Raw genomic sequence first — 70,574 nt, 5'->3', positions numbered from 1 at the left:
GTGTGTTTAAGTGCAGCCCCCTGCTCCAAAAGCCCCTCAGTGTCTCCGATCAGTCTGTGGAGTAACAAAGCAAAGAGGAAGTCATGGCAGAACCAGAAACAGCTCCCGCCGCCCCGGCCAAAGCAGCGAAGAAGAAGAAGGTTTCCAAAGCGAGGCCGGCGGGCCCCAGCGTCAGAGACCTCATCGTTGCGGCTGTGGCCGCATGCAAGGAGCGGGGCGGCATGTCTCTGGCCGCCATCAAGAAGGCTCTGGCTGCCGGCGGATACGATGTGGACAAGAATAAGGTCCGCGTCAAGACCGCCATCAAAGCCCTGGTCCTTAAGGGGACTCTGGTGCAGACCAAGGGGATCGGGGCTTCCGGCTCCTTCAAGATGAGTAAGAAGGCCGCCGAGCCTAAAGCCAAGAAGCCCGCAGCCAAGAAAGCCCCCGCTAAAGCCAAGAAGCCCGCAGCCAAGAAACCTGCAGTGGCCAAGAAGCCCAAGAAAGCGGCAACCAAGAAGCCCGCAGCCGCCAAGAAATCTCCCAAGAAGGCCAAGAAACCCGCAGCGGCCAAGAAAGCGGCAAAGAGCCCCAAGAAGTCCACTAAGAGCCCCAAGAAGCCCACCAAGAGCCCCAAGAAGGTGGCAGCCAAAAAGCCTGCAGCCAAGAAAGCCCCGCAAAGAAGGCTGCTGCCAAGCCCAAAGCCAAGAAGGCAGCACCCAAGAAGAAGTGAGCTCTCCTCACTCTCATCACCCAAAGGCTCTTCTAAGAGCCACCACCTCTTCATTAAAGAGCCCTTTTCTTATTTATTATTGACAAAAACACCACACATAACAGCAACAATTATGAATTATAACTTTTCTAATTTTAGAAGGCAAGTACAATGACTGTATTCATATTTCGTTTGATATAATTATAATTAAGATATGAGACTCATTTAGAGTTACTATTTTGACCGTATTGAAAAAGAACAAATCATTAAAATCACATCAGTGAAGCGAGAGATGTTGTGACATGAATATACGTTGAAGTCCACACTTTTCTTATTTCCACATTATTTTTAACAGGATGATTATGATTATTAGTGGTGTGAAATAATTCTCTCATGCTTGCTTTCAGCAACATTTTATCAAACAGTCCCTTGTTCATTTCACATAGCCTACATTAAAGCCAATGTCCAGGAGGATAGCCTATGTGTTTGTTATTTACCAGGGTCTCCAGACATTAACATTTGGTGGAAAGTCATTGCAATTAAAATGATTAACCATGTGGCATATTTCTGTTACAGTTATATAATAGATTTTTTTTTTTACCACGTTATGAATGGCTTAAGTGGCTTTATTATGCCTTTTACTTTTTTTTATAATCCATAAATAACTGACAACAGATCCATCTTTAATATATAATACTGACTATATAATATATATATATATATATATATATATATATATATATATATATATATATATATATATATATATATATATATATATATATATATATATATATATATTAGGGTGCATCAAAAAACACAATTCTTGAATTTTGATATGGCTGGGTGCTAAAAGTGTTCCAATATATGTAGAAACAACACATGCAAAATATTTTCCCAGTACATGATGATTTAGGGGTGCCACCGCACATCTGTTATTGTTGGATAAAGTGGTTAACAGTGCTCAATGGTCGCCGTGGAGATCTGAGTTAAACAATACTAGAGCTCAAGAAAACTGAGGTAATCTTTCTGTTTCAGGTGATCTTTCTGTGTTGGGTATGTATTATTACATATTACCATCATATCTGTAGTTGTGTCTTTGTATACTTATTTATCATAAGTCATTTAAGTCATATTTTTAGGTATTTGGTGCGTTACATCTAGCTAACATTAGCTAGCAACAGTTTGCTAACCACAGTTAGCTATCTATGTTAGCTAAGCTGTTAAGCTTAACATTAACAGTATTCTAGAGTGGACAATGTCATATTCAGGGTATAGATGCCTCATGTTTATTGAGAGTAGCATTGTAGTTGTTACAGTAAATTAACATTTTAAATACAAGTAACGATAAGTTATGATGAAGTTAGACTATGTACAGTTAAAATTTGAGTATCTACTATCACATGACCATAGGCCACTACTACTATTGCCATCACTATAGACCAGTACTCTTATCACATCACCACAGACCAGTAGGGGAGAGTGGGGTAATTTGTGCCAAGGGGAAAGTAGTGCCACCCCTGTTTTCTAGAAAACCATAGAAGAACATGTGACCACATATTTTTGAAGGGGCATCCATTTCACTCATCATGCAAAGAAGGGAGACACATAGCTTGAGAGGTAACCACATTTAAGCTCAAAAAACCTTTTTTTGCCCTCAAAAGTAAAATTTCTATGATGAAGGTTTTTTGATTGCTGTGTTTGAACAATTATAGACAACTTTGAAAACAGTTCACACATGTTTTAGTGCTTTAGTAAGCTACAGCATGAGTCCATACAGTTAGCATGATGCTTGCTCTAAACAGCTGGGGGATGCATTTTTTTCAAAATGGTGGGTCTGGGGTAATTTGTGCCAAAGGGCCTGGGGTAAGTTGTGCCAATGGCACCCTATGATTTTTTTTTTACTATATATTACTTTATTGTATTTTATTATTATTGTACATTGTATTCTTACATTTGATCACTAAAACTATGTGATATTCTTAGTTTTAGACCATCATGCCACGCATGAAGAGATTGATGAAGGAGTCATCCCTAGAGGTGATGTGCTCAAGAAATTACCCAGACCACAAAACTTGGTGGTACAGCCAGAAAGGAGCAGAAGTTCATATTTCCCTGCTGCATTGACATGTAGGATGTTAAGTTGTAAGCCTAGTAGGCTGGATCTGTGAAGTGTAAGACTCAATTAGGTGTTCATGTGACGGTCTTGGCCTTGTTATAGAAAAGTGGCCTTTGATGTTGTTAAAACTTTAAATAAAAGTTAATTTGTATTGAATTTGTCTTGCTTTTATATAGCATTATCATTTGTGAGATTAAAATGATCTGTTTTACTTCAATTATCAATGGCACAATTTACCCCAGTGTATTCTCTGTAATGGCACAACAGGGGCAAGTTTTGCCACAAAACCACTTTTTTTTGTAAAGCTGTATTTCTCAAACAGTTTGTTTAAGATCCAAAGTATTGTTCCCAGGGATGCACAACATCCTAAACTATATGTAGATATCTTAGTTGGAGGCATTACTGTTATCCCCTTGCTTTAAGGGCACTTTCAGTAAAAATTGGCACTACTTACCCCACTCTCCCCTACTCCTATCACATCACCACAGACCAGTACTACTATCACATCACCACAGACCAGTACTCCTATCACATCATAGACTAAAGGCGGCTGTGGCTCAGTTGGTAGTGCAATCGCCCACTGATTGGAAGGTTGGTGGTTCGATCCCTGACCATGGCAGCCACATGTCAAAGTATCCTTGGGCAATACTGAACCCCAAAAGGCCCACGATGCTGCGTTCATCAGTGAATCAACTCAGGTGTCAGGTGGCACTAGTGTGAATGGGTGAAAGGATAAAATCTCTATGTAAGTGCAGTCCATCCATTTACCAATTAGACCACTACTACTATCACCATCCTTGTACACTACTACTATCACATGACTATATAGTTCTGCAGGCAGTTGAGCATGACCTACCAACAGCCAAACATTGCTGCTGCAAATGCAAGCTAATCCCTGGATAGGACGGTTACTCTTGGGTGGCGGGTGGGGAGACATATCTGGGGGGATACGCACTGGCTAGGTTCAGAGTTCAGGTTCCATTTCCTCGCTCTTTCTCCCTGGTGATGTTGTTCAGTGGAGCAGACTCTGGCACAAGTTTAGTTAGTGTCAGCTCTTACATTTAGGCCCTGTTAGTTGCCAATGAGTTAGCCACTAGAGAGGGTGTCTCAGTAACGCCCCTTGTGTTAAGCAATAAAGTCAATTAAACTTTATATGCGTGTCCAACATCCATCACTGCTGCACAAAATTCAGGGTAGGGCCATGTGAACATGTCCCATTGACCTCCATTCATTTTGTCTATTGGACAAATGAATGGAGAATCTTGAAAGTTGAATTCTGGGAAATGTCCTAGTTGCCCAAAGGGCAAACAAACAACTTTTACTTTGATAACCCTATAGAACATGTTAGTGTATAAAAGTTCACTGTACTCAACATTTCCAGGTCAACCTTTTGGCAATTAGACCAAAAATTGCACATTTTTCGAAATTTCACCAAAGTTCATGTGTTAGGTGGCACCCCTAAATCTCAATGGAATTCCTCAAAACTTTGCAAAAGTCATTTTTATGTTAAGTGGAACAAAATGCAATGCCAGCCAAATTGATATTTTGAAATTAAAAATTCCCATTCAAATTTGATGCACCCTAATATATATATATATATATATATATATATATATATATATATATATATATATATATATATATATATATATATATATATATATATATACTAACTATCAGTATTATTTCCTATCAGTATTATTTCCTTTATCAGGATAAATAACGATGAATATTATTTAATCAGACTACTGGTGACAGGTTGCTGTTGATCATCAAACGATCTTACTGGCTGCTGACCTGCCCTGTAAATAAAGAAGCTTTAGTATTAACTCATGTTATTCATGTACTCTGAGCTTTGTCATTTTGTCCTGCTGTCCCCGCATCAGTCAACGAAAGACACATTGAGAAACGCTGTTCTTTATCAGAAGTGTGTGGCTCTTAAAAGAGCCGTTTTGGGGCTGTGGTTCCCAGCAGCTAGTGCGGGTCCAGGTTTATTTCTTGGCCGCCTTCTCGGTCTTCTTGGGCAGCAGAACAGCCTGGATGTTGGGCAGCACGCCGCCCTGAGCGATGGTCACTCCGCCCAGCAGCTTGTTCAGCTCCTCGTCGTTGCGGACAGCCAGCTGCAGGTGACGGGGGATGATCCGGGTCTTCTTGTTGTCGCGGGCAGCGTTTCCAGCCAGCTCCAGGATCTCAGCGGTCAGGTACTCCAGCACAGCCGCCAGGTAGACGGGGGCGCCGGCACCGACGCGCTGAGCGTAGTTTCCTTTGCGCAGCAGCCTGTGGACACGACCCACTGGGAACTGGAGCCCGGCACGGGAGGAGCGGGTCTTTGCCTTTGCTCTGGCTTTGCCACCGGTTTTGCCTCTTCCGCTCATGGTTAGATTTGCTTTCTGAAGTAAAACTCTGATAAAGTGTGTCTCCAGCAGCCGGAGCCTCCTTTATATGTCCGCGGAGCGGCCGGCTGCTGCCGGACCAACCAGAGAAGAGGCTTCCAGCGGAGCAGCACAGGGGGGCAGCTCTCAGTTTTGGCGGGCATTTTCAAATTATTTCCCCCCAATAAGCGGCGCAGATTCGGGCGGGGGTCGCTCCTCTAGGCGGAGCTGAGCTGCAGGAGGAGCCCCTCACCAATCAGGAGCCGGAGGTCTGAAGCAGCGTCACATCTGACAGCCGGTCCCACAGTTTAAGAGCAGCGTGTCTCCTCGTTGAGACTCATCTTATCTCCCGATCAGAGAAAGAAGAAGCCATGGCAAGAACCAAGCAGACCGCCCGTAAATCTACCGGAGGCAAAGCCCCCAGGAAGCAGCTGGCCACCAAGGCTGCCCGTAAGAGCGCCCCGGCCACCGGCGGCGTGAAGAAGCCTCACCGTTACAGGCCCGGTACCGTGGCTCTGAGAGAGATCCGTCGCTACCAGAAATCCACCGAGCTGCTGATCCGCAAGCTGCCCTTCCAGCGCCTGGTCAGAGAAATCGCTCAGGATTTCAAGACCGACCTGCGCTTCCAGAGCTCCGCTGTCATGGCTCTGCAGGAGTCCAGCGAGGCTTACCTGGTCGGCCTGTTTGAGGACACCAACCTGTGCGCCATCCACGCCAAGAGGGTCACCATCATGCCCAAAGACATCCAGCTGGCCCGCCGCATCCGTGGAGAGAGGGCTTAAACTGCCGCTGCTCCACAAAACACAACGGCTCTTTTAAGAGCCACCAACCTCAACTCTAGAGCTCACTGCTCCACAATGACACAGGTTAAATCAATACATTTGTAATTTGATAAAACCTAATTGTATATAAATAAAAGTAAAACGGGCTACATATAAGAAATAGACTGTACAATGCATTTTAGTAGGCTACTATCACGGATACATATACATATACATAACCTAGTTAAAATGATTTTTTTTCTAAAAAGATCACACACTTGTTGTCAATGTTGTTCATTAACCCACATGGAAATAGGACAAAGGCATTATTTTACACAGTAAATCCCATCCAGTTCTTTTTATTTAAATATACTGAAATTAGTTTTCTTTTCATAGTGTGAATACAAAATATTATGGAATTAATTTAATGTTGCTATTGTAAACAGTTAACACATTTAGAAATAGATACTATTGTTATAGTGACTGATCATACAAAATATGCTAAATGTTTTTTTCCTGTAACTAAAGCTACAAAATATATAAATAAGACTGTACTGTATCTCAAATGATTTATTTATTTTCAAAGGAAAGTACAGCTAGAGGGTTTATACATGATGTTGTTGTCTTAAAATAAATCTGGAATACTTTTCACAAAGCTACTCTACATAGAGTTTACATGGTTATTGTGTGTCTTTTAAAAACAACTAATAAACAGACAGTGACTTTTCATGGAAAGTTGGACCATTAACAAAGTGATTTCTTTTAATGGAATACCACCACCATGTTAGCTACCACCATGTGTTAATTTATGGAGCACTGTTATATTTCACTGGAGATTCTGTGAACATGATCTAGAATAAAACTGTTTCCTAGATTACTCGGTTTACATTTAATCAGCCTCGACCGTTTCTGACATTTTAAGGGTTAGTACTGTTTGACATCTTTCAAATTATAATGAAATCTTATTAAGTTATTGTGATACACACAAAATAAGTATTTTGTTGAGATATTGTTGTTATTATTATTATTATTATTATTATTATTATTATTATTATTATTATTATTATTATTATTATTTGGGTTTATTGCAATTGTATTTTATTTTATTTCATTCTGTCTAAGAACAACAAATTACAGAGAAGCACCATAGACAGAAGCACACAATGACATGCTGTTGCGTAAATCGGACGCTGGGTGGCAGCACTGACCAGCAGCGTCACTGGGGCTCGCTTCAATGCCTCGCGGGAACTGGGCTCATAATCCAGATGAATGGAGGATGAGCAACAGTTGTCCTTCTCCGCTGATTTCTGTTATATTTACTTTACAAGTTCGTTACTCACATTTTTATGTGTATTGTAAGCTAAATGCGTGTTAAGTGTGTAAATATTCAAGTCTCATGGTACATTGTAGTTAAGAAAATCGCGTCCAATCTAAAAACCCAACCAAATCCCCAAAAAACCTTTTGTTGCAAGTCTTTCTTGTACGTCCAGTGTACAATTGGTGGGGCGACCTCATAGTCTCAAGCACTGAAACTATAGTTGTTTCCTTTTTCAGAAAAAGTATTGCTATTTGTGGGTTATGGTTGTTTGTGTGAAAATCAGTTGTTGGAGTGATACAATGTCCAAAATGTTTAAGCTTATCGGTTAAAATCAGTTACAGCCTTGGTTAAGGGCGTGCGCACATGGATTATAACGGCAAGTTCCGATGCTTATTTCAGTTTGTGTTCTTGTTGTGTAAATGTGAAATAGTTTAACAACAAGGGAGATTTATTCTGTTATATTAAGTGAACACTTATAATATGTACAGTTATTACAACGGAAATACTCTGATTGTATAAAAATGAGGTGTGTTTGAGGGAGAAGTGTGTGTTATGACTGTGGTCATTATAGTTTAGAAAACTGCGTTTGTATGTGTGCTCGGTATCTTTGTTTTCTTTTTTTATATGCAGATTGGAGTGTGCCATAGCCGTGGTGCGATTGGTGGAGAGGTTCCACGCCTGGGTCGGGATTGGCTGCAGCCGGAATCACATGGTTTAAAGGGAGCCAAGATGGCGGCCGTCGGTGGCAGCAGGTATTTCCCCATCCTCCTCGTCTCCTAACCGGTTCAAACTTTCGTTTGAGTTAAACTTGTGGTTTTGGATATAATTCCCTTATTTGAGCAGTGAGGGTGGGCTGCCAGGTTTTATTTTCTGGTTCTCTTGTTTAAGTAGGTAGGGAGGTAAGATTTTGTAACTTTTGTTTTCTCAGGTAAATTTCTTATTTTTAAGACGGGATTGTTTGGTTTGTTATTTTTGCTTTAGCCCACCCCTAAATTGAGGAATGTTTGTATTTACTTAAGTTATTGTTGTAAATAAATACTAACTACTCTTCAAACTAATCTTTGTTTGTGGCTACTTGGGAGATGGGGCCTTTTCATGTTGTGCTCTAGGCCCCCTAGACTGGGGCATAATATCTGATTGATGATAGATAGGCTGGATTACATGATTAAAAGGTAAAATGTTAATTTTTGGTCCGATACAAATGTTGAGTTTATTTTCTTGGAAATATGTAAAAATAGACATTAGTGTGAATGTTGTCCAAATGTGGTTATAACCAGTGCTTCAATGCAGACAAAATAACTGAAATAATTCAGGACTGCAGTGAAAAAATTAAAATGAATATGTAAATAAATATAATCCAGATGAATGGATAATGAGCAACAGTTGTCCTGCTTCGCTGATTTCTGTGTTATGTTTCCAGAGCACTCCTATCAGAGGATTATCAACCTAATTATCTAAGTATCACCTAACATTAGGCACATATTAGTGCCATTAAATGTGGGGTATTAGCTACAGGATAAGTTTTATATAAGAACAAAACACTCAAACTGTAGCATGTTATGGATCTGATGTGGCATGTAGGCCTATTTGATTTAAAATAAGACTAATAACGTATAAAGCAGTGTTTCATGTTAGTGTATATTTTGGTATAAAAGTTTATTATCATATTGGATCTTTTATGGCATTATATGCAATTTTTGATGGAGCAAAATTTGATGTCTAATTAAGGCATAAATGTGCTATAACTGTCTGAGCAAGGACAAAATTTCAAGTTAGCCATAACTTTTTTTAAAAGTGGTTTTCTCTTATTTGTAAGAACAGTGATGCACGATTACACATTTAACATATTCACCCCATTGACAAATTTGTAACAATTCAAGCCTGGTTAGGTGGGCATGGAAATAATATCAGTAAATGTGCTTTTATAAGCTGCACTCTAAAACAGCAAGTTTAGGCTATTTATAGAACAATTGATAGACATTGCTACCTCCAAGTGCTTTACAGTTACCTTGATGAGGAAAGCATGTAAAAAAAAAAAAAAAACACAAACAACTCATTTACTACGCATAAAATTACAAACAGGATAACCCTTCAGATGATATGTGTGACTTCATGATGCCCATGGCCTTGGAGGAGATGCCGGTGTCGGGGTGGACCTGCTTCAGCACCTTGTACACGTAGATGGCGTAGCTCTCCTTCCTGGTCCTCCTCTTCTTCTTGCCGGTCTTGCTGACGGCCTTAGATATGCCTTTCTTTGAGCCCTTCTTGGGCGCTTTCAATGTATCAGGCATGGGGACTTCGGATGAGTTTCCTTCAACGTATGGGCTGTTCACCGTTGACATGTTGCATTTGTAAACATTTGATGCAAACTAAGCTGTGCTGTCGCTCTCACAGGATTGGCTGAGCTTTAGACGCGACTGAGCATGCGCCACACAAGAGACCGCCTGACAATCAACCCTGCTCCCACCTGAGGGGGAACAATCCGTCTTTCTTCATTGATTTTTATGAAAGAAGGAGCCTCCTTGTCAAAACATAAGTCTGTATGTGTATTCAATACAAATCTATGACACAGTGTGTGAGTCACAGTGAGTGTTTGTGATGTCGGCAAATTACCTGTCAGGTGACAAATGAACTAAGAACCGTGAAAGGATGTCTACCATGGAGATATTATTGGATCTATTTCATATTAATTTGATTCAAATGACTGCAGAGATTGATGGACTTTATTGAGCAACAGTGCAAAGATTTACAGACACACAGTAATGGAGCAAGTCTTTTTAAAGGAGGATGGTTGGAAGGCTCTAAAGTCTCAGGTGGAACATCTCTGTTGGTTGTTGAACGGAGATAGGGAGGGGCGCCCTGAGTTTGGGAGAGCAGCAGGAGCTGAATGTGCAGGATGTGAAGGAGGAATAAGCGTCTCTGGTACATCACCTCCCTGAAGAAGGAAGTGTCCTCACAGACCTTGATCGGCTAGATCTGGAGGTCTGTGAGGTCAGAAGGTTCCTGGAGAAAACCACAAAGAAAATATATTGAATTAAAATATCATGCATCACCAAACCACCATTTTAAGACTCTTCAAAGGTCAGATGATTCATCACTCCAACTTTTTTCCAAATTACAGTTTTTTTACTTTTGCACATTCTTCTCTTCTTGACTGTCCAACATTCGGCTCAAAAGGGGCACAGTGGTTGAAACCCAAAACAAATTTATTTTGGCAACTTTTCTTTTAAAGAATATACACCAAGAAGCATTTCATTAAAAGTAAATTCAATTTCAACCCCAACATTGACTCAAACAACATACAGAGTTATGCACATACAAACAAAAGCACACACTCACAAAGACACATACCTGCTCTTCTTCTTCTTCATCCATAAAATGGATTCTGACGAATTGATCCATAGCAATTACACGTCCATCGTAGTTGGTACATCTCTTCTGTTTCAAATAGAAAAAAAGGGATATTTCAGATAATAACTTTGGGAAAAAAATCTTTATTTATTCTAGTTGGATTTGGGTTGAAATGCTCTCGGTAGATACTGGTGAATACAAACTTAATGAGTCCCAAAATGTACTTCCATTAGGACAACAAACTGCAGAGAAATTATAGTCTGAGTCAGTCTTGAGTCCCCAGTGTTCGAGTCAAGGTCGCCAAAGAAGAGCCTGAGTCGAGTCCGAGTCGAGTCATCAATACCGGAGTTCAAGTCCGAGCCCAATCCCGAGTAGTGTTTAAGTCCAAGTCACCAATGACCAGAATGACCATTCGGTCATTTTGAGAACTGTACCATCCTGGACTTGTGTAGCTTTCTAACACTTTTGTTGTTTACCTTATGTCACCTGGTCTCTTATGATATGATATCCCCCTATACTACCACCGAACCCAACATCTTTGACCCGTGGTTGAGTCACATTTGAAGCTACTGTTGCTTCAGTTAGCATGCTTAGCTTTTCTGGGTGCAACCGTGACAAGTGTCAATTATAATTTCGACATTGTCCCAGTCTTCACCTCAATCAGGTGCCCACGTCCTGCTTGTACCAAATATGCTCAAGTCTGAGTACAGTACAACATCACTCCCTTTTAAGTGATATTGTTTTATTAATCCATTAAGTTAGAATAATTAAAAATAAAATACCTCCATGTCTTCGTTTAAGATCATCTATCCTGCTGCTCAATTCATTGATTCCTTTTTGGAGATGGTCTCGTTCTTTGGCCAGATTGTTGTAACTGGCCTGTAACTGGTCTTGTTCTTTGGTCAGGTTGTTGTAACTGCTCTTCAACTGGTTTCTTTCCTCAGTCACATTGTTGTAACTGGTCTTTAACCGGACCATCTCAGTTTTCCACTCTGAGTTGCTTTTGGAAGCTGTGTGACACATCGAGAACAAAACAAAAAATAAATAGTGTTAACCAGCATCACCAGCTTCATGTTCAATCAGCACGCTAACAAACTACTCACACAGGCCAACAGAAGTTATGAGTCCGATCAGAAGCACGAGACACAGCAGAGCCAGAAACATGGCAGCAGCTTTGCAGGAACTCTTCTTCACATCTTCAGCACCTGAAGGTAGAAGTCAGTTTTTGTCATGTGTTTGTTCCTCAATGTAAAATCAACATATTCATATATTATTGTTCATTTTGTAGTACACATGTAGAGACCCCCTGATGCTACCTAAATTCCTCTTTGTTTTCTGACTTTGTTCTGCCACCGTCATTTATGGTCAAACATCTGCTCTGAAAAGTCAAATATCTGTTGTGAATAAGGTCTATTAGCCAAGTTTCACAGAGCTGCCCTTGTGGCTGTATAAAAAAAAATATCTTTATCTTTTTTTTATCTACGAGATGTTTTATGTTTAGATGTTATTCCAAAGTTCATTAGTAACAAGTTAAAACACATCAATTAGAGCAAACCAGACTCTATCCCTTCATTTAATCCATGTTTGAGAAAATAACGTCTTGCATGTGTTCATTACCTGAGAGTGCAGGTCCAGATCCTTTTTTTTCCAGATTGTGGAACGACACATTTTCATAAATACTTTCTGAACTGTTATCCAAACTCCTCCTTTTGGCAGGATAACCTGCTGGTCCCTCGTGATTGACATAAACATCCATCAGTTGATCCTTGACGTTCGGCTGAATCGACTACAGTTTGGTCCTCAATCTCACAAAGTGTTGAAAGTGTGTTTCTGAAGTGGCAAATTATCTTTTTGAACAGTTCTCAGACAAAGTGACAAACATAGTAACACAGATGGCACCAAACTATTTACGCATGTGGTTCTTTGCTTACATAACAGGAAACTGAGGGCTGGTGATTAATTATTTTAGGTGACCACTTTTATCTGACATGCAGCTGCATGATGGTGCTTCCCATTTTTTTCGACAGACAGTGTTAGAAAAATTGCATGAGGAAACCTTGAAAATTGAATAATCCGACACCAACTGAGAATCCTCACCATTTTTTTGCGCAGATCGTTGATGGGGAATGATGAGCAGGAGGACGTCCAAGTTCTGAGTTTAACATAATTTTATTACAATACGTCAAAAAATGTGCAGTTACAGAGCTCTGGGTCCAAAACTACATGTCCCTGATACACACAGACGGGTTTCAGTTCGTGAAGACTGAACCCCGTCCTTTCCCTACGAACCCATTAAATCCCAACAATTGTTTACTAAACATGCTGGTAGATTTCTTCCAGGAAGTTCCGCCTTCTTCATCCACTGATTCGTCAGTCTTAATCAATACAAGGACACGTCATGCCACCTGGGCAACAATCTTGCTGCCCGGAACAAGGCCGTGCCCTGACCTGCTAACAAACTTGTTAGGACAAACATTCTGCCTTGTTATGTCTTACAGAGGTATAACAGGAGCCCACTGTCTTACATGGATTCTAAAGTCTAAAAAATATGAAACATAAAATATATTCTTTGTGATTATAGAATCTTAATCAGTTTAAGCAAATGAAATATACGTAATCAAAGTAATCACAGTTTCTAAATCAACATTAACACACAAACATAATCATTGTATCAAAATCATATTGCCTGATTAATTACCAAGGTTGACCTTTGATAGTGACCTGCGTTACGCACAGAGACAGACAACAGAGACAGACAACAGAGACAGACAACAGAGACAGACACCAGGGAATCACAAGAAGAAGAAGCAGAATAATATAAATGATGGACGCTTAGCACTTTGTATTGTATTGTAATTATCCAAAGTCATTGTGCAGTGATTTCCTCTACTTTCTTTCCTTTGATAAAACGCATTTGATCCATGACCTCCTATTACTTTTTGTTCCCTATAGCTGCGTTATTTTTCATATAAATGCAAAATCACAGTGGGACTGGTCAGAGCAAAACAGAGTGCTTCTGAGTGTGTTTAGCAGAAGTGAGAAAACATGTCTGACAAAATCTACATCGAGCCAGACCTCACTAAAAAAGTTAGATTTCAAACCGGTAAGAAGGAGGACAGAAACGCAGACGACTATGAAGAAATTGACAGTGAGAGGATTTATCAGAACTGCTGGGCAGAAGAGAGCACGCCACAGGACAAATCAGACCACAAATCAGACAACAAGCCAGACGACAAATCAGAGGACAACACTATTCAGGACCAGCAGCAAAGTATCTATCTGTCTGTCTCTCTCATATGTCCTACGTACATCGAACATTGTTTTTACCGTAAAACTTGATAGATGAGTGACAAACTGGACATAAAAACATTATCTATCCTATAAGATAGCTAAAACCAACTCTTAATTGTTAACTTTTAATGAAGCAGAACAGAATATCTCCTTTTTAAATGCAAATTCTGACCATAGTGACTAATTGTTTAAAAAAATGATTTGTGCCCGCAGTCTCTTCAGTCAATGTGAGTCCAGGAAAGAGGACTTGTCTCGGAGCTGCTGCAGTGTTTCTGGGGCTTCTGTGTCTTCTCCTCCTGGTGGCCGTCATTGTCCTGGTGGTCCTATGTGAGTTTTATGAATGAATCTATTCTGACTGATGGTTGTGACACAGTAACCATATGCATATATGATGTAAGTGATCCTTTTGCTTTACTTATGCTGGATCATTGTTTTGTCAGTAATTCCAGAAAGACATCAACTGACCAGAGAAAGAGACAAACTACAGACAAGTTACAGTGAAATGAGAAGCCTCAATCACAACCTGACCAACGAGAGAGACGAAATGAAAAGCCTCAATCACAACCTGATGAGCCAGTTACAGAACCAGACAGACTATTTGAATGCCACAGTCAGCGAACTCAACAAAACAATAGATGAACTACAAAAACATATTGGTAAGTAGGCACTTATTCACCTTCTTGCCAATAATTTGGTGAGCGGCTCGTTTTCACTCTGTGTGCAGTAAACTGGATCAGCAGCCAGTTAGCTTAGCTTAGCACAAAGACTGGGAACAGGAGGAAGCAGCTAGCCTGATGTAGATAGCCAGTAAGGTCCTGTTCAGACCAAACAAGGTGTAAGATATTAATGAGTGAGCTTCAGAAGTGCTGGTAGGCATATTCTGCCTCCTTCAAACTGAGCTGTCCCTCCTGTTTTACAGTCTTTATGCTAATTTAAGCTAACCTGCTGCTGGTAGCTTCACGTTTACAAAGTGGTGTCAATCTTCTCATCAAACCCTCAGAATTAATGTGAGTTGGCATATTTCCCAAGGTGTCAAAATATTCCTACACCAAGGTTTTTATTTTAAGCCACTGTTTAAACAATACATGCTTTTTTTTAGTTAATTCAGACAGAAGGACAGATGACTAAATGCTAATATATACTCCACAAAAACAGAGAAATTGTTCAAGAACAAGAACAAAGTTATTTCTGGCCATACTTCATGAGAAACTAGAGTGCAGGTCTCCTGGGAAGTCCTCATAGGGTCATCCCACTGCAGCACATATCAAATTTAAATTTCATATAGAAATTTGATATGTTTTCTGATGTTAAAGATTTGCATCAGAAATACATGTAAACATAGGAGCAAAACAAGTTATAGTTAACTGATAATAGGTGCTTATTCAACAAAAGGACAGATGGCTAACTTACAGTACAGCATGTAAAAGCCAAGAGTGGTACATCAGGGACTGCTCATTCTAGTCTGACAATCCATTGGTGCAACGTATAGATATATGATAAATCATCAAAAATACATGCCTTTTTGAAAAATAATTGTGTGGCAAGACTGTGGTGAAGGAATGGTTAGGTTTAGGCACAATAGCCACTCTGTTAGGGTCAAGGAAAGATCCAATGGGCCATCAGAACAACAACGTGACACCAATATTTCTGCCTGATGCTCTGTATTGTGTTTTGACTTCCTGTCACAGTGTTATGTACAGTATTATAACTAAAAGCACATCTTTCTGTGCTATTAAACAGAGACAACGTGGTGTCCAGACTATTGGACAACATTTGGCAAGAGTTGTTATTTGATGTCAAAGTCCCTGGAAATCTGGCCTAACAGCAAAAGAGACTGTGAAACTCGTGGTGCACACCTGGTGATCATATCAAGTCTAGAGGAACAGGTGAGTGGACTGAATGTTTCTTTCTCTTGAACCTGAGGACTTTCGATTTATTCTCTGTAAACATACTTTTAAAACGGTTGTAAATGTTATCAATATACAAAGCCTACTCCCCCTCATAAGGCGAAGGACTTCAATTTGTCCATGTTATTTATGTTTTCTGATGTTAAAGATTTTCTTCAGAAATTAATGTAAACACAGGAGAAAAACATGTTTTAAGTAACTAAATAGGAAACGAACATTTTTCAGCTTCTGGGATTTTTGAAAGAGGAAGAAATAAAACAGCATTTGGCCTTTTAAAAACGATAGAACTGATTAAAAAAGAGAGGAAGAGAAGTCTACACACACTCTTACACAATATGAACAATGTGAGAAGGAGACATAATAAAACGACAGAAGTGGAATGATTCATTCAAACCTATGAATATTGTGACTCTTTTACCTGCATCATCACAGCGGGCCAGCAGACGTTTTGACTCGTCACAGTAGGAAAAGCACAGCTGTCTCTTATTACATTAACGACGACTTTGTTCTATTCAAGTGGCAGACTCAGTAAGTCACGGCAGTTTTATCAAGACCAGCAGCCTGAAACTGAAGCAGCTAAATGGAATTCAACCATAATTTTTATTTTGTTTAATCCTGTGCTTTTCCTGCTGAGATGAGGCGTCTTCAGGTTTACATTTCTTTTGAAGGACAGAAAATAAAGAATGATAAATAACTAATTATGATCTTTGAAATCTAGGAATTCATCAGCTCATTTAACCAGCGTGTCTGGATTGGTCTGACTGAGGTAGAGAGAGAAAACAACTGGAAATGGATAGATGGAACAGCAGCTTCCACAACGTAAGACATTTTCCATTTTCTTATTTATTGACCACCCTGTGTTACATTCATAATGTGTCAGAACAGGCAAACAGTTACTAAAGACTTTAATTCAAAAGTTCTTTGCACAGGGAAATTATGTGTTTTGGAGGATCCAAGATGTTTCTAAAAACAAACACCCGAGTTTTTCCTGTGTTTGTTTATATGTAATGTTCTGTTAAAATCACAATTATACTGGGACCTAATAATAACATGCTCTGATGTACAGTGATAACATTATTCATTTCTAATAATAATAATAACAGTAGTTTTTGTTCATCTATAGGTACTGGGTAAGAGGCGAGCCAAATAACAGCTTTGAAGACTGTGTTGAGCTAATTGGTCCGGCTCCTGCAACAGCAAACTGGAATGATTTAAGATGTGGTGTTGATTTATACTTTATCTGTGAGATAATGTTTCAATAAAATCAAATTAGTACTGTATGCGTTTGGACTGATTCATCTGTTTTGCTCTCATGTAAAATATCAATAATGTACTGTACGTTTCTCCTCTTCTGACTGAGTGCATCTCTCTCATGTATGTTTATATTCGTTCATTTGTGATGGTGATATAATAAAACATTTGCCTCTCATGTCGCAATTTATTGTATAATTGACTGATTTTGGGCGGGAGGGCGGGGGATTGTCCTTAAATGTTATTTTTTCTAATCTTTTTCTATACATTTTATTGTTATACATTAGAAACTGTGTTACATTCCATAAGTTTCCATGTTGTGCACACTATCAGATAATAATAATCATTAAGAATCCATGTGTTTCATTTACCTACAATCCATAAACTCAGAAGTCTGCTGTTACCCAATATAAAGGAAGCACAGGAAGAAGTGTGCTACAATACAGTGTGGGTTTGACAGGAAAAAAAATCTGAGCAACGGGTTTCTCACTTAATCCAAAGATGGAGCTACATTCATCATCAATATTGTATCCATCACTCACGGTGTAATCACATTAGTCTGTAACGAATAATTACTGGCTACAACAATGTGGAAACAGTTGAAACATCAGAGAACAGTGCAGATCACATTACCACCAGCTAAAGCACAGGATCAATGTAATAATAATATTATATAATAATTCTAGGAAGTCATTTAGCATTCAAACTCCCAGTTAACCCATGAAAGGGTCAGTGTTGCTGCACTCAACTCATTAATTCACCTTCACAACAAATCAAGAGTAGCCGCCTTCAGATATTTACGACTCTGTTTTCAATCTGAACGTCCCAGACTTGTAATGGTGGGACCAAGTGATCCCGGCTCTGTACCGCCTTCGGAGGTAGTAACAGAAGCGTTACAGTGGTGGGACTGTTCGAGGCAATGTGAACCTGCAGAGCCATCAAGGCGGAAAATACATGACATACATTATTTTTGTGACCATCACTTAGGACAGGAAGTCGACCGTTTCATCAGAAACGCCTCTCAAGTCTGACAGTAATCGAATCATGTTCAGTAAAATGCAGAACAACTTTGTTGCGTCTGTAGAATCTCTACAGCGAGAAGAAGCACGAGGGGCCGTTCTTCTGCCATCATTGTTTTGGATGCACTCCCATTCACTTATTGTACATGTACAGCTGCTGCTCTGTTACACGCCACATCCATGTCCTCACACTTAGTTCCACAATGCCAAATTGCAATGTGAATTCACAGACTGGGGACGCCAACATTATGCAGAGCTCGCTGCGGCACTTTTGCAGAAATGCAGTATGAAAAGGGCTTGAGTGAAGGCAGTTGCATTAGACAGCTAACAAGCCTCTGCTGTCTGCTGCAAGCCAAGTGAAAAAGTAAGCTAACTTTCTGAAAAATAATGTGTACACATTGTCGACAAAAAGCACATCAATTCCTGTCACTGGCATGTCTGTTTTCAAAGAGTTCTCTTGACCTTTGACCTCAATATATCTTAATGAAAATGGGTTCTATGGATTTCCTCGAGTCTCTTTTACAGACATGCACATTTTATTCTAATCCCATTCAGTTTTTCTCATGCAGTACAAATATGTTATTTTTGTCTACTCTATTTGAATATTTCTGCATACTGGGGTCCCTTAACAGTCTGATTGGGCGTCACTGGAAAGCTGAGATTCTTGTCGATTCAATGAGCCCAATTTTATTCATGTGTGTTTATTTTAGTTCCCACAGTAGCCATTTCATTGCAGTGAGACCATTTTTTTTTTTACCTAAAGTCGCTGTAAAATGACCTGCTGTGACCTCTAGGATTATTACAGTCTCGAGAAACTTTGTAACCACAAACAAGAGACCTACAGATTTCAAAGGATGTGAAACATGTCTAGGTATATTGACAATAAGGAGATTTCCATGTCTGTTTATAAAACCAAAGTGTTCACAATTCATACACAAAAAAATAATTTCTCCAGAAATCCTCTTTTAAAAAAAACATTTCACAGCATGTATGCTGTGACGCAATGTCTTGGTGTCTTAATGTGGTTGTTTGTAGGGATTTTTGACAATTGTTACCAAAATGACTGTTATTTGCATATACACAAGAACATTAAGTCAGCATCATATTTTAATACATACACACAGGAGTACCAGTGTGCATGTGTGCATTACCTGACAATGCAGGTCCATTTCTGTTTGGCTCCAAAATGTGTATTAACAAAATTTCACAATACTTTCAGATTGTTTTTCCTCACTTGTCCACTTGCTGTGATTGCTGAATGGTCCCTCTTCAGCCACATAGATATCCATCAGTTGATCCATGATATTCAGCTGAATCACCTGCAGTTTGGTCCCAAAAGGCCTGAGCGAGGGCCTCTGGAATAATTGTTATGAATGGTTCGCTGAACCCTTCCAGAATTAAGCAGTTGGACATAAAGTAAACAAAAGGGTAAATGTACTGGCTTTTAGTTAATAATTCAACAATACAGAGATAATTGATGGGGTGTTATGATAGCTTGCATGTTTACTACCCCTATTTACTTCCCTGTTATTAAACTCATGTAGCCAAATGACCTCTACAGTATCATGATATAAATGTTAAATCACAGTGGGACTGGTCAGAGCAGAACAGAGTACTTCTGATTGTTTTCAGTTGAAGTGAGAAAACATGTCTGAGGATATCTACGCCAAGCCAGACCTCACCAAAAAAGTTAGATTTCAGGCAGGTGAGAAGGAGGATGGAAACAACTGTAATTACATCGACAGTGTGAGGATTTATGACAACTGCTGGGCAGAAGAGAGCACGCCACAGGACAAATCAGAGGACAAGTCGGAGGACAAATCAGAGGGCAACACTACTGAGGACCAGCAGCAAAGTATCTACCTCTCTTTCTACATCTGTGTGTCTCATATGTCCTATAAACATCAAATATTGTTTAACCTTAAGACTAGACAGATGAGTTACCAACTGGACATGAAAAATGTTTATTATCCTATAAGATAGCTTAACCCTTTATTGGGCGAAGAACTATATTTGGTAACTTCAGTGGATATCAGAATGAGGTCCCCATGTCTCTCTGTTTGGTCGTAGAACCACATGGATTTCTTCCAGCTAATCAGCAAAGATCAGACTACGTCACAGACAGTGACACCATGACATCTGACCAATCAGTATGATAATATTATAATAATATTAACTTTATTGACCTTGACCTCCAATGTAAAAATGAAAAACTTAGAAAAAAAATCTGCAAGAAACAGTCGTACAAACAGAGTTATTCTTCAGTGACTTGTACCAGGAGATTTAAGAGATTTAAAGTGACAAATCTGCGTGAAAAAAGTTGCAGATTTACGAGAAAAAAGTGGACTTTTTTCAACTTTTTTCTCGCAGATTCACCACTTTAAAACTCATAAATCTGCACTTTTTTTTCTTGTAGATTTGCCACTTTAATCTCGCAAACTTTTTTCTCAAAATGTTACCCCCCTCCCCCGGGTCCGTATGTTTTGTTTTTTACACATTCTGGCAGTATGTAACATCCTTCAATATTCTCTAGGGTTGAAATTTGGAATTTGCAAGTATTTTAATGAGTGCCCTATTAAGGGTTAAAACAACTTTCAATGAAGCAGACCAGCATATCTCCTTATTAAATGTAAACTCTTCCCAAGTCTCCTAGAAGCCTCTCAAATTTAATCCTTTTTAATCCCATTTCCTATCATTAAGGGTGCTAAGATAGGAGATCTTGGAGGAGCAGTGGGATGCCATTTTGAGTCAGGTTCACTCCTCATCTATTTGTGCTAGACATGATCTGACCCACCGCAAAATTCAACATCCTATCCATTTCACTCGAGTAAGGCTTTCCGAAATCTATAATGATGTCGATCCCATGTCCATAAGATGTCATAAGATTCCAGCTACCCATGTCCATATGTTTTGGTATTGCCCTTCACTACTTAATTTTTGGACACTGATATTCAATTCTATTTCTGTTTGTACAAAGGTTAAATTTGATCCAACAGCATGTACCGCTTTGTTTGGGGGTTTACCTCCTACTTTGCAGCTTCCTAAATATAAAGCTGACTTTGTAGCTTTTGTCTCCTTATTGGCTAGACGTTTGATTTTATTGAGGTGGAAGTCTCTGCATGCGCCACCTTCTCACTCCTCTTGGATCAAGGACATCCTTCAGTTTATGAAGTTGGAGAAAGTTAGGTGCTCGATACATGGTTTAATAAAACTTGGGGTCCATTTTTTGCACATGTTGAGGGACTGACTTTTACGGCTATTCCAGAGTAGCCACCCTGATTGTCTACTAATTGTGAGTTTTTCTTTTGTTAATTTGTAGCATGCTGGGAATGTTTTTTATTTATCTCTGTTTAAGTGGACATATTGGACTTTTATTTAGCAGTGGGTGACCAATTTGTGTTTTTTTTTTAATTATTAGTTGTTCCTTATCTGATTTCAATTTATCTTATTTTTTATTTGTACTTGACACTTGACACAGTTTTGACTCTCGAAATGTCACCTCTTGACTTTGTTATGTCACTGAAAAATCAATAAACAAAAATATAAAAATGCTAACTCTGAAGTCACTAATTCTTTGAAAAACTCTGATTTGTGCCTGTAGTCGCTTCAGTCAATGTGAGTCCAGGAAAGAGGACTTGTCTGGGAGCTGCTGCAGTGTTTCTGGGGCTGCTGTGTCTTCTCCTCCTGGTGGCCGTCATTGCCCTGGTGGTCATATGTGAGTTTTATGAATTAATCTATTCTGACCGATGATATAAGTGACTTTTGAGCCTTTCACATATTTGAATCGTGTTTTTCAGTAATTCCAGAGAGAAATCGACTGTGGGCAAACAATGTTAAACTGACCAACGAGAGAAACAAAATAAAAAGTCTCAATCGTAACCTGAAGAGCCAGTTACAGAACCAGACAGACTATTTGAATGCAACGGTCAGCGAACTCAACAAAACGATAGATGAACTACAAAAACGGATCGGTGAGTGAAAATATGAATCATAATTTAAATTAAAGTAATAGAGTATCATATTGGAAATTACACTTATTTACTTTCTTGACAATAACTTGGTGAGTGGATCGATATCACTCTCACATATGTGCAGTAAAAAAAAGGCCTGCTGTTTTGTTACCGTTCTCTTTTATTAGATTTAGGCACCGAAAAATGCCAAAATGTAGTTAACAGGATAATGTTAATAACAGAAGTGGCATAGTTATGTAGGTGAAAGTCCCAGGTTTCTTTGACCTATCCATCTCTCAAATCAATCAAAGTGATTTTTTTGTGCTTTATACTCTATTTACTCTGCTGGTAGAAGTTACTGCTAAACAACAGACCTTAATAAAGCTGCCCATTCAATGGGCTGATGACGACCTACTGGCCTACCAGCAGGTGAAGCAATCCCCTACTCACATGTAGTTAAGTTATAGTTAATTGATAATAGGTGCTTATTCAACAAAAGGACAGATGGCTAACTTACAGTACAGCATGTAAAAGCCAAGAGTGGTACATCAGGGACTGCTCATTCTAGTCTGACAATCCATTGGTGCAACGTATAGATATATGATAAATCATCAAAAATACACACTGGAGTCCTGCGAACACCAACATGCTTCTCAAGTTATAATTGTGAGACAACACTGTGATGGAGGAATGGTTAGGTTTAGGCACACCAATATTTCTGCCTGATGCTCTGTATTGTGTTTTGACTTCCTGTCACAGTGTTGAATACAGTATTGTAATGAAAAGCACGTCTTTCTGTGCTGTTAAACAGAGACAACGTGGTGTCCAGACTATTGGACAACGTTTGGCAAGAGTTGTTATTCGATGTTCACCTCAAAGAAAGACTGGCCTAACAGCAAAAGTACCTGTGAAACTCTTAGTGCACACCTGGTGATCATATCGAGTCTAGAGGAACAGGTGAGTGGACTGAATGTTTCTTTCTCTTGAACCTGAGGACTTTCAATTTATCCCTGTAAACATAATCTTCTTTTTAAAACTGTTGTTTTGTCCATGTTATTTATGTTTTCTGATGTTAAAGATTTGCTTCAGAAATACATGTAAACACAGGAGAAAAACATGTTTTCAATAACTGAACAGAAAAACATTTTCAGTTCCTGTGATTTTGAATGAGGAAGAAATAAAATAGCATTTGGCCTTTTAAAAAAGATGGAAGTGTAAATAAAGGTTGGTGTAGCAAAGCAGGTTCAGTCTTCCTGAAATGTTCAAAGAAGAGGAAGAAGTCTACAATGACTTCTACAGAACTGCAGAAGTTCTTACAAAATATGAACAATGTGAGAGGGAGATATAAATAAAAGGACGGAAGTGAAATGATTCATTAACCTGTGAATATTGTGACTCTTTTACCTGCATCATCACAGCAGGCCAGCAGACGTTTTGACTCGTCACAGTAGGAAAAGCACAGCTGTCTCTAATTACATTAACGATGACTTTGTTCTTTTCCAGTGGCAGACTCAGTAAGTCACAACAGTTTGAACGACACCAAAAGCTTGAAACTGAAGCAGCTAAATGGAATTCAGCCATAATCTTTACATTGTTTAAACCTTTAAAACTTTTCCTACTGAGATGAGGCATCTTCAGGTTTACATTTCTCTAAAAGACAGTAAATTAGAAAAAAATAATTCTAATCTTTGAAATCTAGGAATTCATCAGCTCAGTTAACCAGCGTGTCTGGATTGGTCTGACTAAGAGAAAAAACAACTGGAAATGGGTAGATGGAACAGCAGCTTCCACAACGTAAGACATTTTCCATTTCCTTATTTATTGACCGCCACTGTGTTACATTCATAATGTTTCATGTCACCATTACATGTAATGTTCTGTTAAAATCATAATTATGCTGGGACCTAATAATACCATGCTCCTACATAAAGTGACATCAGTATTCATTTCTAATAATAATTACAGTTTTTGTTCATCTATAGGTACTGGGGAAGACGCCAGCCTGATAATAGCGGAAATGAAGAAGACTGTGTTGAGATTACAGATCGGTCTCCTGCAACGGAAAACTGGAATGATTTGAAATGCAGTAAAAAATTAAACTTTATCTGTGAAATAATGTTTAACTAAAATCAAAGTATTATTGTATACTTTTGGACTAAGGCCTCATCTGTTTTGCTCTCACACATGTAAAATATCAATAACGTTCTTCCACCTCTAAATAAGTGCATCTCTCTGCTGTATGTTCATGTTTAAAGAAACACCTGATGTCAATTACTTGTTGTGATTGTGATGTAATAAAAATACCAAATTAATTGTAAAACTTTGGTATATGAAAATGTGTTCTCACATGTTAACCTTAATTTAAAAAAGAGTGTTTGAACGGCTGATTATCAAAAATTACTATTCAGGACACAGGGGCCTTCAAAGTTGACACATACTGGAAGACTCAGTATTCATTGAAAATAAACACACCAGTGCGGTTTACTAAGCTCACAAACAAGGTGATCCTCAATTTTAGACCTAAAGATAAATAAATGTGAAAATTATGAGGGTTTTTTTTTAAATCTCGTCAAAAAGAAATGACAGCAAAAACTTCACATCAACATCTTCAGAAAACCATTGACTCAAGTAATTTAATTGAAATATTTAGCTTGTCAACAACAACCCTAATTCCAGATAAAGTTGTTAGGACGCTGTGTAAAGCCTAAATAAAAACATAATTCAGAGTTTATATTTACAGACACACATAAGTTCATCAGTTTGAACATTAACCTGTTAAAACCCCTTCTTCCTGGGTTTGGGTGTAGGGATCAGACAAAAAATGGTTTTGATAGAAGAACTGTAAGGCTAATATAGATGTATGGGATTTAATTTGAAATGTTTCACTTTATTCAGATGTGTTTGTTTAGCATGTGGTTAAAACACAATCAAAGCTAGATAAAAAAACATTTAAATGAAAGTTTTTTGGTCTACCCTCATTTTGTGTTTGTAAAGTTTTGATTTGAATATAGCAAAGGACTAGCAAATTTAAGCCAATGTCCTAACTTTTTTTGCAATAAGGGTTTAATTACAAGTGCATGTTGATATATTTTATCAAGTTAGGTTTTCAGAAAAAAAAAATAGCAGGGAGATATTAGCTCACTTAATCTTAAGATAGACCTTTATTTATCATCAGTGCTGCATCCATCACTAAACATTGATCATTATCTCTTTATGGACAACAAAGGCCAGTGATGATCAGGGGAAGTAACCAAGCGGCAATAACTTTATAACTTCCAGGTTTTTTTTTTTTTGCTCTTCCTCTTTTATACGACACCATTAGTTTGGATGTCCAGCCTCCTTCAGAAAACACTGAGCTATTTTATCAAGATTTAAAACAAACTTTACAATACTGTGAGGAATTGTTAAATTATAAAAGATATAAGATGTCGGAGCACTTGTACGATGAGCCTGGCTCAGTCAACAAGGCTTACTTTGAGCAAGAGGACAAGGACGGTAAACTGAACATCTATGTCAGCGCTGAGAGCCTGAAAGTGTACGACAACCCCTGGGTGGAGGGCTCGACGCCAAACACAACAAGACCTGCAGAGCCTCAGCGCCCAGGTATGTTAACGATCAGTATGAGCAAGAAACACAGCAGACTTTGACTTTCTTCGCTTTTTTAATTATCTGTTTGAATTTCAATTTATGTTTAGTTTTCTGTGTGGTGCAGCGATGTGATTTTGCTGAGTCTGAACCAAGGTTATAATAGTTTTGGATTTTTCATTAGTTTTAGTTTTAATTTCGTTGTGAATTTTTGTCTTCAAATTCAGTTAGTTTTAGTTAGTTTTTACAGTGAGTTTTCTAGTTTTAGTTTAGTTTTTAGTTTTTGAAAATGCTTAGTTTTAGTTTAGTTTTTATTAGTTTTAGTGTTAGTTTTAGTTTTTTTGTAATGGGCTATGTTTTGGATGCCAGATTCAAAGAGGTCATAATACATTTTGCCTTTATTTGCTTTGGTTTATCATCTCAGCCCCAATAAGGTTATTAACTCTTACAGTTCCAGGTGTTTTGAATTTTGGTTTTGAGTGTAGACATCCCAGTCTCAGTAAACATATTCACCATGTGTTGTATGTTCAAATAGAAATACTGAATTATGAATGAAAAAAGTTGACAAAAACGAAAACTAAGGACATTTTCACTGTAATTTTAGTTAGTTTTAGTTAGTTTTGTATCCATACAATAGAGTTTAAGTTAGTTATCGCTTTTTTAAAAACTCTAGTTTTTATTTTTATTTCAGTTAACGAAAATGTTTTTTCAATTCTAGTTTTCTTTATTTCGTTAGTTTTAGTTAACTATAATAACCTTGTTTAAATTTAATTTTCTTGTGTTTTTATGAATTGCATATCATATAATATTAAGCTAATAGTAATAGATGGCAGTATCCTTAGAATTCTGAGCCTGATGTTTGTTTGTTTATTTATTTATCTATCTATCTATCTATCTATCTATCTATCTATCTATCTATCTATCTATCTATCTATCTATCTATCTATCTATCTATCTATCTATCTATCTATCTATCTATCTATCTATCTATCTATCTATCTATCTATCTATCTATCTATCTATTTGTATCAGTCATCCTTGAAAACTCAGGAAAGATGAATCATGTCAGATGTGATTCAGTGTTTCTGGGTTTGGTGTGTCTTTTCCTCGTGGCTGGGATCATTTACCTCGGGGTCCAAAGTGAGTTGTTTTTTTATTGTACTAAATCTGTTTGGTGTTGCTCAGCAACAGTAAAGAAATGTGCATGTTGTTGATTATATGATGATTGTCATGATATGTAACATGTGAATATTCATCTTGCTGATTTTTTGTCCCCCTTTGCTAAAACAGCGAATGAATGGAGAGGAGAGAAAACAAAGTTATTAGCGGAAATGTCCATTCTCAAGGAACGAAGGGACGAGTTAGAAGCCAAAAACACTGAACTCAAAGATGACAGAGATGACTGGCAGAAAAGGTTTTGTCGTAAGTAAAGATATCACCACTTTTATTTGAGCAGCTTTGTTAACATAACATATTTTATTTGTGTTTATTGTAAGTAAAAATGCAACACATCCATCACAATGTAGTCATGTTGTTGCTTTTAACCTATTTTCTACATGTATGTCATTTAAGAAAACTCACTAGTGAATTGAGATAATATGACAGCTATGTATCAGAGCTGCCATTGAAATGTGTTGGCCCTGAGACGGAAAGCACAACAACAACAAAACAAATCATAATCCACACCGAACAAAACACTGCAGACAGCCTGGGTTCCTGAAAATGCTTAGGCTACATTTCTTGCAGACAAAAACCTTGCAAATCAGCATCTCTGTAGTTTGCAGAAATGCCCATGTTTCTGGCTGGCGACTGGTAAGAAACATTAAAAGTTAAGCGTTTTGGATATTAAATCTCGGTTGGGAAATATGAGTCAAAGCAACAGTAAAATACTTGAGAGATTTGAAAAATGCTGCCTTGTGTGTTTGGGTTGATTCAGATGTCTCTTCGTTTGAAACATAGGAGTGAGGCCGAATAATAGGAATTGTCCGAAGCCTGATGGTCCCTGATGAAGAAAGTAACAAGTGGATGTGACGTGGCTGACCACAGAGAAGTATGAGTTCAAACTATTAATGGACATATTAGAATGTTGTTGTTATTTACTGGGTTAGGGTTAGGGTTAACACATTTCAAAAGGTCTTAAGTTGACCTAAAGACTTTAAAAGTCCTCTGTCACTGTGAATATAACAGTGATTCAAATGTCTGCTGTTGTTTGGTTTCTCTATCAGGTGTACAGGAGGTAACGTCTTAATGTTTGTGCATCAGCAGGACTCAATATGTACATTTTAGTCAAGGTGTTTTTGTGCTATTGAACAGGAAAATTACAATTTAAAAAACAACAGAGGACTGGATTAATGGCCTCACAACTGTAAAATACACCCCCATTCCATAGAACTTGGGACACTGTGGAAAAACAGAAATGGAAACAGATGTATCAAATTTGTAGTTTATATTCACAAAAAAATTTTCTTTTGTTTGAATATTAAGTATGTTGTTTTTGTGCTGTATACAGTTGAATGTAGGTCAACACGTTTTGAAATCTTTGCATTCTGTTTTTATTTACGTTTTTCAGTGTACTCAAAAGAAAAAAAAATAGGCACTCCGTTTGATTGACAAAAGTTAAAAACCCTTTATTTTACATGGGTTACATTTAAAACACCAACACGTGTCGGCTTGCGCCATATGGAGACAATAGACAAAAACACATGCAATTACAGGGGGAATCAGTTCAGCTGTGGCTCCTCAGGTCTATGCAGTGGTCCTCCAGGCCTACAGGAGGCCCTGGCAGAGGCACCAAGATTTTCTGCTTCCTGAACAATCAGACAAAACCACTTGACTATTATTAAGATAAAAAGTGTAGCAGTATAACATAAGTCATGGGTGACAAAATGGAAACCCTACAAAAAATAATCCAACTCAATATATAGAGAAAATCTCCCCTCCCCAAAACAAAACATAACAATAAACCAAAAACTGGCCTAAAAAGTGATCCCAATTTTTTTTGGAATCAGGGTTGTTAATGGATTTTATTTTTAGAGGTTAGAGGAGTTTTAAAAAACTCATATGTGGCCTTCTTCAAGAAAACAGCTTTCACATTGTGTGTGTGTGTGTGTGTGTACTATTATTATTATTATTTTTTAATTTGTTGTCATATTATGCATGTGTAATTAGCAGTTTTTTCTGTCTCTACAGGTAGCAGCGTGTTACATATTTTACATCAACCAAATGAAGACTTTTTGTGTCAGAAGAATATACTGAAACAACAGCTTCCACACTATGTTACTGCTCTGATTACTTATGTTGCATTAGCTCATTGGTCTTTCAAATAAATGTTTACATAATATTGTTACAAAGGAGAGTTGGTTACTACCTGATCGCCTGAATCTCACACTGCAGCTTTAACTACAGCTTTGCTTTATCAAATATCATTACTATTAAGTTCAGTGGCTATGTACTGTTTGTTCTGATTCATGATGTACAGTTACACCGCACAGAGGTCACAGTGAGCTTGTCGGCCTGTCTGGGTTTGTTTCTGTTGTGTATTTTGCAGAAACTGTAAGTTTAGCATGAAAATGATGTTGAATAATAACCAAACTTTGGTCCCATGTTCTTTACAATAATACTTTAATAAATGTTTCTCTTTATCATTCAAAACATTATGTGATCAATCATTTTCTTTCAAATTATAAACCAGTATATTTACGTTTAACTGTTCTGTTTCAAGTTTTTTGTGCCCAAGGCACACCAAAGTGCAAGCCAAAATCTAAAGGCACACCATCAGGGCTTTCCACTTGGACATGGAATAGTGGGGAAGAGTTACCAGCCAGGGAGGTCCAGGAGATATGCAGACCCTGGACTTTCACCCATGGATTTGTGTCCCATGTGAAAAAAAAATGTGAATGATGTGGTTTAAACATCACTGAACTTCTGTGCCTCACGGTTTTATGCAACTATGTCACTTGCAGTAGTCACGTCGTCCTCGTAACTACTTCACTTTTAGCATTTACATACATTTATTTACTGTTTAAACTGTCTTTTATAATGCCTTACTAGGAAATATTTTGACCTAAACCTAGATCAGTGGTTTTGTAGCCTAAATTCAACTGCAGCCTTTTTTTTCAACCGCAAACCGTAAAATGTCAAATGACACATTATTTTCAGAGTGCTCCGAGAACTGTGTTATGGGTTATTTTAACCAAAGGCTGTACGGGTCATTATGGGTTATTTCAGCAGGTGCAAGTGATGTCGACTGCAGTCAGAGGCACAAGACATGTGCTTTAACCAGCTAAGCCACAGTGCTTCCATCTAACTCTTTTTGTGCCTAAAGCTAAACAACCTGTAACCCCTTGACAACATTAACAACATGTGTAAAATATCAATTATTACATTTAGGTATGAGGACATGATGATCTCTATATCAATAATGTTATGATGGTATTTGAGGTCAAACAGTTAAAAAAGTTCATGCACTCAGCACCCAAAGTGTGTGCGGAAAGACTAAAGCAACAAGTGGTGGCAACACCTGACAGAAACCTGTTAAAATGTTAAATAATATCTAATGGTGATTATTCTATTTCAATGTAATCGGTGAAAGAAATGGTTGAAGCCCTGTGTTTTGAAAGTGTTTAAAGACTCATGGCCACTGAGATACAACTCTGAGTCCTGCCACCTCCAGAAGTACTCGGACGACACTGCTTTTGTGGCATGTATCAGGAATGGACAGGAATCTGAATATAGGGATCTGATAAAGTCACAAGAACAACCTCCTACTGAACACCTCAAAGACCAAGGAAGTGATCATAGATTTCCGCAGGTTCAAGCTCTCTCTTCAGCTAGTGAATACCTGTGGGGTGGACATCTAGGTGGTGCCAAGTTATAAGTAGGTGTATACCTGGGTAATAAGTTGCACCTGTCCCTAAACACAGATGCTCTCTACAAAAAAAGGGGCAGAGCCGCCTCTTTTTCTTAAGGAAGCTCAGATCTCTGGACATCTGTAGTAAGATGCTGCAGATGTTTTATCAGTCTGTGGTGGTAGTGTGTTGTTTTATGCTGCAGTCTGCTGGGGAGGCAGCATCAGACACAGAAATGCAAGGCAGTTGAACAGACTGGTCAAAAGAGCTTTGTTAGCTACTCACCTGTAAAGTTTCATGACTGCATCCCACATGGTTGTGACACTATCGTGGTCACAAAACCCAACCGCAGACAGACAAAAATATAAACACCTGGCCTACTGTGGCCTTTCCTGCTAAAGGGGCCTCCATGGCCACATTTGCCTTGATGACTCACGCAGACGCACACAAGGTGAAACAATACAACCTCACGCCGTGGTAGCTGGCAGTATAATTATTGTAAGCTAAATGAGGTTTCTTTTTCAAGATATAATACAAATTTGCCTGTTTTAAAATCTCCCTGTTGTAATAGTCTACAGTGTAGTTTATACATAGGTACATTGATGCATGAACATCTATTACACTGTATATTTTTTAAACATTTGGATATATTTTTTAAGTGAAACATAGATTGATTTATCTGACTGTCAGCACACGTTCATTACATTTTAGCATTTTACATTCTCCACAAAGACGGAATATTGATATCTTTGTTTTGTTTGTGCCAGACATCAAAGTATAACAATGGAAACATATCGTCACACTGTTAAAATAATCGCCTAAGTCATTTTTTGTCAAAATTGTTGTTGTTTTTTGCCTAAATCATCTCCTCACGACGCCGGCCACCTATGGTAAAATCGCCTACATCCTCAGTTGATCAGATCATGTGATTTTACCCCTTATAGATAATGGCCTATGTCAAGTGTGTGACTTAAGCGGATGTATTATGCCTAAGTCAAAATAAAATGTGACTTAGGCAATTTTTTGAACATGCCTTTGTGACTTAAGCAAGATATGGTAACACTTTATTTTAAAGGTGTCTACAGAAGAGTGACATGAGCATGTCATAAACATGACATGGGATGAACATAAGTCACAAAGGCATGTTCAAATAATTCCCTATAGTGGGGCGGATTAGCTCAATATTTTACAACAATCGTTCACTTTGTGATAAAAGCATGAAATTTGGTAGATGTGTTGGTGAATATGTTTCAAACAAATCTGGATATTGGGCCACCTCAAAAGCGCCCCCTAGTGGCCGTGGCAGGCATTTGTTATACGAATAAATCAATGATGAATAAAAACTGCCCTTTTAATAATACCAACTGGTGATGAATTGTATATTGTTGGAAAGCCTGATTAGTCACCTTTACAACGAGGTACAGCTTGTAAGGATCGTGCATTCATGGAATGAGCAACGGGGCTAAACGTGTGGGTAGCACCCCCCAAAAATGTGCATCCCCTGTGTAGTGGGGCAGATTAGCTGAACAATCGTTCATTTTGTGATAAAAGCATCAAATTTGGTACACTCATTGCTGAATACATGTTTAATGAATCTGGATATTGGGCCATCGCAAAAAAAATTCTGATGGCTGTGGCGGCCATTTTTAAAAATGGCAATTTAAAAGTGGCCATTTTTAAAAATGGCCGCCGTAGGTTACTGGCGAGGAATGCTTTGCCTACCCTACAGCTGCTGTTTCATGTTTTCAGCACCACAAATATAAGTTAGAGACATGTTAAAGTGACAAAAGCTTTATTACAGTCTAATAGAAAAGAACATTAACTTTGTATAACATTTTATTAGGTCTTGATATTCCCATTCACAGGCTACGGCCTCCTCTTTGGCTTGTATTCTTCTGTTGCTCCTTAAAAAGAAAAAATAATTTTCAATATTGTATGACCTGCAACAATAAAAACAAAACACATTTAGACAGAGAAAAAAATCCTACATTTTAAAAATTCTACTAGGGTTACTTGTAGCAGGTTACTCTTTCTGGCAAAATCCTTGTACTGAGGTGTGTGACTTAGTCAGGCGGCTTAGCCAAATAAAGGGGACACGCCGGACAAGAGCACCACATTTTTTCCACATACTCTCTATCATTATAGGTTTAAATTTTTAGTAGGAGCCACTTCATCAAGATTGCGGTGATGGCAGCCATATAAAGTCTATGAGAAATGCTATATCTTCCAAGCCACTTAGAAGGTCAATCTTGGTGTCAAAATATACATTTTCTGGGTCAAAGAATCATTTAAAGCTATTGAGAATATCACTAGATGATTATTTGATCAAATAGATATGTTCATTTTCACTCAGACTGGGCAACTCGCTTCAAGTGCTGCAGCAGGGAATCCTGAGTTGAAAATGTTTGGAATCAATGTTCACGGGAGAGTGAGGATTAGCTGCCATGTACACTGCTCAAAAAAATCAAGGGTATGCTTTCATCTCATGTCAGATCTTGATCAACAAATTATTTACAGTGAGTCATCCAGTGATATTCTCAATAGCTTTAAATGATTCTTTGACCCAGAAAATGTAGATTTTGACACCAAGATTGACCTTCTAAGTGGCTTGGAAGATATATTGGTTCTCATAGACTTTATATGGCTACCATCTCCGATCAGCAATCTTGATGAAGTGGCTCTTACCAAAAGTTGAAACCTTTGGTGATAGAGAGCATGTGGAAACATTTTGGTGCTTTTGTCCAGCGTGTCCCCTTTCTTCTCAAATCTGGTCCTAAGCCGCCTGACTAACTGTGATGGAGTTATAAAATACATTTAAAAAAAGAAAAAAAGAACCACATGGGCAAAGGAGACATATGACATAAGCTGTGTCCCAATGTCAAGGATCCTTCCTTGGTAGGATCCTTCCTTCAGAGTCGGGTCCTCCGAAGGCAAGGCAAGAGTCCTTCCTTTGACTGGTGTAATGCACAAATGGGACAGCCTTCGGAGTGTGCAGCTGTGCGTCATTGCGTAATTGGACGTCCTGCTTAACTTCAGCGCCGCTCTCGGCCCTTTGGCTAAGATCAAGTGTAGTATCTGTTCTTATCAGTTTAATAAAAAATAAATAAATAAATTCAGCGCCGCAATTTCGAAATCAGTTCACGACATGAATGTGTCTCTGGCATCAGCACTCTGACACATATTTGTGAAAATGGAAGAAGATGCTTTAAGGTTGAATCTCCATGATTTATCAAGTAAAAACCATAAAGTGGATTAAACCTGAATATTTAACTGATCCTGGCTGAATTCGGCCGCTACTTAGTGCCATGAATGCAGCGGCGCATAATTCATCATGGAAATATGTTCTGTTATTTTTTATTTTTTATTTTACAGTAGCCTACAGTACAATAGGCCTAGCAGTTATTTATAAATAACAATAATGGATAATAGCGGACTTTCTGTCCCTGTAAAAACAATAAAGAAATGTATAACTTTCTGAATGGCACAGTTGCACATAGTACATCATCATCGGACACATATAAATTAATAAACAATAACTTTAGCGACTGAGACGGCATTAATTAACTTAACCGGCAATGTATCAAGATGACGTTTATTATCTTTAAGCTTAATATTCTGGCATATGCTTATTCATATGTTTTTGCTTGACTGTGAACACACGTTTTGTAAGTTATGTGATAACATTCAGTGTAAACTGAAAATATCTACATATTTAAATGCATATTGCGCCGCCGGCGTCGCTGTTTCTACGCTCGCCATTTTTAAATCTCCCGGTAGACCGGTGTGCGCAATGCTTTATGGGTAGTCGGAGCGCACGGAGGATACACACATGCATCCTCGGAATTTGGTCAAAAGAAGGACTCTGTCCTCCGGAGCATCCTCGACATTGGGACAGTCCTTCGGCGGATGTCGATGACGTGGTGTCCTTCAAATCCAGCCGTTTGAGCATCCTTCCTTGACTTTGGGACACAGCCATATAGTGTGTGTGTGCCTGTGTGTGTGTGTGTGTGTGTGTGTGTGTGTGTGCGCAGAGAGGGATGTCCACATTCCACAGGACATAATTTAACAGTGTCTTAATAAGCTTTCACACCCAACAGCCACTGATACATGTTCCAAGCTAACTAGCTAGCTTAAGTACCTATTTTTGCTATCTTGCTAATTTACTTTTCCGCCAAGGCCCATGATGATTGTTTTTCTCTTTAGCCTTTATGATGTTCATAGCATATTTTATTCATAATTATAACAGGTGAAATAAAATATTGAGACATACCTTGATGGACAGTCCACTGCACTGCTTGTCCCATGAAGCAAATGCTAGCTAGCTCATTTGCTAGCTAGCTCGATGGCTAGCCCGATTGTGGTGGGACTGAAAGAGTGTCTAACTGGATTTTTGTTAATTTAATATGTGTATTTACATTTTTTCATTTACGTTTGTATATTTAGTTTAAATTTTTTAAATACTTTAAGAAATAATTTAAATATCTTTTGTAATTTTAACGAAGAAAATGACTGCTATGGCCACTAGGGGGCGAATTTGCGATGGCCTAATATACAGATTTGTTTGAAACATATCCACCAACACATCCACCAAATTGTGTGCTTCTATCACAAAATAAACAATTATTGTGATTTATTGAGCTAATCCGCCCCACAGGGGATGCACATTTTTGGGGGGTGCTACCCACACGTTTAGCCCCGTTGCCCATTCCATGAATGCACGATCCTTACAAGCTGTACCTCGTTGTAAAGGTGACTAATCAGGCTTTCCAGCAATATACAATTCATCACCAGTTGGTATTATTAAAAGGGCAGTTTTTATTCATCATTGATTTATTTGTATAACAAATGCCTGCCACGGCCACTAGGGGGCGCTTTTGAGGTGGCCCAATATCCAGATTTGTTTGAAACATATTCACCAACACATCTACCAAATTTCATGCTTTTATCACAAAGTGAACGATTGTTCAGCTAATCCGCCCCACTACTAAGTAATTTATCTCCCTTAAGTTACATAATTTACACACAGTGTTATTACTATTCCAATAACCATCCTTTGTTACATCCTCTTTGAGTGAAATGATCAATAAATGTCATATGTTACACTTTTGGTAAAGTTTTTTGTGTTTCCGGCAAAGCTTGAAAAAGAGTTAGGCGATTATTTTAACAGGGTGACGACATATACTATGTTCACTGTCTGAATAAAGGTGTGCGGAAACAAAATAGTGCCACGGGTGTGCCGCGCATTGATACCGTGTTGTCCGCCCCGTCTGACCTCACATCCGTCTCTCCAGACAGACTTTTGTCTGCCGGCATTTTCTTTTTGTTTTGCCTGCTTTGTGCCGACTCAAGATTTTAGATTAGTCATCCTTTCAGTAGGCTGGCCAAGGCAATCAAAAAGCAAAGCCCTTTTCTACCACAGTAGTCTCCTACACAATGCCTGGATTTTCAGATAGAGACCGTGGCAGAGATAGAGGGTAAGTCAAGTGTCAGCTCCGTTAACGGTTAGCCTAAATGAATAGCTTAGCATTCAACCGCTGTCATAACGACACAACAAACCGGCCGTCTTCGTTAGGTTAACATTTGTTGTTATTTGGCTACATTCGTGTATTTAAACGTGAATCACTGTTTTTTTAAAGCAGTCAAGCATCGCTGCCCTGACATATCTTTAATGTTCTCCGTCTCCCTGTCTGTTAGAGGTAAAATGGCAGCTAACGACAGCTCTGTGTCGGCGGCTCCGCACGGCAGCCTCCTGTTATCATGTGACGCAGTCTGTCTATTCTTGCGGATCCGAGACGAAGATTTGTGTCGCAGACGACCAATTTATTTTTAACAAGTCATTTTAATGCTGTCACCTAGACTGTCTCCTAAAGGAGGCAGAGCTGAGCCCCGGCATATCGTCACCCTGTTAAAATAATCGCTAACTCATTTTTTTCAAGTTTTGCAGGAAACACAAAAAACTTCACCAAAAGCGTAACATATGACATTTATTAATAATTTCACTCAAAAAGGATGCAACAAAGGATGGCTATTGACATAGTAATAACACTGTGTGTAAATTATGTAACTTAAGAGAAATAAATGACTTAGGCAATTATTTGAACATGCCTTTGTGACTTAAGCAATATATGGTAACACTTTATTTTGAAGGTGTCTACATAAGAGTGACACAAGCCTGTCAGAAACATGACATGACAAGTATCATGAGCATTAATGTTATTTCAAAGTGTCATTAATGTTCATCCCATGTCATGTTTATGACATGAGAGTACATGAGAGTGTCTACATAAGAGTGACAGGCTTGTGTCACTCTTATGTAGACACCTTCAAAATAAAGTGTTACCATATCTTGCTTAAGTCACAAAGGCATGTTCAAAAAATTGCCTAAGTCACATTTTATTTTGACTTAGGCATAATACATCCATTTAAGTCACACACTTGACATAGGTCATTATCTATAAGCGGTAAAATCACATGATCTGATCAACTGAGGATGTAGGCGATTTTACCATAGGTGACCGGCGTCATGAGGAGATGATTTAGGCAAAAAAACAATTTTGATAAAAAATGACTTGGCCGATTATTTTAACAGTGTGACGATATTGTTTACTTCTGTTTAAATTAATCTAAATTCACTAATCTGCCACTTTAGTATTAATTACTGGTGTGTATTTATGTATGAGCACGGATATATTCAAGCACATCACGTTAAAATTGCAATTTCCTCTTACCTGTAATTTTATGTACCAATAAAGATGGGTCTGCCTTTCAAATAATGTATTATTCTACATAAAATTTCTCACAATAATGTCTGTGGATGATCTTGAGAAACCAGGCCATGATTTCTGGATAAGGTCATAGCTGTTGAGTTTTACAAATGTATTATTTTGGCACTTCAAGCAACACATGCTAAGTGCATTACAGCACTACATTACAGCACTGCATTACATTGCATTATGTTTGAGAAAAGGCAGACATCTCTACGACCGATATCTCCCACACTCTAGAACTCACACCCAAACAATCTAGACTGATTGATAGCACTTCAAGTAATGGAATAGACCGCCAAAGCAACCAGATATAGAGACAGTTTCTTCCCCCAGGCTGTCACTCTGACTGTTAAGTGTTTATGAGAGTGCTCGGAAACATCTGCACATTACCCCTGACCCCATGCATCTTTACAATCTGTTTTATAATGTACATACTTGTTGTAAATTATGCATATTTTGTATGTAAATGTCATTTAAATCTCCACAATTTGTATCATATCACCTAGTGTTGCTTTCCTTAACAAAATTTATGACTAAATATCGTCATCACTGAACCTTTTATAACGTGACGAAAACGAGACGAGACGCAACTTAAATGCTGGTCATGTGTTGATAACTGTAATTAAATATATAATGCAATATTGTTGACGAATAAAAACGAGACTAAATGTGGTTTACAAAATAAAAACTCTGCTAGAATGTCTCTTCATTTTTGTTGACTAAAAGGAGATGAGCTAAATTTTATAATGTTATTTTCGTCTCTTTTAGTTGCGTTGTTATTATTTTGCAGTATTTCTGTTTCCTGTGTCTGACTTCAGGGACTGCATCAGGTCGCTGTCGAAGGCGACCTCACTTTCTGTATTTTACTTGCCGAGATAAAATGGTAATAAGACAACCTTGTTTAAATTGTGAAATGGGTTTGGCTAAACGAAATATATACTACTATACTGTACTACTAAGTACTTATACTATATTGACTGGGTTAAATAGAATTACTAAAAAGAGACTAAAATACAATTTTCATTGACTAAAATATCATCAGTTTTTGTTGACTAAAACTAGACGAAAATAGTCACGGGTAATTCTGACTAAAATAAGGCTAAAATTCTAAGACTGTTAGTCGACTAAAACTTGACCAAAAGGAGTATGAACGTGACTAAAAGTAATAAAAACTAAAATGACAGCTTGACACAAAGACTAGACTGAGACTAAAATTAAAACAGGCAGCCAAAAATAACATTGGTCACACCACTGTACATCAAGAGCATGTTAACAGGAGTCAGAGTCCATGTTTGTGTATGCACACTTGGCTAATAAATCTGACTCAGATCTCTTTTTGAACTGGGCAACTGTCTTCACAGGCTGAGAAGTACTTACTGTGACTAGTTAGTAAATTGTTATGTGAGAAATTTCTGGTGTGCCCCTTGAAAAACTGCCACAGTTTAATGTCATGTGTCCCCGCTCTTTTACCCAAAAGGTATGGTGGAGGACCCCCTCGTTTTGGTGGCGGTGGTGGTGGAGGCAATAGGGGTGGACCTCCTCCAGGAAAATTTGGCAACCCTGGTGAGAGGCTGCGGAAGAAGCACTGGAACCTTGACGAGCTTCCAAAGTTTCAGAAGAACTTCTACCAGGAACATCCAGATACCACTCGCAGACCACTTGTAAGACCTGCTTCTACCTGTTGCTCCTTAATTATATCTAATTCATGTGGGCATGTGAATGTGTTTTGACTGACTGTTTGTTTGAAAATGTTCTTTTTGAATTCCAGCAAGAGGTTGAACAGTACCGAAGAAGCAAAGAAGTTACGGTCAAAGGCAGAGACTGCCCCAAACCAATTATAAAATTCCATGAAGCTGCATTTCCAAGTGAGTAGAAATTTATGCTCCACCACACAAATTAACTTGAATAGTTCTTTAGCTATCATGTGTCTTTCCTCACTGGTTTAACTTGCATATCTTATTTCTTCAGGCTACGTCATGGAGGTTATTGTCAAACAGAACTGGACTGATCCAACTCCAATTCAGTCTCAGGGGTGGCCAGTTGCCCTGAGTGGCAAAGACATGGTTGGCATTGCTCAAACTGGGTCTGGGAAAACCCTTGCAGTAAGTGAAAAATTTTCAAGTATTTTCCCATTATGATATTTCAGACCCTTTCTACCCAGCAACCATATTAGATACATTTGTTGTCACGTGTTTGTTGTGAAGATGCCTGGACCCATTAGAAAGCCCTGTCAGTTGGCGGACTAGTTTCATTACACTGTTGCCAAGAATATCTGACTCATGATTGAACAGAATGATGTGTGTACAGAAATAGCCATGTAAGATGTCACTTGAAACAATGTCACTTGTCAGCTGAGGAAAGAAATATATCATGCAATGTATTGGAAGCTGATGACTGCTGGTGCCTGTCAACATTCATACATGCACACTATGATTTAAGATGTATATTTAGAGCTCAGTTCTTTGTTTCTTTCTTTTTTTATTTAGTACCTTTTGCCTGCAATTGTGCACATCCAACATCAGCCGTTCTTGGAGCATGGAGATGGACCAATTGTAAGTACATTTTTATAGTATATTGTTTGTGTGTGATCTGATGGGTGATAATGACATTCCTTTTATTTTTATTTTTTTTACCATTTAAAAAAAAAAAAAAAGGAAATTACTTTTAAGCCATCACAATCTTCATGCCATACTGATTTATTTATAGCTTTGTGTATCACTCATTAGCTACCTCTTGCTGAAATTCAGTGTGTCAAAGAGTCAGTGAAGCTGGTCTTTCTAATGTTTCAGTTTGTGGATGTCTTGTGCTTCATCTGGCTGCAAAAAAAATTCTGTCTTTGGTGACAAAGTTTTCCGAGCAGTAACATATTATGGTATCAGCAGGGGTGTCCTCCTTTTTTGAGGGGCAGATGAATTGTTTATGTTTAAAACTGCATTCTTCTTTCTTTAGTGCTTGGTGCTGGCGCCAACCCGTGAGCTGGCTCAGCAGGTGCAGCAGGTGGCTGCTGAATATGGCAGAGCCTCCCGTCTCAAGAGCACCTGCATCTACGGTGGTGCGCCCAAAGGACCCCAAATCAGAGACCTTGAGAGGGGTATGCTTACTTTGTGACTCTCACTATGTCAATATTACTAAAGTTACTCTTCCTTGCCATAGGGCATTTGTTTTATTATTAATGTTTGGTTTGTTTTTTTTAGGTGTTGAGATTTGCATCGCTACCCCAGGTCGTCTAATTGACTTCCTGGAGTGTGGTAAGACCAATTTGCGTCGTTGCACCTATCTGGTGCTGGATGAAGCAGACCGCATGCTGGACATGGGATTTGAACCTCAGATCCGCAAGATAGTGGAACAAATTCGGGTAAATGCTATTTTCTTTCACTTGACAGACAGTTAACATTATTGAGACAATCTGAGAATATAGTACATTGTTGCACCACAAACACAACTACTACAGAGCGGCATTGTTTATGAGAAAAATGTTACCCAGTAACAAAATGAAATGAAGACTAAGCTTGACAAAGAGAAGACTTAAATAACATACCCACTCAGTGGTACAGATAAATGTGATGGGTAAAAATACTTTGAAGCTGGAAAATAGTGTTAAAGTCCTGCTTCTTGTCCTTTCCAGCCAGACCGTCAGACTCTGATGTGGAGTGCCACCTGGCCAAAGGAAGTTCGCCAGCTGGCTGAGGACTTCCTGAAGGACTACGTCCAGATCAACATTGGCGCACTGCAGCTCAGTGCCAACCACAACATCCTGCAGATAGTTGATGTTTGCAATGACATGGAGAAGGAGGACAAGTGAGTAGATGATTCCTACCACTTCATTAGCATCAGTCTGTCAGCTATCCTCCCCTCTCAAAAAAACATAGTCAGAGTTAGGCTCTGACAGTACTTACGTCAGTCGAAACATAATGTCTGCTGCAGTGACATTCTACATTTCTATCAACCAAGTTTTGTCTCAACTTCCTTTTTTCCCTTCTGTTAGATTGATCCGTTTACTGGAGGAGATAATGAGTGAAAAGGAGAACAAGACCATTATTTTTGTGGAGACCAAAAGGCGTTGTGATGAGCTCACCAGGAGGATGAGAAGAGATGGGTAAGGACCCCCTTTCCCTACCCTCAAAGAATATAGTTTTTCCTTATTTAAAAATATTTAAGCTATGCAAAATGACAACTTTTTTTCCATAGCTCCTGCTAGTTGTCGTATTTGTATTTAATGTTCAATCTGTCCATCACAGGTGGCCAGCAATGGGAATTCATGGAGACAAGAGCCAACAGGAGAGGGACTGGGTCCTTAATGGTGAGATTTCATAAATCACGTTATAAGTTACTAATTTAAAAAAAAAAAAAAAAAAAGATTTCTCACAGGTAGCTGTCTAATTGAATGAAATTTTTTCTTCTCCCTTCAGAGTTCAGATATGGCAAAGCTCCAATCCTCATTGCTACAGATGTGGCTTCCCGTGGCTTGGGTCAGTAATACCATTGAGTAGTACCACTTTTTTTTATCAGTGTTACACTTATTTTAAAGAAAGTGGTTTTGCTTTCTTTAACTTTCTATGCATTTTCTGAGTTTTTCTCACCTTAAGGTGGAGTCTTTGTGGCAGGCGCTAGGCATGACAGTCCCAGGCCTCGAGAGGGAGAAGGATGACATATTGGAAGTGCTCAACTGGCTTGCCACCCAGTGGGCCTAGAGAGGTGAAAGCTCTTGTGTGCCAGTGATCTTCAAAAGGCTGTGTGGCTAAGCCTTTGTCTCTGATATGATGTTGAAACACACACATCTGTTCTCTGTCCATGGATTTCACCTGACAAATGCCATCCAGCTGTTTCCAACTCAAACGTAAAAAAAGAGAAAAATATATATATGCTTGATGTTGTGACTTTTGCCTTGCATGCTGTTGTGTAAGAGAGCGCTGTATTGCAAGTCACTTGTTTGAGATTTGGAACAATTGTTACCTTTCGGAGCTTGTATCACATAGCATGGGTGCTTGTGAGCCTGTCTAAGCTTTCAGTTGTTTTCTTTTCCCGTCAAAGTGCTGGATTTCTTGAAATGGAGAGAGCAGTTTGAAATCTTATATATGTCTCTGAAAATTGAGGAGACCTGGCACATGTGTTTAGGGGGTAGTGGGAACATCTAGTGAGAGGAGAAAGAGAGTGAGACAGCTCAAACCAAAGTTTCTCCCTCGCCTGCGTTTTATAGTCATGTCGAGACCTGCCAACGAGAGACATTTTCTCAAGTGAACACTGGCTTCTTGGAAGATCTTGCCTTGATGAGACTGATGAAGTGGGTGGGGGGAATTGTTCCGTGCTCTGTGAGGGGGTCCCACAGGGTTCAATGCTTGGGCCTTTTTCATTTTTTTCGAAGGGGCCCCTGTTCAAATTAGTACTTGGTCTATTTTGTCTTGGCAAGACATGCAGTGCGGCCTTTAATATCAAGCTTTTTTTGAGAGTGTACTGGGAAAAATGGACCTGCAAAAATGTACCCCTGAATGGTCCTATATTGGCACATGAGGAGGCCCCAGTGCATATCGTGGCCCAACTGCGTAGAAGCTCCTGGATGTCACTTGACAATTTGTGGGGGATTTCGCTGCATTGGGAAAGGACTAGTGAATGCATACTCCTTTATGGTAAGACTAAATCCATTTTTTTTTCTCCCTTGGTTAACAAAAAGGGAGAGTGAATGTCTTTTGGATCTTTTTGATTATGGTAAGCAACTGGAGTGTGCATCGTTTCTCTCTTCCCACAGTAGTATTCCCATGGAGTAGATGTATGCACAATCTTATGTTGTTTTAACACCTTCCCTCCACAGCCTAACGACCGTTTTCTTTCCCCAGCCTACACAGTTGCTAACTTTTCCCTTTGATCTGGCTGTTGTGGTGTGCAAAATCCTGTGTGGCCTCCATGTTTTGTTTTGCCACACTGCAACACTTTCACAGATGTGGAGGATGTGAAATTTGTCATCAATTATGACTACCCTAACTCCTCCGAGGATTATATCCATCGCATTGGACGCACAGCCCGAAGTCAAAAAACGGGCACAGCCTACACCTTCTTCACCCCCAACAACATGAAACAAGCCAGTGACCTGATCTCTGTGCTCCGCGAGGCCAACCAGGCCATAAACCCCAAGCTGATCCAGATGGCAGAGGACAGAGGAGGTAAAATCTGGAACTTTTTTACAATAATGTTTTAAAAGGAAGATACAGTAAATATTTTGATAGACAAGGGAATTTATTCTTATAGTATGTTCACACCAAACAAAGCAAATTTGTCATGTAGCACAATTGCATACAAAGTCAATACACAAACGCATCAGTGTTGAAATTCTCCTGCATATTATAATCAGTCAGAAGTCCATAAAAAAAAACAAGCATTTTAAAGTTGTTTGCTTGACTGGCTTGCAGATGGACTTGACAAAGCGTGAATTCAGACATTTTAAACATCAGCATCATGTAGTTATTTCGGCATACATTTGATCAATTTATTGAGAGTGAATCACAGCAAAACCTGTTTATTTTCGGGTTCATACTGCTGTAGTAGCATTGTACCGGCAGTCATCCAGATACAAAAGGTGTGAAATTCAGAGCTGTGTACGCCTGATAAGTTGAATCCAGACAACAACAAAAAAAACTCTAAGAAATGAGTACAGTAATCATCGAACATGCACTCAAACCCCAATATATTACATGTCTTTATTTTTGTTGTCAGTGTCTCTTAGTATCAGTAGCCGTGTTTCAAGTGAGTTTGATGCCAAAATTTTGAAATGCAAATTGGGGACGTTTCCATCAGCTGGTTTAGAGCCAATAAACAAATGTCAGTGTTTCCATCAAGCTTTTCTCATGCGAGTTTTCAAAATGCACAGACATTTGTTGATGGAAACATGACTACTGACATGTTGTTGTAGGTTCAGTGTATTATTAGTCCAAGCCAACTCTTTGTACCTCTTGTGTCTTTGTCTCATGCAGGTCGTGGAAGGGGGGGAAGAGGTGGCTACAAGGACGACCGTCGGGATAGGTATTCTGGGGGCGGGAGGAGCAACTTTGGCGGTGGTAGCTACAGGGACAGGGACAGTGATAGGGGGTTTGGCAGCGGGCCGAAGAGTGCCTTTGGTGGCAATAAGGCCCAAAATGGTGGCAGCTATGGAGGTAGCAGTGGTAACTCTAGTGGTAGCTATGGCAACAGCAACTATAGCAACAGCAATGGACAGGGTAATTTCGGTGCTCCAGCAAACCAGGTGGGTGCCTTTGGTAACCAAAACTTCCAGGGCCCGCCACAGTTTGGGGCCATGCAGAGGGCCGCTCAGAATGGCATGAACCACCCACCATTCCCTTTCAACTCTCAGCCTCCGCCACCACAGGCCCAGCAGCCGCCACCACCACCACCAATGGTGCCCTACCCCATGCCACCACCCTTTCCACAGTAGATATGGTAAACACACAATATATGGAACCAACATGATTTTGGTTTAGTCTTGAAATCTTACAGTATGATTATTATTATTATTATTATTATTGTTATTATCCTTTGTACTGTTTAACTTTGTTTTGCTTACAGCAGGGTTGGAATTATTCAGTAAACCCCAGAGCATTAAATGGAGTCATAGACACGTCTCCTATAGTGCAATTTTGATTGCTGCACTTTTCCTTGACTGTTTTTTGTTACATTCCTCAGTAATTTATTTTTACTAGGTAATGCAGTGTTTTCAGTTTGTGGTATGTTTTAAAGTGATGTCATGAAGATCATATAAAAAGGGTGCGTGTGACCCTTTTAAATAAAAGTAAGAAAATGGGACTTCATGTGTGTTGTGTTGACTGTGTGGGAAGGTTGGATTGCAAGAATTAATAGAAGTGGGGGAAAATTAAAGAAATTGCATTTTGCATTGGCATAACAATAAGAAGCTGATTTGTAAGGAACAATGCTGCACAGAAATTAAAACATGACACTTATTATTGGGCATCATGGATGATTGCAATCCTCAGAATGTTCATGTCCCACATTTTTTGATTCAGTACCTTATTAAACCAGAATTTACTTAAGTATGGTAAGTCACAACTGCTGTCATGGCCTTAATTAAAACTACCCAATGGTGGATATTTTGCTGGCTGTAAATTAAATCAATCCGAAAAATTAATTCCTTACCAGTATTTTATTCCAGAAAATGGAGATGAGGCTGCTTCAACCATTCTTTAAGAAGATAAGATCACTGATATGCATGTGTTTCAGCATATTGGTTATCTCACTCGTATTATTTTTGTGGTCCTTTTGTGTCTAAATTTCCAAAGGAAATACTAGTTCTATTAAAGAAAAAATACTCATGAGATCATCATCATTCTAGACAATAAAAAATTAACTAACTAAATAAAATGTATAGGAGACCCTTGCTTTTGTCAATTTTACACATTTAATAGAACAATTTTGATGTTCAAACAAGGTTTTGCAGACAAATCTCTTATTGGAAGGTAAGTAACATTGCAATTTTATTTTTCATGATAAGGGCTTTCATATAATAAAGCAACTAATTATGAAATCAGTAAACCTAGGTCTTACTTTCATAAACTTGGATTTGTGTGCAAAACATTTTCCAAGAATAAGTGTCCATACATAATGTCCTGGGGAAAAATTAGTCATTAACATAAAGCCATATATTGGAGTTTCAGTATCATCACAAAATCATTGGTTTTAATTTAACAATTCACTGCATTGATACACTCAGTTTAAAATTTAAACCTTTATTTTGCCTCGTAATTGAAATGAAATGCTCTGTTCAAGTAGATTTGTTGAATTTAGTATCCGTGTACTATAAGGGCCCGAGCAGGCAACAACCATTATCATTATCATTTTTTTTATCTTTTTATCTATGTTATTTACTTCATCCTGCAAACAAAATCTACCTCTGGGTACAAATAGAGTCCTCATACACACACACAAAAGAGGCACATTTCACACATCATTCAACTTAAGACAGTGGGAGTTAAGAAATGGCAAGTTAAATAAAAAAATTAAAAATTATTAAAAGTTCTTAGAGGTCCAGACTATACTTAGATATTGATGTGAACTAAAATACAAATAGCAAAAAAAAAAGAAGACAGAAAAATAAACAAAATAAAATAAAACTTGTTTTGGCTGTAAAAAACGTAGATAAAGGTTAAAATGTATATATAGAAATAGTAAAAACATACATAAAAGCAACAATAAATAAACACCTGTGCAAAGCATAGCAGGGACAAAACTGTTTTTGTGTCTTTTTGTTCTACACCTAGTGATTGTAAACCTACGCCCAGAGGGGAGGAGCTGAAACTTTGTGTGCAATGGATGGGAACTGTCATTTAAAATTGAACCAGTAATGCGCTGTAATTGTTTTGTGTACAAGGTCTCCACGTTGAGCTGTGGCTCACCAATCAGTCTGCTAGACCACTTTACTATTTGGTTGACTGAGTTTTTATTTTTCAATGAGAGGTTGCCGTCGGGGTGTGTGCGTTACAGGGGCCAGTCTATACCACCCCTATGAATTTCATTGCCTTAAGTGTTATAGTGTGGCCACGGTACCATATATGAAATTAGACTGCCACCAAGGGGCCGATCAATAAAAACTTAAAGGGTATCCTCAGGAGGACATTGACAATAGTTGTACCAAGTTTTGTATAATAATGCACAAACTATCCCTTTAATCCTCATACAGTGTCTGAAGAAGGACTCTTAACTGATATGTATAAGTTAGAAGAGGCAGGTAGCAATGGTGGAAAGTAACTATGTACATTTACTCAAGTACTGGACTTAAAGTAAAATTTTGAGGTACTTTTATGTACATTTTATGTAACTTTATACTTCTACTCCACTACATTTTGAGACATATATTGTACTTTTTATTCCTCTACATTTAGCTGACAGCTTTAGTTACTTTTCAGGTCAAGATTTAAAATGATAAACATGATACATTTAAAATGATTACCCATTTTTCATGAATTAAACCACTTAAAAATTTATTAGGTAGTTAAAATGAGCAGAGTGGAGTCATTTCACAGTTTGGTATTAGTACTTTTACTGAAGTAAAGGATCTGAACACTTCTTCCACCACTGTCTTTTTTACTTCTTTATTTTTATTTTTTATTTTTTATTTTTTATTTTTTATTTTTATTTTTTTTATTTTTATTTTTTTCTGCGTTTCTGCGCATGCGCGGCCTTTCCGGCTTCTGCGCACGCGCGGCCCCACTGTGCTTCTGCGCATGCGCGACTTTTTAACTTCTGCGCATGCGTGGATTTTTCCGCTTCTGCGCATGCGCGGTCTATTTCGCTTCTGAGCATGCGCGGGTTTTTCGCGCATGCGCATTGACTAGGAAATCCGCGCATACGCAGAACCGCAAAACGCCACGCATGCGCAGAAGCACAGCGGGGCCGCGCATGCGCAGAAGCCGGAAAGGCCGCGCATGCGCAGAAAAAAATGGGTAATCATTTTAAATGTATCATGTTTTTCATTTTAAATCTTGACCTGAAAAGTAACTACAGCTGTCAGCTAAATGTAGAGGAATAAAAAGTACAATATATGTCTCAAAATGTAGTGGAGTAGAAGTATAAAATTACATAAAATGTACATACAAGTACCTCAAAATTTTACTTTAAGTCCAGTACTTGAGTAAATGTACATAGTTACTTTCCACCATTGCTACCTGCCTCTTCTAACGTATACATATCAGTTAAGAGTCCTCCTTCAGACACTGTATGAGGATTAAAGGGATAGTTTGTGCATTATTATACAAAACTTGGTACAATTATTGTCAATGCCCTCCTGAGGATAACCCTTAAAGGTTTTATTGATCGGCCCCTAGTTGGCCCTGTGGTGTCAGTCTAATTCATAGGGGTGATACAGACTGGCCCCTGTAACGCACACACCCCGACGGCAGCATGCCCCGACACGCGTGTTCTGCGAGGGCCCGTTCAGTACTGCTTGTTTTTAAATGTTGCCGGATTCTATGAGTGGAATCTGTTATAATTCCTTTGATTAAGCATATAATAGTTTTTGGGATGGCGTTAGTAATTATAACTAGATATTAAGAACGTTAAAATGGCTTTAAGTTGTGCGCCTCCGGAAAGCGTGTACCAAAGAGAATATAATTGCAAAATCATTTTATTTATCAAAGACAGTGAACGCACCACCAGCAAGCTCTCGTAACCCGGATGTAAACATTATCATATCCGGATCAAATAATTCACATGTCCTTCCTGTGTATTTCAAATTTTATTCAGCGGTTATTATTGAACATAAACTGACACAGCAGTAGTGAGAAACTTTTCAGATAGGTGTATTTTCTTTTAAATGCACCTGCAGGTTGTAGCATCTGTGGTATATAGCATTAAACGCTGCGAGCTAGCTAAAGTCTGCTAAAAGTCAACGGACAGAGGATGAAGTCACTTCACTGGGCTTGTATTTTTGAGTTTAGCAGAGAAAGTAAAATGTCTTTTTTACTTTAAGTAAGGTCACTTGATAGATTAATGTCTATCTAATACTTTAAAGTTAAAATATTGATTTTACACAGTTGAGTTGTATTTGGTCTTTAAGAGATCAGATTTTTACTCATGAGGATTCATCACTTCAACAGACAATCTTTTTTGTTCTCAAGCTTCTCATCATGTTACCCCACTGTGTCAGGCGTGTTGTTTTGTCGAGGCGTTTATTAAAAACATCACTTGCTCTGCAGCACAGCAGGACACACTGCAGCGCATCATCAACAGAGGATCCGGATCAGGTCAGGACTCTGCTGCAGCTCTGTGTGGACAGGCACTATGTCTCACCTGGTCAGACTAACACGGAGCTGTTTCGGCGTGGGATGAGCTGCAGTTATGGCCCTCTGGGCACGGAGCTGAGGAGAAACCTGCTTCAGCAGTGGTGGTACTCTGTGACCAGCTCCACAGCTCAGGTGTTTGGGATAAACTCTCTGAGCAGCAGTAGCAGCAGCAACGAGGACACAGCAACAGATGGACAGGGACAACTCAGGGTTGTTGAGTCGGAACAGTTAAAACACATACTTGAACAGAAAAAACTGAGCAAGGAGCAGCTCATCCAGAGGGTACAGATGCTCATTCACAGGTCCCCATCTCTGAGGACAAACTTTCTTCAAGGTAGAGTGCTGCATGACATATCAGAACCTAAAAATAAAATGTGAAGGGACAAAAGAACAGAGCAGCAGCCTTGTAAACAGTGTTTTCTGCTATACATATTTTTTTTATGTGGAGAACACATTGATAATTTATTGAAGACAAAAACAACTGATCTGCAACAAGAGTCTTTTTATTTCACAGGTGCCTTGGAGCAATTTGTCCCCTCGTTGGAGCTGGTGAACAGGAAGCTGCCCTTCGGCCTGGCTGAGGCTGGCCTGTGTTTCCAACCCTCAGATGGTTCTGGTTGGTGAGGCTTCATCTCCTGTCTGTCTGACTGTTTGTCGATGCATTCTTGTAAAAAAAAAAGTTTACTCTTGCACTACAGATTCTCCAGAAGATATTATATTTGATCCTTCATACTTAATATTGCTTGATGAGTTTGTCATTTGCGCATGTATGTTATAAAATGACAAGAATGTGGATGTTGAGTAAAATAACATCTTAAATCTGTATTTGCATTTTGTTGTACACTGTTCATTATTTAACCATTAGAGGGCGAACTGGTCCCAGTTTTCTGCTATAATAGACATTTGTGCTTTTATGAGAAAGGGCTTTGCTGTGCTTCATTACAACATTGTAATATTAATCGGTAAACGGCTCAAATAAAGTTTTTTCTAGTGCTACTGTAACTATAATGTAATGGTTCTTCTAGCAGCCCAGCTGAAATGACTCAGACGTCTCTGGTGTGGTTCTGCTCTCCTCGTACTTCTTCCCAGTGGCTCGATCACTGGACACGGCAGAGACTGAAGTGGTGGAGGAAAGTGAGTATTGTTAAATATGAGGGAGTATTTCAGAGCAGGGCATTCAAGTTGAAATGATCCTTATCATTACTCTGATACACACTAATTTTTTTTAACGTTAAACAGCATGTAGAAAAGATGTATTCCTGTTTTTTTGAAGATTTTATTTGAATTACAGTATATTTATAACTACACCATAGTTTTACAGTTTTATTGTGCAGTGCTAGCTCTAGCCAAAAAAGCATTATATTGCTGTTTTAATGGGTTTCTTCTTCCTTCAAGGCCCCAAACACTACAATTCCCACAGAAAAGAGGAAGTCCGTCTTTCAATAATTTTGTACATCAAAATAACTTCAGTTACATGAAATCAACCTGTGTCTTTCCAGTTTGCCCTGTCTCCATCAGACTTCAGCAGTAATGACGTCCCAGAGGAGGAACTCGAGAAGGCGGCGTCTCGTGGTGTGAGGATCATCTACAGCTTCCCGTGGGGACAGGAGACTCTGGAGACGCTGTGGAGCAGAGGAGACACTGAACTGCTGCAGACACACAAAGGAGTCCATTCCAAACTACAAGTCAGTCTGCTTTTTGTTTCAGTGTCCTCATGTGGACACTGGCTTTCAGTCACATTCATATCACCTGCAGTTATGTTGGCAAGATATGTGAGGATTTTACCTTTATAAATACTGTTATGAATTACTGGGACACTTGAATGAGATGAAGCTATCGTTAATGTTATTAGTAACACCTGTGTCTCAGTGTACATCTAAACTACAGGTGCATCTCAATAAATTAGAATATTTAAAAAAAAGGTCAAATTCCAGTAGTTCAAGGCAAATAGCCCCAACCAAGTATTGAGTGCATATAGATGGACATACTTTTCAGATGCCAAAATTTCCATATTAAACATACTTTTTAAAATTGTTCTTTTGTAATATACAATTTTTTTGATCATTCATTAAATGTAAGCCATAATCATTGTAATTAGAAGAAATTAAATGAATTAAGACATGAAATATTTCATTCTGTGTAATGGATCTATATAATGTGTTATTTCCACTTTTTGAATTACTGACATAAATAAACTTTTCTATGATATTCTAATTTATTGAGATACAACTGTATTAAGCATGTTCCACAAATCACACACACAGCTACTCACTACTACTGTTGCTTTTCTTCATGCAGTTTTATTTGTCTTTCTAAACACACTTCAGTGTCGAGATGGCCGTAAGTCAGTTCCTCACGTCGTCTCAATAACCGGGAACATGGACCGTGGCGTGATGGCCTTTCTGTCCAGCTCACTGCAGCAGCTCAAGAAAGAAGACAGCAAGCAGAAGCTGCTGCAGAGAAAGGTAGTGAACCAAAGCTCACCCACTTGTTGCCATCTGTTGGTGATGTGATTCTCTGGATACAAAGTATTGATCACTGACTTGGTTCACTGTTGACTTTAGGTTCTGAGGTTGCACCCAGTGTTGGCTCCAGTCAAAGTGGCTTTAGACATTGGCAAAGGAGCCACTGTGGAGCTGCGGCAGGTAAGAAAAACATGTATGAACAGCTGAAATCAATGATTTATTGATTTGTAGTTCTGAGGGAAAATTATATTTAAAGGCAAATCTGCATGAATTTAACTTGTTGTTTGTTTCAGCATTAGTGAAGGTAGATTAATGAGTGTTTAATAATTCTGTAGGTGTGTGAGGGGCTGCTGCAGGAGTTCATGGAGGCTAAGATCTCTGTGTGGCCTGGGTATCTTGAAACTCTGCCAATGTCAATGGAGCAGCTGAACACAAAGTAAAGTGCAGTCTGTTGTAATTTAAGAAAAATTGCTAATTTAGAAGAAAATGATCAGTGTTTCTCTTGCTGCGGACTGATGTGTGCGTCTCTGTTGATGCATTTTAGGTACGATGAGATGGGAGTGCTTTTCACCGTGGTGATCAGTGAGAACACCCTGGAGAGCGGCCTCCTTCAAGTCCGCAGCAGAGACACCACCGTCAAAGAGATCAAGCACATCTCTGAGATCAAAAACTTTCTGTGCAGATACATTTCTGCTGCAGACAACATCTGAATGGACTTTTTGGTGTAGGAACCAAAAAGAAATACTGAATGTAGTGATGCTTCCATTTTGCAGCCCGTTCTTCGGGTCCAAAATGAATGCATGAATCTATAAAACAAGGACTTTGTTCTGAGGATTATTTAGCTCAACAGAGCATTTATGGCCTCCTCTCAGTACGTCCGAGGAAGAGGTGAATAACTCATACTTGTGTTTTACTGCGTTCCATCTGGTCTATGTCACTTTGTGAATTCAACAAAGTGGTACATGCATTTTATGAGGATTTAAATAAATGTTGGGGTGTTTATTTTTGTCTCACTTTTTATTAAAATATGCAGAATGCATCTTATATTTGTTGTCCCTGTTGGTTGTCGGAGATTGGTTGATTGCTTAATAGCCTTGTAAATTCCTCTTAAGGTTTAATCATCATTCTTGACCTAGAAAAATACACATCAAGGTCCATTTCATTGCATACTTGTATTTATTCATACATCATATTGTAACAGGGACTTTGTATTGGGAAGAAAAATGTTTTAAAAAAATAACCTACAGTCACACCAAAACCTGTGAAAAATAATCATATAGTCCGATTAGCTAAATCTCGCGAGATTTGGACGCAGTTTCGCCCCTCCCCGTGCTTCATTGGTTCCCCTCTTCACTTCTGACTGAGCATGTGTGTGTGTGCCGCTTAGCTGTTAGCATCAGCAGATATGGCCGCAGACAAGCAAAACGACGTTAAACTGTCCTCCGTGGATGAAAATAAAGAAAATAAACCGGATGGAGGACTTGGACTGGAGAGTATCCTTTACAGCACCAGACGTGTAGCGTGGTTTTGTCTTCTTCTTCCAGTGAAGCTGTGTCAGGCTCAGAAGCTAACGGTAGCTTGTTAGCTTGGAGGATAACGTTAGCTAGCGTTATTAGGCTACGTGTCATACTGAAGCAGACTGTCAATGGCAGGCATGAAAAACAGATTTAATTGGCTTGTTTTAAACTTTGTGTAAATTTTAAGGACGTGAAATTAACTATATTTAATAGTGTTAGTTAACTTGTGCCTCTATGTATATATTTTTTTATTAATTTACATGTAACGGTTGTAATTGTTGAGTTTCAGTGGTTGCTAACGTTAACTTAGTTTTCTGTAACATATCACAGCACCACTGGCAGACTCTCCGGGTCTGTACGTCCTGTGCTAACATGACTGGCATATTCATACTTAAATATTAGTGACAAATGTTACCCTGGTGTACTATTGTTGGTGTGTGATGTTGTCAGAGTTGTACCTTAACTTTGATTTCCAGTTTTGCAAATAATCAAGGAGTCCCAGCAGCAACATGGCCTCAGACACGGAGACTACCAGAGATACAGGTGAGCTGTGCTCAATCATACTACCTGAACCACAGCTGCAGAGATGTCTGTGGTGAACCTGTCCACACAGAGGTGCACACCATCCACTACCACAAGAAATTCATAGGGCATATATTGTGTGTTAATTGACATTCAACTTCTGTCAGTGACTTGGTTTTGACCAAATTCATGTTTATATTATTGTGTTTTTTGAGAGATGAATACATTGAAAATAAGCTGTTGTGGGGGAGCATCTGCTGCCATATGGTTCACATGAGACAGGTGGTTTGCAAATAGCACTTTGAACCATATAGGGGTAAAATTAGTGCCAATCAGTGCAATTAGTTCTACCTCAAATGGCTTATAACTGTTTTTTTTTCTGTCCCATTTCTTCACAATGATACAATATTGGAAATGGGGCTGAACGATTAATTGGAAGTTTATCAAAAATGAAATGCAGACTTGTGCAGTATCCAAATAGCAGAAGGTGCAAAATAATCAAAATAGTATTCTGAATAATCCACTGTCGTGCTGAAGAGAAGCCTACAAATTTTATTCTACAAACTTTTTTGGTGGGGATCTGCCCCAAACACACAAAAAATTCTTGTAACTTTCTTTTTAATTAAATGAAAACGAGAATAATGATGCAGATATTAAAATTCCTTTAAGTATCATGTTTCAGATATTGGTAACATGGTTAAAACCTTATATCCCGATAAAGGCAAATTACTTTCTCAATAATTGATGATTGATAATTTTTCACAATATAGCATGTTTTCTTGTAATTCAGTAATGAGTCCATATGAAAAAGCTTCATGGTAAAGCCTATTTTTCTGTACTCCATGTTAGCGAAACGGCACCTTTATGGTTTGCTCCAGCCTCCCCATCACATACAGGGATCAGGATGTAAATCAGTTTGGTCACTGTTTTTTTTTGTTTTTTTTTTAAACTATCGTTCACTCCTCGTTAGAAATATCTATTTTATAATCCAGTCATGTACAACACCACCAATAACTACAGTCTCAATAATTGACCTATAAATGAATTAAGATCTCTCTGACAGTGTTAACGAAATATGTACATTATAAGTGTTATGGTGGTAAAATGTATGGCATAGTTTCTGTATACAGTTGCTGTACCTTTTTTAAAGGAGAAAACAAAGAATGTATTTTATGCACATCATTTTCGCTACTATAGCTTTCTCAAAGTGGCTCAATTAACAAATGTCCTTTTTTACACAATTTAGGCTTCTAATTTTTTTCAAAGAAAATCCTGGAATTTCTTGGTGTAAAAAACTTGACTGTGGTTGTGATATCTGTTGTGCAAAACCAAGATGAAAATGTTATTAATTTACTGTAATATAACCATTTTTATGTAACTGTGTGTAGGGGTTACTGCTCCCGCAGACTGCGTCGCCTTCGCAAGACTCTTGGCTTCAAGATGGGAAACCGACACAAGTTCATTGGGAAGAAAATAACTGTTGAGATGCTTTCTGACAGCAGGTGAGGAATGGAAAGTATGAGACTGACACTTATGTGCAGTTAGCTGGCTGATGAATGAGTCTGATATACAGTAAATAATGGTTTGACATACAAACCCTGTGTTGTGTTGGATGCAGGATTCTAAATTTACATTACAGAGGAGTTTGGCCTGTTCCTACCAAAATGTGTTGTTATCTGTATACAACCTCACTACTAAACCACAGAATTACAATGGGTCATGTATTAATGCATTTGCTGAAGATAAAGTAAATGTAAATGTGTCCACTATAAATTGTGGGGAAAAATGCGACCAAACAACTGATGCAATGACATCCCTTCAGGTATCTGTTGCTGGTATTAATGGAGGCAGAGCGTGCATGGAGTTACGCCATGCAGCTGAAGCAGGAGGCCAACACAGAGCCACGTAAGCGCTTTCACCTGCTGGCACGACTACGCAAGGCTGCTAAGCACAGTGAGAAGCTGGAGAAGCTCTGTGAGAGCCCAAATGTTGACGCCAAGACCAAACTTGAGGCTCAGGTAACATAAAGTCACCTTCAACCTTGTAGGTACACAGTCCAGTTGCAGTGGCGGTTCTAGACCAAAATTACCAGGGGGGCCGAGGTGGGCCAAGTGTTTTTTTCAGGGGGGCACATATAAGGAGAAAACAGGGCAATATTTAACCTTTCAAAATGTTTAGTTTATTTAAAATCCCAAACTGAGTCCATCATTACAGAATACTCAATCCAGGTTCATACCAGTTGGCCCGGAAACTGCGCTTCCTGTCTCCCATCAATGTGGTAGGGAAGGTCTTTAGATTTGGCTGCACTGGAGTGTCATCCATGCACTTGCTGATATCTGGAGAAAGATGAATACAGTAAACATGAGAGTGCAACTGAGAACAACGTTAATTTAGCATTATTAATTTAACTAGTCTACACTGCTCTCTCACTCACACACACACACACACACACACACACACACACACACACACACACACACACCTGATGGTGCTGTACTTGACATGCATGGTGAATCTGGTTGTCCCTCATTCTGTCCCTCAGTCTTCCTCCTGACTCTCAGATTGCCTTTCACTTTCCACCTCTGTCTGTCTCTCCTCCTCTGGCTCTCTCTCCTCTTCTCCTCCTCTGGTTCTCTCTCTCCACCTGCTCCTGAGCTCTTTCACTTCTCCCTTCATATCCATCTCCCTCACTGTCTTTACGGTGCTTTTTCCCTACTTAGTGGAGCAGCTAAGTGCTCATTTTTACCAGAATCTTTCAGTTTATGATACAAGCGTGAAAATTGGCATGAACATTCTCCATGGGTCACTTAACAAGAAAATTGTCCGAGACATTTGAAATTTTAAGATGGCAGCCATTTTTCAAGATGGCCGACACCTAAGTGGAGCAGTTAAGTGATATAATGGTTTATTTGGTAATACAAGCATAAAAATTGGCATGAGCAGTCTCCGTTGGTCACTTGACAATGACCCACCCACAGTTATTTGAATTTCCAAAATGGCGGCCATTTTTCAAGGTGGCCGACACCTTAATGGAGCAGTTAAGTGATATAATAGTTTATTTGGTGATACAAGCATACAAATTGGCATGAGCAGTCTCTGTTGGTCACTTGACAATGACCCACCCACAGTTATTTGAATTTCCAAGATGGCGGCCATTTTTCAAGATGGCCGACACCTTAATGGAGCAGTTAAGTGAAATAATGGTTTATTTGGTGATACAAGCATACAAATTGGCATGAGCAGTATCTGTGGGTCACTTGACCATAACCCACTCACAGTTACTTGAAATTCAAAGATAGCGGCCGTTTTTCAAGATGGCCGACACCTTAGTGGAGCAATTAAATTATATAATGGTTTATTTGGTGATACAAGCATAAAAATTGGCATGAGCAGTCTCCATGGGTCACTTGACAATAAGTCACCCACAGTTACTTGGGTTGACAAAAAAACACTCCCAGCCACTTGAAATTTCTATTTTCAAGATGGCTGCCCCCTGGATCCTCAAAAGATCAATTTTCTCATAGAAATGTATTGGGTTTTAGATTATTCTGGAAAACAAGTTTTAACACATCGTAATACAGTTGTGTTGATTTGTTGATCATGGACAGATTAGACACGAGTGAGTATCTGCACTACCAGGGCACACTGGTGATATATGACTGCTGTTAAACTCAGAGTGGGGTTCAATGTCAGCCAATTGTAAAGTTAGTCAAAGAAGAGACGACAACTCTCTGAGTAGTTTTAGTTAACTGGGTGGTGTACAGATTGTACAGGGTAAAAATGGCATTGGATGAACGATTGGACTAAGTGTAGGGTTAAGGCATGAACTTAGTTGTATCCCATACATCAACGTGCTTATTAAAAGGTGGTAAAAGGCTAGACCCTCGGCCTCTGCCTTTGAATTTGCTGCAGACATTGCAGAAGCCATCATAACAGTTGAGAAAACAAACAGCAGGACACCAAGATCATACTGGTTATGATACCATTGCAAGAAATGTTCCATTATTTCATAAAATAAATGCTCTGCCTATCTTACGTAGTCCAACCCGACTAGATGAAGGTGATGGCATAGAAAGCACATTGACAAGAAACAGAGCAAAATATCATTCAAGCTGTAAACTTATGTTCAACAACACACAGCTGGAAAGGGCACAAAAAAGGCATCTACTGCTGCTAAAGACACTAAAGATACCAAAGATATCCATGTCAAGAGGTCAAGAAGATCCCTGACTTCTTATGAGGCTGGATATGTGTGGGGACAGGCATTGAAGAGAGACATCCACAAATGCCGAGCCCGTCCGACTGGGGATGGGTTAAACAGGACAAGGAGTAGAAAGTCTTCTGGACTCCACTTCCACCTATTGCGGAGAGTTGTTGGGAGTTGACAAAATGTGGGTGCACCAAGGCTTGTACTGGAAAGTGTAAGTGCTACAGATATGGACTCAGTTGCCCCTGCTAGAACTTATTTGCTTGTTTCTTTTGCCAGTGTTATTCCTTGTTGTCCTTTGTGTTTTAAAGTGTAGGCCTATGGCTCGGCTTCCCCTCGCCACATCGGCGCATTATGTTCTATTTTGTCACCAGCCTATTACTGTGACATGTTCAGTTTTCACTTTGTAACAATGCTTTCACATTTTTAGTTTAGTTCCCTAGTATAGTTTCAGATACTGTTTGTCATGGTTCCTTGTCAGCCAGAGCTGCTGTTGCCTCTGGATCTGTCATTATTGCCATTTAGTATTAACCATTGCTCAATTATTATTTTGGAGCACTGTCCGTTCAGCACCACAACTTTGTTTCCCCACCCCTTAGTATTTATTTGGCATGTTTAATGGCAGTAGTAATGGTAAGTTATAAAAAAAAGTCATTTAAAAAAGTATTTTAAAAAGCCCTCATTGTAAGGGAGCCTGTGTACCTCGGTGAACCCGGAGAGCTACGCCGGTGGGAGGGAACTCCTGTCAGGTTTTACCAAACTGGGCAGGTCGTGGGCAAGGAGTCAGACAAAGCACAGTCAAACAACCTCTCTTGAGGAACCCAATACATTTCTATGAGAAAATTCATAATTTAAAGGTCCACATGGCAGGCGGCAGTCATCCTGAAAAAAAAAATTGCCGCCTTGAAATTTCAAGTAGCTGTTGCTGGCTTATTGTCAAGTGACCCACAGATACTGCTCATGCCAGTTTTTATGCGTATATCACCCAATAAACCATTGTATCACTTAACTGCTCCACTAAGGTGTCGGCCATCTTGAAAAATGGCCGCTCTCTTGGAATTTCAAGTAACTGTGCGTTGCTTATTGTCAAGTGACCTACAGATACTGCTCATGCCAATTTTTATACTTGTATCACCAAATAAACCATTATATCATTCAATTGCTCCACTAAGGTGTCGGCCATCTTGAAAAATGGCCAAAATCTTGGAATTTCAAGTAACTGTGGGTGGGTTATTGTGAAGTGACCTACAGATACTGCTCATGCCAATTTTTATGCTTGTACCACCAATAGACCATTATATAATTTAATTGCGCCACTATGGTGTCGGCCATCTTGAAAAATGGCCGCCATCTTACAATTTCAAATGTCTCGGACAATTTTCTTGTTAAGTGACCCATGGAGACTGCTCATGCCAATTTTTTTGCTTGTAGCACCAAATAAACGATTATATCATTCAATTGCTCCACTAAGGTGTCGGCCATCTTGAAAAATGGCCGCCATCTTGGAATTTCAAGTAACTGTGGGTGGGTTATTGTCAAGTGACCAACAGAGACTGCTCATGCCAATTTGTATGCTTGTATCACCAAATAAACCATTACATCACTTAACTGCTCCACTTAGATGTCGGCCATCTTGAAAAATGGCCGCCATCTTAAAATTTTAAATGTCTCGGACAATTTTCTTGTCAAGTGACCCATGGAGAGTGTTCATGCCAATTTTCACGCTTGTATCATAAACTGAAAGATTATATCACTTAGCCGCTCCACTAACTGGGGCAAAATAGGACGTAATGTCCTTCCTGCTCCTTTTCATGATGATAGCCTACTAAAAAGAAAACTGAGAGGATTGTAGCCTTCTAGTTTCACAAGGCCATGCAAGTTTTTCATTTCATGTCATCATGTTTACTGACTTCAATTGCTTTGCTTATTCACAAACATTGCAAGACCAAGACGTGATTAAGCGCAATAAAAAACAGATTTTATTATTGAAGTGAACAAAAACAGTAAAACATGGATATGTACAAACACACTGAGATTAAATTGAATCGTTTTCCTTACCTTCGACTATTTGCAGTAGTCCATGCACGGCGGCAGCAGATGTTGGCTCACATCCAAAGTTTGCAATCCGCGCGTACTGGTCTTACAACTGTAGGTGGCAGTGTGCGCGTAGCGCTTTTAGGAGTCTGTGGAGAACGATCCGTCGATATGTCTCTAGTTCCGGTCTTCGAGCCAGCACATGTCGCCGTAAGAAATTAATTAACTTATTATCTGTCCAGGAGCAATTTTACAGGGGCACTGGCCCCTGTGTAAAACCGCCAATGTGCAGGTGTATAGAGTATATATGTGCCATGAGATTACAGCCTCAAATGCTTAGAAGTGTTCTTAACCTTTATTATATCACTCTTCGACTAGATACAATTGTTTGATGGTGATGCTTGTGCGAAACAAAATAATGCTAACATTTTTGTTACATAGAATTTATTATTTTATTCTTACAACAGCCGCTAATAAAGTTTAATGTATTTTATTTCAGGCCTACACTGCATACCTGACCGGTATGGTTGAGTTTGAACTACAGGAGTGGAAGCTTGCAATGGAGGCCTTCAATAAGTGCAAGTAAGTTTTAACATCACTACAGTTGTTTTAATATATTGGCAGGATAAATGGGTTGTTTATCATGTAATTTTAAAGACATTTTTTAAACCACCACATTTTTGTATTGTCAGAACAATCTATGAGAAGCTGGCCAGTGCTTTCACCGAGGAGATTTCAGTTCTGTATCGCCAGCGTGTGGACGAGATATCACCAAACATCCGCTACTGTGCTTACAACATTGGTGAGTAACACACATATGGATGTGGCGCAAACTTATCCCCTTTAACATAAGTGACAGCCGTCTTATGCAAAATTTCCACTTGATGGTTCGTCTTTGCGCTGCTCGCTTTTGGTACCGGGTATCTCTTTTTTTTTTTCCTACTGCACATACTCTATCAATGTAGACAGGTTTCTTAGCTGATTTAAAAAAAAAAAAAAAACTGTTGTGAAATCATCTTCAATGTGACATAAAAATTGTGCTCTTTCAATGGATCCTTTCATCAGCAACCAAACAGGCTGGCAATTTAAAAATGTCTGGTTTCAGACAGGATGTTGATTCTAGTGAGGATTTTCTCTGACTCAGAGCATGTGAGTGGAGTGGTGATAATTTCCACTCTGGGCTCAGAGTGCTGTTTGTTTCCTCTGCTCCCCGCTTAAAGCTGCTCCAGGCCTCGGCTCAATATCACTCTGTGCTCAACTCTGATTTCACTCCGCTCAAATCACTCAACGCTCGCTCCAAAAACAGAAAACCCTCTTTGAACTCCATTGTCAAGCTTTGCAACAGCTGATTTTTGAGAGAGAAAAAAGCGTGGGTGCCCAGTACATGGATGCTGTCTGGATTGGGCTCAGGCATGCTTCAAACTCATAGTGAGATCACTGTCACATTGATTTTTGAAGCAGAATGGAGTGGGAGATAAGTACCAGGTACAATCCACAACAGGTGAGACGAGCCGCACTATGCAGTTGAAATGTGGAATTAGACATGTTTAGGCATCCAAAGACATTGTTCACAAATTTAAACACAACGTGTAACTGGATTTTTTTTCTGCCTGATTGCAGGGGACCAGAATGCCATCAATGACTTGATGCAGATGAGGTTGATTGGTGGAGGAGGAGGCATGATGGCTGAGAAACTAGAGGTGAACTTACACAACTTGGACATGAGTTTAAATGCTTGTATCATCATTCTTCTTTTATATATTGGTGGTATTATAACTCATATCCCCTTTTTAGAGGTTGAGCACGCACATATTCCTTATATTTGGTCTCAGTAAAATATAAAGCAAGCAATAAAAAAGTGGGAAAATATGAATAGAAATTTAAGCAAGATTAATTGTCCAATTATGAAATCAGAAGACGTCTTTGCTGTTGTAGGTCTATGTTTTGAAAATGTTTTTTTTTTTCTGTCGTCTCAGGACCTGATCACTCAGGCGAGAACCAAGCAGGCTGCCACCATGAGTGAGGTGGAGTGGCGAGGGCGAACGGTGCCTGTTAAGATTGACAAGGCCCGCATCTTCCTGTTGGGACTGGCAGACAATGAGGCTGCTATCGCTCAGGTCAGTATAGTTACTTCATGCTTTGGAGGGAGTAAAAGTCATCTGTACATAATATTGTTACTTGCCAGCATTTAAAAATACATACCGGGGTGTCTCTGTGGTCTTTGATCAACAGCCTGAATTATTCGTGAGGCTATTTGATGTAACTTTCTGCCAATGTTCATATTACATATATACAATATATATGACTGTGTGAACATGTCTACCTGCACAGACACAGAGTGTAATATAAACAGGACCCTGTATGCTTGCACCTTCTCCTTATGTTTCCTTTCTGTCTTTACTATCAAAATGTATTTTAAAATATCTATTAAAGGTTTCTACACATTCTGGTCTCACACAGTGTAGTCTTAGTCATTAGCTGAAGCCAGACCAGAAGGCAATAAAGAAAAATATAATCTATTGTGTGAAATCTGCACCTTCAGAGCAGTAGTGTTCTGATGTCAGTATTTTATTCTTTGTGCTAAATCACAAAATAAGGAGATCATCCCTTTTTTCCCCTGAGAAATATCAAATGATTCTTAAATTTGAAGAAAAGATAAGAGAAAATACATTTTGTAGATTTTAGCCTGAGAAACAAAGGAATATTTATAATTTGAATAATAGTAATTGTATTCTTGGTTAAGAATAAGAATGTCATTTGATTTGAGGCAAACTGTGCCTTTAACTTCTCTTGCACTGTGCATAACTTTCTGCAGTTAATTATACTTTAGATGTTTGTGTGTATGGCCTGAGTTCATGCAGAACACCTCTTTCTGACAACAGTCACTGCAGTTCCTTCATCTTTCAGTAGGTGACACTCTCCTCTTTCCAGTCTCATATGTCCCCTCTCTGAGCCACCACAGCTCATTCCTCCTGTTTTCTTATGCCAGAAGGCGCAGCACACCCTGCAGACACACCTGTCACACCCACAGCCACTCAGCCCTCTGGCATGCAGGCTCTCTCATTGCACGACTGCATTCTGTGCATTTCAGCCCACACATGAATACAGGGCGACACCCAGCCCTTCTCTGTGGACAGATTAGTATTATCAACACCCTTCAGTTTTAAGTGGCCCCTTTGGGGAATAAACTGCAGCGTTACAGCCCATTGTTAAACTAATAATTGCTGTAACTGAAAGTGTGGGAAGCCACTTTGAAGCTGAATTATCAAGGTTAATATTGTATGACCTATGTAATTAAATAGAACCCTCATCAACACACTCATGTTTGTGAGAGATGGAATAAATTCATTAAAAAAAAAAAAAAAACAAGCTTAACTGCCTTTTGTCCCAAATTGTTCACTAGAACGACAGTGTATGTCACACCAACACCTTAACTTTCCCTCACATTACCCCAGATCCCCAGCTTTTGGCCTCTGAGGACAGGAATTGCCATATTGGGCCATACAGCAGTCCTAGTACAAGAGCTATGTTGACTCCTCCCTCCTCTAATCGGTTTATCCATCCGGCCCTCATTCTGAACAAGAGAGGAGGCTCGACCTGTCGAGCCGGTCGTGCTAGGTGTTGCCAGGGTGTTGGCACGTGTGTGTGTGTGTGTGTGTGTGTGTGTGTGTGTGTGTGTGTGTGTGTGTGTGTGTGTGTGTGTGTGTGTGTGTGTGTGTGTGTGTGTGTGTGTGTGTGTGTGTGTGTGTGTGTGTGTGTGTGTGTGTGTGTGTGTGTGTGTGTGTGTGTGTGTGTGTGTGTGTGTGTGTGTGTGTGTGTGTGTGTGTGTGTGTGTGTGTGTGTGTGTGTGTGTGTGTGTGTGTGTGTGTGTGTGTGTGGCACTAAACAACATCAGCCTTCTGGCTGGATGAGAGCAGCCGCACTACCTCCCTATCAGTTATCACTACGAGGAATTTTTCTCGTAACATTCTTCCCCTGTGTTTCTTCCTCAGGGTGTTTAAAGGGTTAGGCTGTGGCAATAATGTCATCGAGAAAAGCGTTTAACAACTTTTTCTTGAGTTTAAAGCAAAAATTATTCTCCATCTACATTTCTCTTATCATTAATTACACATATTTTCATATTTACAGTAATCCAGCACCATCTTTCTTTAAATAAAACACGATATATCCTGCAGACATCTCTAAGACAGTGGTAGAGTTAACACAGGCTTATTGGAGGAGTGTGTCGATGAAAGAAGGGCGAGGTGAAGAACAATCCTGTCATTCACAAAGATTTGAACCCTGAAACTCCAGAGTGTGATTGCTGATGAGTTGTGTGCAGGAATGTATCGGCAGCCTGCCGGGCCACATACCATTACCTCTCCCCCAGTTTGCCACAGTCCCTGTTTAAATTCTTTGTAACAAACTAATAGGACTTCAAACGGATAAAATATTTCGGTTTGCGTGATTGACTTTTATAAGTGCATGTGTAGCTTTTATCAGGTGCTAAGTGGTTTTGTGTCTGGGTTCACATATGTGATACATATATGGCAACTGTGTCATATTTTTTACTTTGTAGAGGGTTTTTTTCAAGTTTGCTGTCTAGAAACATGTCAAATGTTTCCTGAAATTTACAAAGAGCACTCATAAGAGCTAACATATGAAGTCTTCTCCCAAATTCCCCTAGATGTGAAACCTGTCGACATAGTTTCATGATTTCTTTTTCCTCCATAAAGCTTTCTGCACCTGTTGTCATTTCATACCTGTAACAGAAGTGCACAAAGGTTATTATATAAGGTGCTGACTGCACCATGCATTTTACTGGACTGTGTATTTCTAAGGGATGAACTAATCTGGTCATGTGGATCAGTGCCTATTTAATAATAAAAATTGTTTTCTGGTCCACTTAGTTAGTTTGCAGTGTTTTAAAAAAAATCCTGGTGGAACTGATAGCAGACCAATATTTCCTGTATGTGCTTCATAGAAAATGTATGGCTATATTGTTATTTTGCTAAGAAGCAGGAAACGTTGATTGTGATAAATAACCACTTTGTTCCACGATCAATAACATTTATTGTTTCTGTTGTGCATGCAGACGGCGAATGAGGAAACCAAAGAGCATCTGTATGAGACCCTGCTGGCCGAGTGCAGAGACACCATCCAGGCTGTGAGAGAGGAGCTCAAGAGTGAGACGGTAAGACACAGCCGGTTAAAGAGTTGACATACTTTGGTGAAGGAGAAGGATGGGATGTGAATTTCTGTTTTATGACCTAGATGTTTTGCTAACAGGTCAGAGTTGTCAATTTGACTTGCTGCTTACTAACTACCTTGACATGTGGTCTTAAAACAAGATTTTTTTGTCTTTTAACGATTGCTTATATCTGTAGAAGCAGCGAGAGAGGAGCTCTGAGGGTGACAGCGGCAAGGTGTCAAACCTGCAGTTCCTGCACAGGTAACAGAAACGCCTGTTCTTGAAACATAGACTTAAGTCAAAGATTAGGGCTGTAACGGCACATGTATTTTCACAGTCTGGTGAACAGAGAATACACAGTATGAATGATGCACATAATGCAGACCCAAAATAAACTTTTAGTCACACGCAGCATGTACTGACATGAGCACAACAAGCAAGCACAAATGAAACACCAGAGCTGGAAGACCTGCCTTTGGATTACAGGTCAGCTGCAGCATCATCAGAGAGACGATTTCTGTGTGCCGCCATAGCTCTGTTGTTAGAGGGAGTGTGAATGGAAACACATCCAGCATGCTAAAACGTGTTCAATGACATCACTCAGATGTGCCATTCACCTTGATGAGGAAAACATTTTTGTAGGAGATGAAATTCAGTTTTACAACATATTGTGACTTGATGTCTTTGGGAAAGTGTTCAGTGTTCATACACTGTAATACATAAGTGTTTGGTCAATTATTTGTATTATAAAAATACCCATTTCAAAGTTGCCAGTGGACAAAATGTTACCCCAGTCCTCACCAAGAGGATTTTTTTATCTGCCTTAAACACTTTCACTACTATCTGTTCACAGTAAATTAGGAAGGAAAAAAACATATCCTTATGCATTTGGGGTTATTTTTCCGCTGTACCAAACTTGACTCCTGAAGTCGGGTATCAATCAAACCATCAATTTTATCTGTACCATTTCACCTCTACTCAAGACTTTAACTTGTGCTTTTGAATGCCAAGGTCAGACTTTCTGTCTTTTTAGATGGTCGCTCATGTCAGCCACAAAATCCCATAATCAGATGTCAGATTATGGGATTTTGTGGCTGTAATTAACAGTTGTTTTCATTATTGGTTTACCTGCCATTTCTTGTCTCTATAGTTTTGACTCTAATATATCAGAATACAGTGAAAAAGGCCCATTTAATTATTTCTCAGATCATCTTCATTTTTACTGGTTTTATTAAATCAACAGTCAGAAACCCAAAGATATTCACTTTACACTCATGTCGCAAAGAAAAGCACAGTAACGCATATCCAAGCCTAAGTATAACAAAGCCTTTTCACGTTCATCTCCTTATTGAGTGAATAAACGTGCTGTTGGTCTCCTCCAGTTATCTGACATACATCAAGCTGTGTACGCTGGTGAAGAGGAATGAGAGCATGGCCCATAATCTGCAGGCCAAACTGAAGGAACCCGAATCGGACGAGAACAAGAGAGGGCCCCGTCCACAGGATCTCATCCGCCTCTACGACATCATCCTGCAGGTGAACATCTGGACATTATATTTTGAGATCTGTTTAATCATAAGGTTCTGTTTGTTTTGAAAAGTAGTTTAAAAGTAAAGCTGGATAGAAATGTTGAAGCAGATATATCAAAACAGAGGTCACTGCCCTATTTGCATTATTTTTCCTGTATTTCAGTTGGAGATTGGTAGTTGGCAGTTTCATAGTTCCTCACAGTAGCTGTGTGAGTGTGATGACAGCTGTGACCTTGTTTGACAGTCTGTCACTTTCTTCTCACCTTGTAGCTCATCTTAGGTTCGGCTCTTCCTCCCTCATCACCTTTCTAACCTTCCTCTGTTTGCCTGTTTATCTCCTCTAGAGTCTGGCTGAGCTCTCCACCCTGCAGGGTCTGGAGGACGACCACACCTTCCAGAAGGAAGTGTCCCTCAAGATTCTGGTCTACAAGGCCTACAGGTCAGACATTTATAGGGTTACCACCTCCTAATCTAAAAATACAGTTATGATTCAAGTGATTAAACACTGTCTGGATACATTTTTAACCATTTTAAGTGTTTGTGAGGGAGTTAATGTTCAATTCTGCCATATTATTAGCTTCATATCCATTAGACAACAATGTACTCTCACAGCTACTGTCCTTTTGTTTTCCTTTGCTATACATACAATCACTCACATGTTGTTTCATCCCTCTGTTCCCCTGACAGGTGTTTCTTCATAGCTCAGTCTTATGTGCTGGTGAAAAAGTGGAGTGAGGCGCTAGTCCTGTATGAGAGGGTGCTGAAATACGCCAAGGAGGTCCAGTCTAAAGCCAAAAGCCTCAACAACAGCCTCAAGGTTTGTTATATTAAAAAAAACAAGCAATCAATTCAATTTACAATCCATCATGAAAACGTCCCCCTTACACACATACATAAAGAACCTATATATTTCTTATGTTTTTAAAGTGATCCTGAAAAATTTAATCTTAGTGATCATGTATTAACGTCTGAACTCCAGTAACACCACTGATTTCTCTCTGGTTTCTGCAGGATCTCCCGGACGTTCAGGAGCTCATTGCCGAGGTCAACGCTGAAAAATACTCCCTTCAAGCTGCTGCTATTTTAGGTGAGAGCACCTTTTGAACAGGCCATTTTCTATTCACTCCCTTTATTTTTACTGTGTAAAAAAACATTTTACCTATTGTTCTCTGTTGCCTCTTTCTGTGTAACGAGAAAATGTTTCTGTTTCAGACACTGATGAGACAGCTGAAGTTCCCTCTCAACAGCAGGTCAAAGACAACACGGTGAGAGGACAAAATCCATGGAAGGAAAAAATTCATTATGGAATCAGCTTTTTCTATATTATTATTTTAAAGTCTGCTGTTGTGCTCATTTAAGGCTGATTCCTTCAGTTTAGATGAATGGTCAACAAATTAAAGTTTAGTAGGCTAAATTAAGTTGACTGATCAGTCAATCCACAGAACAGTATTCAGCAACTACTTTGATAATCGATTAATCCTGAAAGTAATTCCTCATACATAAGCAGTAGAGAAATGCCATTTTCAGCCCCTTGAATAAGGGTATTTCCTGCTTTTTATATCATTTAACAGAATATCTTTGTTTTGGACTGAAAAAAACAAGACATTTAAAGACATTACCATGGACTGTGAAGAACTAGGATGGACACTTTTTTACCATTTTTCACATTTTGTAGACTAAACATTCAATCGTGAAAGATTGCAGATCTTCTGCCTGCAGATTCATTAGTTGCAGCACTAATGACAAAACCATTCAACTGTTTTCTGTAAATGTCATTTGATTTCTATATCTGAGTTCTGATATGCCAGATAGCTGAGTTATAAATGTAAACTTGCAGTTATCTGTGTTTATATAATGCTAACTTTTTAACTTGTTCCTTCTTCATGCAGCCCCTCTGCAACCGCCTGGAGACCTTCCGCCTGGACACCACCCTCGTGGGAAAGCAGCCCAATTTGGTCCAGTTCCCTCCCGACTTCCAGCCAATCCCCTGCAAGCCCCTGTTCTTTGACCTTGCTCTCAACCACGTGGCCTTCCCACCGCTGGATGACAAGGTGGAGCAGAAGGGCAAGGGCGGCCTCACCGGCTACATCAAGAACATGTTTGGCTTTGGCAGCTAAATCGACCCCTCCTCCTGGGCTTTTTTTCTCCATCAGAGAGCCACAAGGCCCCGAGTTTACCAAACAACCAGACTTGGGTCAGTTGTTACACAGAATAATTTAAATTACTTTTATGTTTCAATTTTTAGTGCCTAAGTGCAACATGGGTGGAGTTTGCAGCTCCGAGGAAGGCAGAGTGAGTCTAAGAAAGATTATAGAAAGGTATTCAAATACATTTCAAGTAGCAATATGACCCAAGTTCACCTGTCACCTTTTAATAACATCAGCTGCACGGTTTCCTAGTATCCAGGCTCCCTCCTTTATTTGAGCTGTGGAGGTGTCTGTGACTTTCAGGTTTTACAGGTTACCTGCCATGGTCTCAAAGTACAGCCAAGTAGTCAATCTCACAATCCTGTCAGAGTAAACAAAGCCACTTAGGCATCATTAGTAGTTATTTTAAAAAAATGTTCAGTGTTGTCACCGCCTTGATGTAATAGCATCTAATTTTTTTCTTTGTGAGAGATGTTTTCTGCACCATTTCTCAAACATTAAATTTACAAAGTGCAGTTTTGTTATGGCAGCTACTTTGACTTAAAACAAAGTAGTGCTTATCAAATACCACAGTCCTGTGACATGTCAAGCTGTTTCATCAATCATCATGGTTTCTAAAGACGTCAGCCCGTTTCTTCCCTCCACCTCTTTGCTCTGGTCTCTCCTGCTTTTGACCTCCATGTGCTGACAAGTCAGTCGGGAAGAATTTTTTGAAAAGCCTGAAAGTTTTAGGTGCATCAACAGGATGAAAGACAAAGCCATGAATCAAGTGTGAAATGTTTTTTTTTTTCTTTTTTTTTTTAATGCTGGATGATTCAGTGTTTTAATTTGTCAACTACAACCCACACTGGTCACTGTTTATGTTGTCCTGTATGACATGTGGCACTAAACTTGCCGTCATGTTAGAGAAGGGTCCAACTGCTTCAGCCCGTCTAGATGGACGCCGCAGTGTTTAACAACCGTCAGTGTCTTGTGTTTTCATGGCACATTTTCCACAAAAAGGCCTGTTAGCAGCGCTTCAGACTTTAATTAACTAACGTGATGCTTTTATTTTGACATTATTTATGCATTTAAGCAAAATCAATGTCGTTGGACTGCAGTCAGCGTTAAGGAATGGGCGGAGCTTTTAGCAGACTTTCATCCATCATAACACCACGCCTGTTTGTCCGTCATGAGTAGGATAAAATATCTTCATCACCTAATGACATTTCTGTGGGTATACTGTAACTATAAAGACCTTTTGTTATACAGTGTTTGCTGGTCATAATGTCCACATCAAAGCCACTCTTTTCCTCTGATCCTTAAGGGACCTGGTTTGCCTGTGATACCTGGTAAAACACTAAAGCTAGAGGATTGTTTCTGTGTCACTCTCCCACTTGAACATTTAACTGTTTTGCTTACTAATTTTTATCTGACTTTCGTTTTAATTTGTTTTTGATTTATTCCCCTTTAGTGTTTTATGTTAAAGAATTTAGATGGTCGTGCTGGAACAGTTCCAGCACTTTACCTCGATTTGCCTGGGGAAAAAAAACACTTAGTCATGATTAATAATTGTTGGAAACCTAAGCAGAGAACCTAAGAGAAATGGAATTATGAGAATGTATGATTTGATTTGATTTCCAGGCCTATGATTAAAATATATTTGCACCAAACAAGTTTTTCATTCACTTCTTTGCAATATTCAGTAACATGAACTCTTAATTAAAGTCCTTGTGCTTCAGAGAATGACCGTTGTGGAGGAGAGAAGGCTTTTATTGCAGCATCATGGGGCTGGTCGATATGGAGAACATTAAATATCACATTATTTTTGACCAAATCTTTCTGTTGATAGGGTTGACATTTGCTGTTTTAACAACATATTTAGACTAAGATATTTTATAATCGGTAATATGGATATCATTTGGTGGATAAGGACAAATCATAGAGCCCGTTTATGTCAGTTGATAGAGGCTAACTGTCCCTCTCCGATACTGTGTC

At 39.0% G+C, this 70,574-nt stretch overlaps 6 protein-coding genes, 3 long non-coding RNA genes, 1 other non-coding gene and 1 pseudogene across 11 annotated transcripts; 9 read left to right on the top strand and 2 right to left on the bottom strand.

The window, feature by feature from the left end:
- The first annotated feature begins 83 nt into the window (after window positions 1-83).
- On the top strand, window positions 84-712 carry LOC131977276 (histone H1-like; annotated as a pseudogene).
- A 3,918-nt stretch (window positions 713-4,630) lies between these two features.
- On the bottom strand, window positions 4,631-5,332 carry LOC131977294 (histone H2A). The gene has a single exon (XM_059340532.1). It carries the CDS (start codon window positions 5,183-5,185, stop codon window positions 4,802-4,804), a length of 384 nt encoding a protein of 127 aa, XP_059196515.1. The 5' UTR covers window positions 5,186-5,332; the 3' UTR covers window positions 4,631-4,801.
- A 143-nt stretch (window positions 5,333-5,475) lies between these two features.
- LOC131977285 (histone H3) lies at window positions 5,476-6,138 on the top strand. Its single transcript, XM_059340521.1, has one exon. The coding sequence runs from the start codon at window positions 5,554-5,556 to the stop codon at window positions 5,962-5,964; it is 411 nt and encodes a 136-aa protein (XP_059196504.1). The 5' UTR covers window positions 5,476-5,553; the 3' UTR covers window positions 5,965-6,138.
- Window positions 6,139-14,341: 8,203 nt separating this feature from the next.
- LOC131971356 (C-type lectin domain family 4 member M-like) lies at window positions 14,342-17,247 on the top strand. The gene is made up of 4 exons (XM_059332779.1): window positions 14,342-14,559; window positions 15,644-15,789; window positions 16,529-16,629; window positions 16,934-17,247. Exons 1-4 carry the CDS (start codon window positions 14,406-14,408, stop codon window positions 17,070-17,072), a joined length of 540 nt encoding a protein of 179 aa, XP_059188762.1. The 5' UTR covers window positions 14,342-14,405; the 3' UTR covers window positions 17,073-17,247.
- Window positions 17,248-23,559: 6,312 nt separating this feature from the next.
- On the top strand, window positions 23,560-24,350 carry LOC131971365 (uncharacterized). Its single transcript, XR_009394370.1, has 2 exons — window positions 23,560-23,824; window positions 24,013-24,350. It is a non-coding gene; the product is annotated as an uncharacterized LOC131971365 (long non-coding RNA).
- Window positions 24,351-26,741: 2,391 nt separating this feature from the next.
- Window positions 26,742-29,246, top strand: LOC131974205 (uncharacterized). Its single transcript, XR_009394645.1, has 3 exons — window positions 26,742-27,037; window positions 27,575-27,665; window positions 28,805-29,246. It is a non-coding gene; the product is annotated as an uncharacterized LOC131974205 (long non-coding RNA).
- Window positions 29,247-33,496: 4,250 nt separating this feature from the next.
- Window positions 33,497-33,683, top strand: LOC131980047 (U2 spliceosomal RNA). Its single transcript, XR_009395174.1, has one exon. It is a non-coding gene; the product is annotated as a U2 spliceosomal RNA (small nuclear RNA).
- Window positions 33,684-35,749: 2,066 nt separating this feature from the next.
- On the top strand, window positions 35,750-45,017 carry LOC131977224 (probable ATP-dependent RNA helicase DDX5). Its single transcript, XM_059340431.1, has 13 exons — window positions 35,750-35,936; window positions 38,707-38,890; window positions 38,998-39,094; window positions 39,198-39,331; window positions 39,716-39,781; window positions 40,179-40,320; window positions 40,424-40,584; window positions 40,855-41,027; window positions 41,215-41,325; window positions 41,468-41,529; window positions 41,639-41,698; window positions 43,163-43,384; window positions 44,192-45,017. Exons 1-13 carry the CDS (start codon window positions 35,896-35,898, stop codon window positions 44,647-44,649), a joined length of 1,911 nt encoding a protein of 636 aa, XP_059196414.1. The 5' UTR covers window positions 35,750-35,895; the 3' UTR covers window positions 44,650-45,017.
- Window positions 45,018-48,246: 3,229 nt separating this feature from the next.
- Window positions 48,247-52,473, top strand: polg2 (polymerase (DNA directed), gamma 2, accessory subunit). Its single transcript, XM_059340409.1, is given in 9 exon segments — window positions 48,247-48,833; window positions 48,836-49,340; window positions 49,521-49,626; window positions 50,035-50,140; window positions 50,506-50,691; window positions 51,334-51,471; window positions 51,571-51,651; window positions 51,807-51,907; window positions 52,016-52,473. Coding segments are annotated over 9 exon segments (1,425 nt in total). The 5' UTR covers window positions 48,247-48,797; the 3' UTR covers window positions 52,182-52,473.
- LOC131977215 (uncharacterized) lies at window positions 49,492-53,815 on the bottom strand. 2 transcript variants are annotated; one of them, XR_009394867.1, is made up of 4 exons: window positions 53,447-53,815; window positions 51,279-51,642; window positions 50,492-50,628; window positions 49,492-50,122 (listed from the first exon to the last, which is right to left on the bottom strand). It is a non-coding gene; the product is annotated as an uncharacterized LOC131977215 (long non-coding RNA). The 2 variants fall into 2 exon arrangements; XR_009394865.1 differs by lacking the exon at window positions 49,492-50,122 and having other exon boundaries at window positions 50,154-50,628.
- srp68 (signal recognition particle 68) lies at window positions 52,802-70,249 on the top strand. Its single transcript, XM_059340398.1, has 16 exons — window positions 52,802-52,964; window positions 53,465-53,531; window positions 54,899-55,012; window positions 55,333-55,528; window positions 60,251-60,333; window positions 60,444-60,553; window positions 61,372-61,451; window positions 61,728-61,868; window positions 64,826-64,924; window positions 65,118-65,182; window positions 66,304-66,457; window positions 66,795-66,889; window positions 67,138-67,267; window positions 67,462-67,537; window positions 67,663-67,715; window positions 68,340-70,249. Exons 1-16 carry the CDS (start codon window positions 52,877-52,879, stop codon window positions 68,565-68,567), a joined length of 1,779 nt encoding a protein of 592 aa, XP_059196381.1. The 5' UTR covers window positions 52,802-52,876; the 3' UTR covers window positions 68,568-70,249.
- Window positions 70,250-70,574: the final 325 nt, after the last annotated feature.

This window comes from Centropristis striata, chromosome 1, assembly GCF_030273125.1.
Source record: "Centropristis striata isolate RG_2023a ecotype Rhode Island chromosome 1, C.striata_1.0, whole genome shotgun sequence".
Classification (NCBI taxonomy): Eukaryota; Metazoa; Chordata; class Actinopteri; order Perciformes; family Serranidae; genus Centropristis; species Centropristis striata.
The sequence above is the reverse complement of the archived record's forward strand: the minus strand, read 5'-3'. Positions and strand labels throughout refer to the sequence as shown.

Coding starts and splice junctions, on each gene's coding strand:
- LOC131977294 (XM_059340532.1), bottom strand. CDS start 5,185: ATGAGCGGAAGAGGCAAAACCGGTGGCAAAGCCAGAGCAAAGGCAAAG.
- LOC131977285 (XM_059340521.1), top strand. CDS start 5,554: ATGGCAAGAACCAAGCAGACCGCCCGTAAATCTACCGGAGGCAAAGCC.
- LOC131971356 (XM_059332779.1), top strand. CDS start 14,406: ATGAGAAGCCTCAATCACAACCTGACCAACGAGAGAGACGAAATGAAA. Junction 15,790..16,528: donor TATCAAGTCTAGAGGAACAG/GTGAGTGGACTG, acceptor TTTGAAATCTAG/GAATTCATCAGCTCATTTAA. Junction 16,630..16,933: donor GGAACAGCAGCTTCCACAAC/GTAAGACATTTT, acceptor GTTCATCTATAG/GTACTGGGTAAGAGGCGAGC.
- LOC131977224 (XM_059340431.1), top strand. CDS start 35,896: ATGCCTGGATTTTCAGATAGAGACCGTGGCAGAGATAGAGG. Junction 35,937..38,706: donor GACCGTGGCAGAGATAGAGG/GTAAGTCAAGTG, acceptor TTTACCCAAAAG/GTATGGTGGAGGACCCCCTC. Junction 41,530..41,638: donor GAGGGACTGGGTCCTTAATG/GTGAGATTTCAT, acceptor TTCTCCCTTCAG/AGTTCAGATATGGCAAAGCT.
- srp68 (XM_059340398.1), top strand. CDS start 52,877: ATGGCCGCAGACAAGCAAAACGACGTTAAACTGTCCTCCGTGGATGAA. Junction 52,965..53,464: donor TGGAGGACTTGGACTGGAGA/GTATCCTTTACA, acceptor TTTGATTTCCAG/TTTTGCAAATAATCAAGGAG. Junction 67,268..67,461: donor GCCTCAACAACAGCCTCAAG/GTTTGTTATATT, acceptor TGGTTTCTGCAG/GATCTCCCGGACGTTCAGGA.